The sequence below is a fragment of the Felis catus genome, chromosome D1 (genome assembly GCF_018350175.1).
Source record: "Felis catus isolate Fca126 chromosome D1, F.catus_Fca126_mat1.0, whole genome shotgun sequence".
Taxonomy (NCBI): domain Eukaryota; kingdom Metazoa; phylum Chordata; class Mammalia; order Carnivora; family Felidae; genus Felis; species Felis catus.
In genome coordinates this window covers 21439418-21511506 of record NC_058377.1, presented here as the reverse complement: position 1 = coordinate 21511506, position 72089 = coordinate 21439418, and the positions used below count along the sequence as shown (strand labels likewise).

Here is a 72089-nt window from a genome sequence, read left to right as displayed (position 1 = left end):
TCCTTTACTAAATATGAGATTTTTAAATAGTCCATGGCTTATGTTTTCATTCTATTAACAGATCTTAATGTTCATGAAGTCCACCTCATCATTTTTTTCTTTTGTGAACTGTAGCTTTGTTGTCATATTCAAGAACTTGTTGCTTAAAAAAAGATCATAAGGAACCACCTCCCCCTCCCCCCGCCCCCCGCCAAATCATAAGGATTTTCTCCCGTATTTTATTCTGGAAGTTTTATGGGTTTTCACATTTGGGTCTATAGTCCGTGGAGTTATTTTTTATATACAGTTGAGTTGTGGATCAAAGTGGTTTTTTGGTGTGTGTGTGTTTTTGCACATCTGTGTCCAGCGACTGTTCTTTTACTTTTGTTAAAAATCAATTGTTTCTGTTTTTTACATTCTGTTCCCTTTGTCTGCTTGTCTATCTTGATGTCAATACCACACAGTTTTGATTACTGTAACTTTATAATAATTCTTAAAATGAGTCAGTATAAGTCTTCTAACTTCATTCACCTTTTTTCAAAGTTATTTTGGTTTTTTAGGTCCTTTGAGTTCATATGAATGTTAGGATCAGTTTGTAAATTCCCACAAAATAACCTTCTGAGATTTTGATTGGGATTTTATTGAATCTGTGAATCTTTTTGGGAGAATTAACATTTGTTTTCCCTTTAGCAATAAATGGGAATGCCTGCTTTCTTTTGTCTCTCCAACATAGTACATTCTCAAAAATTTCAATTTTTCCAACCTAAAAGATTAGAAACCATTTTCAAGTATAGTTAGAATGAGCATTTCTCTACTAATGAGAAACATTAGAGGTATTTTCATATATTTAATGGCTGTTGGTATTACATCACACCTTCCTCACTTTTCTGCTGGATTTTGGTCTCAATTTTTAGAAGGACTACATATTATGCATATTAGCTTTTTGTTTGGGGTATAAGGTGCATACATTTTCCTCTCATTTTGTGATTTGGCTTTTCCTTATGATATAAAATTTAAAAATTCATGTTCTTAATCTTTTGTTTCATATATTTTAGTCATATTTAGAAATGCTTTCTTTCCTCTAGGGTTATAAAGAAATTCACTCTTTTTTTGTTTTTCAAAATGTTTGTATGATTTCATTTTTTTACATTTGGATGTCTGATCTTTTTACAAATTGTACCAGTATATGGTGTGAGGAATGGATCCAAATTTATCTTTTTCCATATGGCTATCCAGTTGTTCTATCGCCATTTATAAAAAAAAAAAGTCCATCTTTTCCCTGCTGAGCTGAGCTGCTGCCTTAATTGCATACTAAGTTTCATAGACACTTGAGTTATTTCTGTGTTTTCTACTCTGTTCTATTTGTCTGCTAGTCTAGTCATGAGCCAATACCACACTGCTTTAATTATAGGAGCTTCATAATGTTTTCATATCTTGAATGTAATTTCCCACATATTGTTATTCTTTTTTAGGGTTTTCCTGGTTATTCATTTTTTAACCATAATGTTTATAATCTATGAAGGTCCAAAAAGAAAACAAAACAAACAACAGAACACAACACAAAACAAAACAAGCCTCAGGGCATGTTTAGTGATTGCATCTTAAACTTCTTATAAGTAAACTTAGGGAGAATTGACATCTTTGAATCTTGAGACTTCCAACATGAAGTATAGTATGTCTTCCTATTTTCTTTTAGGTCTACTTTAGTATCTTTTAGGAGTGTTTCATAATTTTCCTCATCTTTGTTTTTCACCTTTCTTATTAGATTTATGGTTGGGAATTTTATTGTATTTTATTTTTGCTGTATTTTTGCTGCTATCTTTCATTATATCTTCTGATTATTATTTGCACATATGAATTCTATTGAATTCTATGCTAATTTTATACTTTGCAATATAACTTATTTTTGTATAAGTTTTCCCATGGATTCTTTCAGGTTTTGCAAAATGTAATAAAATCTTCTATAAATAGAGATACTTTTACCTGTTTTCTTCTGGTTATTATGCCTCCTATCCCTTTCCCATTTATAATTGCATTTTCTAATACCGTTAATACAGTGTTAAGTAACAGTTGAGACTGTAGGCATCTCAGATTAACTTCTGCTTCTAATTAGGAAAGCCTCTAGAGTTTTCAAATTAAATTGTTGGCATTTCATATATTTATTTTACACATTTTATCATCTTAAAGAAGCATCTGTCAGGGGGCACCTGCTTGCCTTGGTAAACCATGTGACTCTTGATTTCAAAGTCCTGAGTTGAAGCCCCACATTGAGTGTAAAGCTTATTTAAAAAAAAAAAGACAGTATCCATCATTCCCTGATTCAAATAAGTATTTTAAAAGTATGAACAGATATTGAACTTTGTCAACTTTTTTTCATTTTTTGGGATTTTATTTCCTCAAAATTTCATCTTACATATTTAATCTCTCCACCTCTACAGACTCTTCTATTTCTAAGCATATCCAAACCTGCTTAAAATTTTTTATTTAAAAATTTCCTTTGATCCTCTTTTTCTCTCCCCCCTTTTCTGTCCACAATTAGAAACAGTAACAAGTGCTTCTTCTCCATAGTCACAATCTCAATGCTAATTTTTGGTTATGTTATATATGCAATTTCTTGCCCATGTTCTCTCTGTACTCCAGTGTCAGAGTGTAACACCCTGTTCAGAGGCATTTGTATTGCAAAACCTGACTTTTCCATGTCAATGAGGACTTCATGTATGATTTTCAGAGCATCCTTGAACCCTGGGTTCAGTTCCTGTTTATGTGTCTTGATTACTGTCCTGAAATTTAGGTATGAGATCACCAGGAGGAAGGAGTCACTGTGTCTGACATGAACTTGAAGGTGTTATGTCTACTCCAATTTTTCAGTGGGTGAGAAGTTTCAGGTATGCAAGATGCATAGCTTAGATATCTGTTGTAAAACACAGCACTTCTAGTTAACTATACTGTATTGTACACTTACAAACTTGTAACAAGAGTAGATCTTGTGTTAAGTGACCTTACCACTGCCGCTCCCCCACCCCCCCCAACAAAAACAACAACTAAGAGACAGAAACAAGGAACATAATAAACTTCACTATATTCCATGTCATTTTGATGAGAAAGTATATAGCATTTTTAAAGAAAATAAATTTTAGAAAAAAATTGCACCATCATTTAATTAACACCATGTTTTAGAGGAAACTTTTTACAGCAACTGAGTATAACTGAGTTTCTATATTCTTTTTCAAATGCAGAAATTATGGAATTATGGAATAATTATTGAATAAAAGTATGAATCATTCATATAGTGAACTTATGCCTTAGCCAAAATAATAGAGAACAGTACTCTGATTCTTGGCCTTCAAAAGTGAGGTATCTTTAGAAAAATATCACGATGGTTATTTGTCATTCTTCCCTGCTGTGTCTTCATGGCATATTACGGTTTCCGCAGAACCAATGGTAACACAGCATTTCCTTCTTTCTCTCCATGCACAGGCTTAAAGCCCTTTTGGGGAAGCTTCCATTTTTATTTGATAGCTTTGAAGATTTTTAGATAATTTTACTGAAAAAGGCACTGTGATGAGTGCTTTGCCATGTTGAGCGAGTTAGGACCCTAACCAATTGCCAGGTCCACAGATTGTGTTACTGAAACCTGCCATCATTACAGAGGGATTCCCAGCTAGAGTCAACCCTTTACATGTCTCTGGAAAGAGGGGTTCCTGCTTCACATTCTTGGGGGTGTATGTGTGAAATTCTGTGCAGAAGTAAAAAATGTGCTCTATTTGTGAAAACTACAGTTTCTTGTTTATTACAGAAACTGCTCCTAGGAGAATACCCGAGGAAACTTCTTTGGGTTTCCAGTCAGATCTCGATACAGATACATGCAAAAGAAATCCCCTTTTAAATATCATGTAAATGGCACTGTGGCCATGGACAGATGATGTTTCCTTTCTTTGACTGGAGAGGAGAATCTGAGCCTGGCCTTGATCTGAAATCACGATCTTTGGTTCAGAATTGATTTCAGGATAATGCAACCTTTTATTTCCTCACCATTACAGGAAAAGTATGTATGCTTAGGGCACCCTTCTTCTTATGCCACCCAAGCCATTTTCCCTCTATGAAGTGGGAGAGCAGAGACTGTAAAACTCTGTACTGCTGACACTATGCTGGACAAGGGAGGGTGGCTGTGTTGCAGCCTCCAAGTCTCTTTTTGTCCTTCTCTCTAACATGGGGATATGAAAACTAATTTGGTTCTGGGGTAGGGATGACTGAAGCAATGGAGGCAGAGATGATGTCTCTAGGTCTCTTTACAGTTCTCAGTCCTTATTCAAGATAGGGTTCCTGAACCTGGGAAACTGTGGAACCTCTCTGAGATGCTGCTTCCCTGTCTTTGCTGTGAGGACTGGGTTCCCAGTGCATACCTTAGTCCAGCTTGGATTACTAGCCTCCTTGAGCTGCTGACTATGTTGGGGTCTTTTTCAAACATGGGAGTATTTTTGTAAGCGTAGAAAGAGACAAGAGATAGGCATTCCTACTGTGCTCACCTTTCCTGTGTTAAAACTAGTCCTTCTGCCATTAGAGCAAAGAGAATTCTCATGTCTGAGCCATGGAATCTGTGTGGCTTAGAAAGAGGTTCTTCCCTCCTACCTTCAGAGATGACTTCTCCAAAGAGCATGGCTATGGGAAATGTCTCAACAGTGACTACTTTTTTTTTCCTGTTTGTTTCACAAATGGACAAGAGATCCATCCTATGCTCTTCTCCTTATTGTTACAGCATGGTCATTGTAACAGGGCTGAATTCTTTCCTTAACATCCTCATGAGCTTACCTTCTTAAACCTCTCCTACTCCTTTGTCATTTCACTTAAAATGATAATGCAATTTATATCAGAGACCATCATCATTAACTTGAAATGCAACATTCCACTCTTCCCTTTTGATTTTCTGTTGTTTAGTGACTACTACTTGGTTGTTAGCTACTATTTTATTACTTGTGGCCTGGGGTCACTATGGGATGTGTCCCTCTGGTCTGTTCTCTGCTGCAGCACGGTTTGCATTAGGAGAGATATTGGTGGTGTCATGGCCCAGTTAGTGGTAATGGTCAGTCTGTTTTTCTGCAACCACAACACCATCAAATTGCATGTGCTTCTCACCTCTTCTCACTAAACTCCTCTTTATCAGCACCTGTTTTTATTAATGGTTATTTATTCATTTACTTTGATAGAGATAGATGGGGAGAGAGAGAGAGAGAGAGAGAGAGAGAGAGAGAGAGAGAGCGCACGAACAAGCAGGGGAGGGGCAGAGAGAGAGGGAGAGAGAAAAATCCCAAGCAGGCTCTGTGCTGTCCAGTGGCAGAGCCTGATGTGGGGCTTGATATCACAAACTGTGAAATCATGACCTGAGCCAAAATCAAGAGCCAGATGATTAACAGACTGAGCCACGCAGGTGCCCCAGCACCTGTTTTATAAGCCGGTAGATTTTGTAGTCATAAGCATTATGACTGATAATCTTAATCTGTTATATACTCATCTTAATCTGTTATATACTCATCAACTTCCATTTCCTCTCTTCTGACGCAGATATAAAAGCTGATTCTTTTTCCTTGGATCAGGGAAATGCTTGTACCTCAGTCTATCTCCTGGGACCAGAAGCTACAGGAGTGATTCTCAAATTTAAACATGTATCTGAATTACTTGGAGGGGTTGTTGAAATGCAGATTCCAGGACCTACCCACGGAACTTCTGATTCAGTAGGTCTGGGATAGGACTCTAGAATTTTCATTCCTAAGGAGTTCTAAGGCGATGCTGCTACTGCTGCTCTGAGAACCAACCACTGAGAACCACTGGGCTACACTATTATCTTTTACAGCAAAGTAGCCATGCTGAACTATCTACTCAGTTCCTAGTTTTCTGACATGAAAACTCTGATATATTTCCATTGAGTTGGAGACATACTGATACATGACATACTGATATATCAAGGTGCATTTTTTTCAATTTTTTTTTCAGAATACATTCTGAATTCCAAACATTGCCCTTCTAACAAGTGATGGTTTTTAATTTTCCCTCAAATGTTTTTCTCTCCCCGTTTCCTTTGTTTGCATACTTCTCCCATAATCTTCATTTGGTTTCCTTCCCCTCCATCTTGGAGTGGGTTTCCCACAAGACCCTGAGATGAATATTCATGTGGAAGAGATTTGTTAGCAAGCATTCCCATGTAAATCCAGCTGAGAATGCAGAAATGAGACAGAAGAAGACTGAGAAAATGTGTGATATCAAGCAAACTCTGATGATGGGCAACCTTGGTCAAGGCTGTATGGAGTCCTTGAAGACATTGTGGGTCATGACTCAGAATCATCCTGAGCAGGGTCAGGCATCTGGAGTATTTATATCCTGACACATATCAGTCTTGGGTTCAGGGGTACTCCAAGGATTTAACTTTCCTGGCACTCCGGGCTCTCCTGTGCAAGGGAAGCTCTGTCATCCTGAGTGTAGTTCTCTGGCAAATAAAAGCAGGTGCTAGCTGTTGGGAGTTAGTGAAGGCATACTTGAAGCTGGCACGCATCACAATGAGAACAGGATCCGAGAGGATGTGGGTGAAGCACTAACAAGTATTCAAGTATTTAGTATACCTCCCAACTGGCAGAGGTATTTCTATGTTATTGATGTGACATTAAGGAGGGAAACGTTGCATCTGAATTGGCCATTTGTCATTTCTCTCCTTTGGGAAATATTTTCTGCCTTTCTTCCTTTGGGAAATATTTTCTGCTCTTGATAGATAATCATGAACAGAATCCATAACACAGCATCTTTGTCTTTATCCTTAAACTTGATGTGAGTGAAATTTTGGTTTTGCTCATTGTGAATAAATGATTCCCTCTTATAATGGAAGGGAAGAAGTATTTTTGCTGTTAGTGGCATCCTCACTTCTTCTGTCCATATTCTTCCCAGGTACTTAAAGCTGGAGCCACTGATTCCTTCTCACTTACCCTGGTATTCCTGTTCTGACAAAAACTGGCAGTTCTCCAATAGCCCTCAACCTCCTGGAAGATATTGGCAACTTCTTGCTCTCCTGGCTAGCGTCCCTGAACATGCTTTGGAAACAGAAGCATATTCCAACATTCCATTATTTCTGACCATTTAGGCCTCATTTTTAGGGCTTCATATCTGCCTATGCTGGATATTTTCGTTTTGCTCCTGTATGTCTATTCTCTATGCTTATCCAGCCTGCTGTCTTCCTAGGTGTCTAACTGATATGGATCACATTAGCAGACTTTCTTGCTCTCTCTCATTAGCAAGCAGTGTGGGAAAGAAGAGTGAGGACAAAGTACGTATTCCTCTGGCCTCCTTTCTGTGGGAGCGCTATGGGTTGCATCCATCTACCAAGAGTCACACTGAGGTCAAGTGGCTCTTCTTACACAGCTCACTCTCCTTGTCGCTAATTCAGACCTGGAAATGGTAATAATGCCCAACTTATAGTCCTGGGTGCTGCACAGTCTCTTCTGGTTTTCCTATATTCCATGCGTACTTTGGAAATAGTTCCTGTTGTCTCTACCTAACCAAATTGCATGGGCTTGCTCTTCCCTTCACATCTTGTGGGCTCAGAGGGTCTAGCTGATGGGCTATAGAATTAGTTTTTTAAAACCTCATCTGGTCATCCCTAATCCACTCCACCAGCCCACAGGACAGAGTCACAAAGGAAAGCCAAAGCAGTAACACATCTTTCTGTCCCTCTTTCTTCACACAAATAATGGCAGAGTCGCGTGCCCTGTCCCTTCTCTGAATTCAGGAATATTACTGCATACAGGAAGTGCTGAGGAATTGTTCCAAAGCAGTGTCCACACTCTCTTTTCTTGAAGTTACATATGGTTTGTAAAAGCAGCCTCCTCAAATAGCTCCCATTTTGCTTATTTACCTAAAGTTTGCATAGAATAACCTGGGTCCAGGGAAACGGCTGGGCTGAAGGGGAAATAATCTTTGAGAAGTTGTAGTCCTCACAGTTTCTAGTTACTTTTTCAAGATGATTTGAAAAATAAATATTTCAACAGTGAGACAGTTCTGAGCTATATTTATGGAACTTGGGAAGAGAGAATTTAACATATAACTATGCGCATATGTGAGATATGTAATTATATGTTTATTCACAAGAGAAAACCTGGTTTGAGTAGTTGATTCCTCCTCTCTGTAAATGCCCAGTTCTCTCTGGTCCAAAGCAGATGATTCCTCTAAAATGGGTATCTATCTTTCCATGGCCTAGGAGAGTAAAGAATGGGAAGAATCCTTTTCCTTTTTCCATATTCCTGCTCTTCTCTTCCATAAGGAAGTGGAGTGGATCGTTACAGTTGAAATGGGGAGACAGAACTGGGAATGACTGGCTAGTTCCTTTAGGTCTCCCTGTTTTGGACTGCACTGTCCTCTGGACCAATGCTTGTCTCCTCTTCCCTAGTAGGGAAAGGCTGATGTATGTTTCCTCTGTGCCTGGATTCATCAAACCTTTTTGGGGAATGCAGTGAGGGAAGGAGAGAATCCCATTGTGACTATGGAGCTAAGCTATATCCTTCAGCTATATCCTTGATCTTTTTTTGAGAGGTTCCTACATCTCATGTCTCAATCAGTTCTCTACTGAAAGAGCATGGAGTAGAATAAGGGATTATCAACCTTAACAATGCAACAATCTCCTTTCTATACACTCAGTGATTCAGCCCATACCATCACTTGCCTTTGCCCAAATGTACAGGGCTTCCAGGTTTTTGTTTTTCTGAGTTGGTCTGCCTGCACTGCTCTCCTCTACCCTCTGCTGTTAACCTATGTATTATTCATGACTCATTGCAATGCATTTCTAATATGTCATAAACCTAATAACACATTTTCTTAGTAACAGTATGATAGTAACATATAATGGGGCATGATTTTTGAATGAAAATTTAAAGTAAAATAAATTAAAGATATGGCTATTAATCTGTTATAAAAGCAAAAACATCATGTATACTAAAACATATAATTACTTTTGCATCAAAAACCAACTCTCTAATTTTAAAAAATGGGCAATGAACTACTTCCTGAACTGATTACCTAAAGAAACTGAATAAAGAGGGCCCATGAAAAATAGAGATCTATGAATATATATCTGTGAATAATACAAAATGAACCTTATGATATTAACCACTTAAAATATAAATGTATGTTATATGTAAAATATTCATTTAACTAACAATAGTGTCATTAGCTTTGGTAACCATAAAGAAGAATTTGGAGATGCACTGATGGCCTTTATTATTTTATAAATTTGACTAGAAAATCTGGAAGTAATACACACACTCAATAGACACCTCTGTAGTATGTGAGCCATGTTTGTATTTCTTCCATATTCATTACAACAGCATAACCTAGCATATTCTTTTATGAAATACCTATTGTCATAAGACGAAATGGGGAAATAGTTGTATGTTGACACAATGGAATAATACACAGAAACAAATCTCAAAGTATTACCCTACAACAACATATGTGAACCCATTCACTGACATAATGATGAGCAAAATAAACCAAACAACAAACCACATTAAGTTCAAGAAAAAGCAAATGCAACTTAGAAAGACAGAAATCAGAATATGGTAACATCTTGGGCTGTGGGGGGTCGGGGGTGCTCTTGACTGCGGGGGGTCGAGGGCAGCATGAGGGAACTTTCTGGGATGCCAAACATGATCTATATCTTTACCTGAGTAGTGATTACAAATTGTGTTGAACTTAAGGTCTCTGCACTTTATGTATGATATACATAATATAAGGTGAAGAAAAGCATATGTGTTAGGAACAGACTCTTAAGTATGGAGAACAAACTGAGGGCGGCCAGAGGGGAGGGGGTGGGTGGATGGGTGAAATGGGTGATCACTTGTGGTGATGAGCCCTCCTTGTGTTGTATGAAAATGTTGAACCACTATATTGTACACCTGAAACTAATATTACACTGTATATTAACTAACTGGAATTTAAGTAAAAACTTTAAAAAAAACCCTGGATTTTTAATAGAGTAACTCTGGGTGTAATGGCCTATGACTCTATTAGATGACACTCCTGAATTAAAAAAAAAAAAAAAACAACTAAATCTAGACACAGTTAAAGAAAAGCAAAACAACTACCTGAAGATGCTGGAAATGAACAGAAGCAGACCTGGTAGGGGGATGAGCATTCGCTTGGAGGAGGGAAGAAGGGAGCAATACCAAGTAAGTTCCCGTCTTCCTAGCTTTTTTTCCAGCACTAAGTGCAGTCTATATTGTACCCATGTGGAAAAATTCCATCTCTCTGGTGCAAAGAGCCAGATAAGTGAGGCCCAAAAATCTGAAATACTGGGGGGAAATTATGGAAACAAGCGAACCAGATAACTGAGGCCCAAAAATCTGAAATACTGAATAAAAATCTGAAATACTGGGGGAAATTATGGAAACAAGTGAACCAGAGAAGGTATCCCCAAACTAGATTCACCTGACCCTAAAACATGCATGTGCAGAACAGACTCAAATCAGATCAGATAAAGGCAAACTATGTGAACTGGTATCAGAGATACTGCCCATGAAACAGTGTGCAGCTCAAGTCCAGACAAAAAACATTACCCAATAAAAGAAGGGAAATGAAATGCATTGGGGAAAAATAACAGAATCCAGAATCTCCACTTAATATTCATAATGTCCAGGATACAAACCAAGATTACTTGATATGGAACTAAGAAAACCTAAAACTTTCTCAAGAAAAAATCAATTATGTCAGACCGTAAGATAAACTAGATATTAGAACTAACAGATAAGAATTTTAAAGCAGTTATGCCTATTGTCAATAAGGCAAAACAAAATATGTTTCCAATGAATGAAAATCTTAGACGAGGAGCGATAAATCTCAGCATAAAAATAGAAACACTAAAAAAGGAAGTTTTATAACAGAAAAATACAATTTCTGAAATAACAAAATGGATGTACTTAACAAGTAAATGGACATGACAGAAGAAAGAGGAAGTAAACTTGAAGACTGACCAACAGAAATTATCTAAGGTGAAATACAGAAAAAAAGGTTGAGTATTATGGACAGAGTCTCAGAGGCCTGTTAGAATATACCAAATGGTCAAACATGTATTTAATCGTAATATTGAAAGGAGAAAAAAGACTAATGGGACACAAAAAATATCTGAAGAAATAACCCTCTAAATGTCCCCAATCTGATGAAAGGCAGATATATTTAGATATAAGATGCTAAGTGAACACCAAACAGAACTAATATAAAGAAGCTCATATAAAGGCAAACCATAGTAAAACTGTTTAAGTCAAAGATGAAAAAACATAAAAATCAGCAAGAGAAAAACAAAATATTGCACATAAAGTACATTGGCTAATTTCTCATCAGAAACCACGGAAGCCCAAAAAGAGTATAGCAACAACTTTAAAGTGCTAAGAAAAACAACAACAAACACACTGTCAACCCAGAATTCTATATTTAGCAAAAACATTCAAGAATGAAAGCAAAATAAGGACATTTTTAGATAAGAGAAAAATAGAAGAGCTGTAATGTAAGAAATGCTTCAGGCTGAGGGAAAATGATGTCGGATGAAAACGTGGACCCTTAAACTAAAAGAAAAAAAGAATAAAAATAAGAACACCAAAAATGGAAAATATCTGAATAATATCTGGGTATATATCCCAAAGAATAAAAATGGGATCTCAAAGAAATAGTCACACACCTGTGTTCACTGCAGTGCTATTCACAATAACCAAGATGTAGAAGCATGGAAATGTCCATCAGCAGTTGAATTGGATAAAGAAAATGTGCTATATCCATACAGTGGAATATTACTCAGCCTTAAACAGAAGGAAATCCTGTCACATGCGATTACATGGATGAACCTTGAGGAAATTATGCAAAGTGAAAGAAGCCCTTCACAAAAAGACAAATGTTGCAGGATTCTACTTACATGAAATATCTGAAGTTGTCAAACTCTCAGAAATACAAAGTAGAATGCTGGGTGCCAGAGGGCTTGGGAAAATGAAAAGGAGATTTGTTTTTCATTGAATACAGAATTTCAGTTTTACAAGATGAAAAAGTTCTAGAGATTATTGCACAAAAATGTGCACACAGTTAACACTATTGTACTGTACACTTAATGGTTAAGATAGTAAATTTTATGTTATATGTTTTTGGACAAGAAAAAAATTATCCTTATTTATGTGATTTTCTCGCAACTTGAGAAACCACATTACTCTTTAAACAAAACTATAACATTTTATTGTGTGATTTATAACATATGTAGATGCATTTTATATGTTTATAAAATTGTAAAAATATTATACACTTGTCTATAAATATGTGGCTATATAGTACATATTTATAATATTATATAATTATATGACATAATTAATATTATACAATATACATATCTTATATAAAATAAAATATTTTATATAAAACCAAGTATTTTATATGAAACCAAGTTACAAATATATTCAAGTGAAATTCAGGAAAAGAGAAAGGGAGGTGCAAAAAACAGGAACAAGTAGAAAACAAACTAAGATGGGAGAGCCAAACTCAGACATCTCAATAACTACATTAAATCTTAGTTAAGAAAGAAGAAATTGTTATGTGGATTATAAACACATAAACAAAATAACAAGACCTCGCTATGTGCCATCTACACGGGAAACACTTTATTGTTTTTTTTAATTAAAAAAATTGTTTTAATGTTTATTTATTTTTGAGAGAGAGACAGAGTGTGAGTGGGGGAGGGGCAGAGAGAGAGACACACAGAATCCAAAGCAGGCTCCAGGCTCTGAGCTGTCAGCACAGAGCCTGACCTGGGGCTCGACCTCATGAACCATTAGATCACGACCTGAGCCAAAGTTGGACTCTCAATCGACAGAGCCACGCAGGGGCCCCTACCTGGGACACACTTTAAAATACAGAGACACAGAAGGGCAAAAGTAAATGAATGAAAACAACATATGCCGTATAAAAAGGAAGCACAAGAAGGCTGGATTGGTTATATTAATGCTAGATGAAATAGATGTTTAAAAGGTATGTTACTGGAGAGAAGGAGGATGCTTCATAATGACAAAAGGAACAATGCGTCAGGGATCATAGTAGATATATACCCCAAAACAGAGTTTCAAAATATACAAAGCAAAACTTGACAGAATTAAAGGGAGAAATACATGTAATTTTATGGTCACAGTTAGCACCTCTCTCAGAAATTTATAGAAAAACTAAACATAAACAATTTTATCCATAGTCTGAAGAGTTCTATCTATCACCTTGACATAATCGATAGTTTGTACACCCAACAATGGCAGAATACACACATTTTTTCAAATGCATATATTATGTTTGCAATAATAGTCTATATTCCACAGCACTGAACGGATTTCAATAGATTTTTAAAAGTTGGAGTCATACTGCTGGGAGTTTACTCCATGGTATTGCTGTCTTCACATCCATTTTGTTTGACTAAGCAGCCTGTAAGCACCTTAAACTGACCCCAGCCCCCCATGCAAGCATATGCCCTAAATACAGGCCTGCAGAATCACTGGTAAATGTTAAGTTCTGATATGACTTCTTCAACAGCCTTTATGACGAACCATCTGCCCAGCCTCCTAAGGCCTTCCCCTTGTGTACCCTTGGAATAAGACCCCTGTGGAGCTTTCCAAAACCCCATTCTTTTGGTTTGAACTGAGGAATCTGGCCTTAGCCTGGGAACCCCAAAACACTCCACCATGGATCCTAACTAAGGTGTGTCCAGGTCCTAACACTCTATCTATACTCTGCCTTGACCTTCTTGTGTGGCCCCTCAAGGTATGTCATGTACTTCCTCTAGGATCTGTAATAAACTTCTTTATTTCAATTTCCCTTGTGGTCTGCTATTGAACCTTATCATCTGGCATCCTGTACTCCACTTAACAAATGTTAATTTAAAAAGATCAACAAGGTTGGAAATTAGAAGCATAAAACAATAAGGAGAACCCTCAAATTTTAGAAATTAAATCATGTATTTCTACATAATAATTGGATTAAAAAGGATATATGACAAGAGAAGTTGGAAAATTTTTAGAGCTGACTGATTCTAAAAATATACATATCAAAACTTGAGAGTAGTTAAGTAGTACATAGAGGGAAATTTATAGCTTAATACCAACATTAGAAAAGAAGATATTAATTAAATCTAAGTTTCTGCTACCTTGAAAAATTAAACCCAAAATTAAACCCAAAGTGTCCAAATTAAACCCAAAAGTGAGAACAAGGAAATAAAAAGAACAGAAATCAATGAAACAGAAACCAGAAAACCAGTGAAGAAAAATAAATATAACCAAAAGCTGTCCTTTGAAGAGATGAGTAAAACTGGTAAGCATCTAGCCATACTAATCAAGAAAAATAATAGAGAAGACACAAATTACTGATATAAGAGATGAAAGTGGAGACATCAGTGAAGATTCTACCCACATTAAAGAATCATAAACATAAATCACAATCATAACATTGTGCCATTGAATTAGACAATGTAGAGGAAGGGGACACATCTCTTGAAAGACACAATTACAAAAAGACTGACTAAATGAAGAAAGAAAATATTAGTAGCTCAGCGACTATTAAAGAAAGTGAATTTTACTTTTATTTATTTTGTTAAACTTTATTTTGAGAGAAAGTGTGAGTGGGGCGGTGGCAGAGGGAGAGGGAGAGAGAGAATCCCAAGCAGTCTCCAAGCTCAGCTCATGCTCAGCAAAGAGCCCAATGCAGGGCTCAATCCCACCAACCATGAGATCGTGACATGAGTCAAAGTCAAGAGTCAAACACTTAACCGACTGAGTCACCCAGCTGCCCCAAAGAAATTGAATTTTATGTTTATTTATTTTTGAGAGGGAGACAGAGAGAGAGAAAGAGGGGCAGAGCCCCAATGTGGGATCTGCACTGACAGCAGAGAGTCTGATGTGGAGCTCAAACTCACAAACCGTAAGATCATGACCTGAGCCAAAGTCTGACGCTCAACCAACTGAGCACCCAGGGGCCCCAGAAAATGAATTTTAGTAGAAAATCTTCCCACAAAGAAACTTGAAGCCAACCTGATAGATTGATAATTGACAGAATTAACTTATGAAAAATAACAATAAGTTAATTCTATCAAACACTTAGGGTAAAAATAATTCCAACTGTACATATGGTCTTTCAGAAATAAAAAAAGAAGGGACTATTTCCCAAATCTCCAGGAGGCCTTTGTTATTTTGAGTCCCAAATCTGGCAAAGACATCACAAGAAAACACAGATCAATATTCCTTGTAAACAAAGATTTATAAATCCTTAATAAAATAAAACATTAGCAATTTGAATCTAACAATGTGTAAAAGCATAATATATCATGATAAAATTTCTTCTGGGAATGCATTTTTTTAAAAGATTTTTTAAACATTTATTTATTTATTTATTTATTTATGTATTTATTTATTTATTTATGTATTTTATTTATGTATTTATTTTTTAATTTTTTTTTAATATATGAAATTTATTGTCAAATTGGTTTCCATACAATACCCAGTGCTCATCCCAAAAGATGCCCTCTTCAATGCCCATCACCTACCCTCCCTTCCCTCCCACCCCCCATCAACCCTCAGTTTGTTCTCCGTTTTTAAGAGTCTCTTATGCTCTGGGTCTCTCCCACTCTAACCTCTTTTTTTTTTTTCCTTCTCTCCCCCCCCCCCCCGAACCCCCCCACCCCCTGCCATGGGTTTCTGTTGTTTCTCAGGATCCACATAAGAGTGAAAACATGTTATCTGTCTTTCTCTGTATGGCTTATTTCACTTAGCATCACACTCTCCACTTCCATCCACGTTGCTACAAAGGGCCATATTTCATTCTTTCTCATTGCCACGTAGTACTCCATTGTGTATATAAACCACAATTTCTTTATCCATTCATCAGTTGATGGACATTTTGGCTCTTTCCATAATTTGGCTATTGTTGAGAGTGCTGCTATAAACATTGGGGTACAAGTGCCCCTATGCATCATCACTCCTGTATCCCTTGGGTAAATTCCTAGCAGTGCTACTGCTGGGTCATAGGGTAGGTCTATTTTTAATTTTTTGAAGAACCTCCACACTGTTTTCCAGAGTGGCTGCACCAGTTTGTGGGAATGCATATTTGATTTAACATCTGGACAGCAAAAGTGTAATTCACCATATTAATAGAAAAAAGGAGAAAAACCATGTAACATTATTAAAAGAGAGAGAAGAAGCCTTTAAAAAAATTTCATACCCTTTCATGAAACAAATTCTCAGCAAAGGACCATCTTCATTGGATTCAGGGCATCTCTGAAAAATGTATGGCTGACATCATATTCAGTATGAAAGACTCAATATCTTTTAACTAAGATTAGGAATAAGGCAAGTATATTTGTACTCCTCATTTCTATTTAGCACTGTATTAAGTTCTAACTTGTATAATAAGGCAAGAAACAAATAATTAAGAAACATATCAGAAATGAGGAAGCAAATCTTTTCTTATTTGTGGATGACATAATCATGTATGTAGAAACATTAAAGAATCTACAAAAACATAATAGAACTAATGAGTGAATTTCACAGTCTCAGGATTCAAGGTCAATATACAAAAATCAATTGCATTTCTATCAGTTGTATTTCTATAAATAATTAATAATAAATAATTAGAAAATAAAAATTTAAAAATTCCAATTATAATAGTATTAAAATACTAAGGAATATATTTTCTTCTTACTAAGGAATAAATTTAACAAAAGATGTTCAAGACTTCCACAAATAAAACATTGCAAAGGATAACTAAAAAAGAATGAATAGATACTTATATGATATACGTGGACTAGAAAATTCAAATTATGATTATGATGGCAATCCTCCCCAAATTAATCTATAGATTCAATGCAATCTCAATTAAAATTCGAACAGACTTTTTTTTAAAGAAAGAAATTCAGAAGTTTCTTTTAAAATTTATATGAAAAGTCCTAGTAAAGTGAAAATGAATTTGAAGAGGAAGAACAAAGTTGGATTGATACTACTTGATTTTGAGGACTTAGTATATAGTTATAATAATCATAATCATGTAGTAGACATATGAATCAATGGAAAAGGACAGGGTCTAAAATAAACTCAAGTTTACACAGTTATTTTATTTTTACAAAGGTTCAAAGGTAATTCAGCGAAGAAGAGATACTGCTTCCAACACATGGCACTGGCATAACTGGACATTTTTACGGAAAAAAATGAACTTCAGCACTTATATCACCATTTGCCAAGATGAACTTAAAAAGGGTCATTGTCTTGAATGTAAGAGCTAAAGCTTTTTGTGTTTAGAAGAAAATATAGGCAAAATTCTTTCTCATAGCAGGTTAGGCAAAAATTTCTTGCATGTAAGCTACAAAGAAAAACATTATAAAATGGAGTTCATTACGATTATTATGGCCACCCTTATTTGACCTTTTAAGAGGTTGGAGGAGTCGAGTCCCTTCTCGTGAAACTGATCATTTCAAGAGGAAAGAACAAGACCTGAAGGGTAGGAGTTGCTTAACAATACCGCCCACATGGACCACTGAAGAGTGAAGTCCTATTGTGGACCAGTCTGGCTGAAACATGCTTGGTATCCTATCAGCTTAGGACACTTCTAGTTTAAGAAAAGAGAGAAGGATCACTGGGGAGTAAACAAACAAACAAACAAACAAAAATCAACACTGCAACATGAAAAAGGATTTATATGAGACAGAGAATGTCATGATGTAGTTGCTGTACCACATGGCTCTCTTTTTGTCGTGGGTCCCTCTAATTAACATATATGTTGGGGAAAAAAAGCTTGTTTCTAGATTTTGGACTGAAAAATTATGGAAACGAAAATAGTTTAAGCTGATATTTTTCACATTTTTGGGTCCCTTCCTGTTTGGTTTCCAAGGTACAGTTTCAGACAAGTGCTTTTTAAACAGTGGGCTACAATTCAAAAGTGGATCATGGCAGCAACTCACTGGCTTGGAACTCTGGGGAAAATGTCAGGGACATCAGCAACAGCAGGAAGCACACACTTATGAACTTGGCCATCAGATCCCAGGGATGCCCTGGACACAATCCCTTGAGGTAGGGCCCCTCTGGAGGCAGTGGGGGACGTGTGAGCATGTGCTCTGCAGTTGTGTGTGCAAGTGATATGATAATGCGGAGTGCACAGCTGTCAGGATGGAATCCCAGGATAAGCAGAGTGAGGACACAATGGATTCAGGCAGCTGGCCCTGAGCAGAGTGTTTGCAGTTCCACGCTTGTGAGTATCTGTGTTAGCAGCATGAGATGATTCAGTGAACAACCTGGCAGGACATTGGTAATTACAGGGAGGCTTGACCTTGATTGTAGATAGGACTCAAATGGTGATCATGCCAGGCTGCTTTCTCTAAGTAGGTGGAACCTTGTGGCTTTATACTGTCCTTTCATTAATGAGGGATATATTTGTGTATGTGTAGGGAAGGGGTTAGGGTGGGGGAGAGGGAGTGCTGTGAGGCTTCCCATTTAATTGGTGTTGAATTTAGTTTCAGTTTACTTAAATGGATTGAATACTTCATTTTGTTATTTGGGTGGGATTGGAGATCCAAGACTTGACTAGGATTGTTACCCCAGCATAGTCTTTATCTCCATGACACATTCAATTCTCATCCCTGATTTACTTCTTTGAAATTCTCTGCATTTGGTGTTAAATTTTGCTCCCAGCTACATGTTTTTTTCTAAAATGCTTTAATCACATTACAGTTTCTTTTGACCCCCCCCCAAATCCTCTAGAAAAGTTGAAAAATGCATGAAATGGTAAAGTGGTAGAAAGACCATAAACTTTGAAATCTGGAGGTAAAAGACTTCCACAGGATGCACTGATATGCTAATTTCTTACTATGTGACTTTGGGTAGGTCCCACCATGATTTTGCAGAAATTGACAGATTGATTCTATACTTTATATAGAAATGGAAAGGACCTAAGTTTAAACAAAACAACATTAAGAAATAAGAAAAGTTTGGAAGATTTACACTGGTTTTAAGATTTACTTTAAAGATTCTGTAATTGGAACAACTGGGTGGCTCATTCAGTTGAGTGTCCAGCCTCAGCCCAAATCATGATATCACAGTTTGTGAGTTTGAGTCCCACATGGGGCTTGTTGCTGACAGCGCAGAGCCTGCTTTGGATCTTCTGTCCCCCTCTCTCTTTGCCCCTTCCCCGCATGCGCTCTCTCTCTCTCTCTCAAAAATAAATAAATCTTAAAAAAAAATTCTGTAATTAAGGCAATGTAATATTGACATAAACACAGACTATAAATTGATGGAATAGATAGCAGCTCTAGAAATAGACTTATATATGTATAGTTTATTTATTTTCAATGAAATTACCAAAGCAATGCAATTGAGAAAGTATTTTCAATATGATATTGGAAAATTGGAAATCCATATGATAACAAATGAATTCAAAAAGGGCACTGAGGAAGGCACTTGGTGGGATGAGCACTGGGTGTTGTATGTAAGTGATGAATCGCAGGAATCTACCCCCAAAACTAAGAGCACACTGTACATTGTATGCTAGCCAACTTGACAATAAATTATATTAAAAAAGAAAGAAAAATAAATTTAACCAGCTAATAATATGCAACGGAAGAAAAAAAGGATAATACACCAAAATGTAAAATTTAAAATTATAAAACATTTGGAAGAAAATATAAAAATATTTCACTTTGTGTTAGGTAAACAGCACAAATAAAGCATAAGCCCTACAAGAAAAAAGCTCATAAACTGGAATTTATCAATATTTAAAACTTTTCCTCTTCAAAAGACTGTTAAAAATAAAAAATGCAAACCACAAACTAGAAGAAAATATTTATTTATTTATTTAATTTTTTAGAAGAAAATATTTATAAAATGGGTATCTGATAAAGGACTTATAAGTATGTAGACTATATAATACATGAATAATAATATAAATAAATTATATATTTTTTGCTTACAACTCAAATGAGACAACATACTTAACTAGAAAATGGAAAAATAAGTGAACAAGCATTTCATTAAGGAAACGCAAATTGAAATCAAATCAGACATAATCACACACCTATTAGAATTTTGAAATTACAAAAATTGACAGTACTAAGTAGCAGCAAGGTTTTGGACAAAGTGGACCTCCCATGATGATAGGAATGTTCTGAAAGCAATTTTTCAGCTTCTTACAACCCATACAACCCAGTAATCTTACTCCCACTCCTATATATTACTCAAGAGAAATGAAAGTATATGTCCATACTAGAAATTGAATGTTAATGTTCACAGTAGCTTTATTTATCATAGCCAAAAACTGGAATTAGTTCAGGTATCCATTAAGAAATGAATGGATCACAAACGTATGGCCAGCTAATCTTTGACAAAGCAGGAAAGAATATCCAATGGAATAAAGACAGTCTCTTCAGCAAGTGGTGTTGGGAAAACTGGAAAGCAACATGCAGAAGAATGAACCTGGATCACTTTCTTACACCATACACAAAAAGAAACTCAAAATGAATGAAAGACCTCAATGTAAGACAGGAAGCCATCAAAATCCTGGAGGAAAAAGCAGGCAAAAACCTCTTTGATCTTGCCTGCAGCAACTTCTTACTCAACACGTCTCTGGAGGCAAGGGAAACAAAAGCAAGAATAAACCACTGGGACCTCATCAAAATAAAAAGCTTCTGCACAGCGAAGGAAACAATCAGCAAAACTATAAGGTAACCGACAGAATGGGAGAAGATATCTGCAAACGACATATCAGATAAAGGGTTAGTATCCAAAATCTATAAAAAACTTATCAAACTGAACACCCAAAAAACAAATAATCCAGTGAAGAAATGGGCAAAAGACATGAATAGACACTTCTCCAAAGAACACATCCAGATGGCCAACCGACACATGAAAAAATGTTCAACAACACTCATCATCAGGGAAATACAAATCAAAACCACAATGAGATACCATCTTACACCTGTCAGAATGGCTAACATTGACAACTCAGGCAACAACAGATGTTGGCGAGGATGCAGAAAAAGAGGATCTCTTTTGCATTGTTGGTGGGAATGCAAGCTGGTGCACCCACTCTGGAAAACAGTATGGAGGTTCCTCAAAAAACTAAAAATAGAACTACCCTACGACCCAGTAACTGCACTACTAAGTATATACATATACATGTATATACATATACATACATACAATGGAGTATTACTTGGCAATGAAAAAGAATGAAATCTTGCCATTTGCAACTACGTGGATGGAACTGGAGGGTATTATGCTAAGTGAAATTAGTCAGAGAAAGACAAATATCATATGACTTCATTCATATGAGGACTTTAAGAGACAAAACAGATGAACACAAGGGAAGGGAAACAAAAATAATATAAAAACAGGGAGGGGGACAAAACATAAGAGACTCATAAAAATGGAGAACAAACAGAGGGTTACTGGAGGGGTTGTGGGGGGGGATGGGCTAAATGGGTAAGAGGCACTAAGGAATCTACTCCTGAAATCATCGTTGCACTATATGCTAACTAATTGGGATGTAAATTAAAAAGAAAAAAAGAAATGAATGGATAAACAAGTTGTGTTATCTATCCAATAGAATAAAGCTTGTGAATAAAAAGGGATGGACTACTCATACAGGAACACCATGGATGGTTCTCAAACTTATTCTTCTAAGTTAAAGGAGTAGATATAAAAGACATCATAGTTGATGATTACATTTACATGGAATTAGTGATAGCAGATTCATGTTTGTCTGGGCCCAGGAATGGGGTGAGGAATTTGACTTCAAAGAAGTGGGAGAGAACTTTTTGGAGTGATAGAAACATTCTATATCTTTATTGTGCTGGTTATGCAACTGTATATATTTATTAAAATTCATTGAACTGTACACTTAAAGTGGGTGAATTTTATTATGTAGACCAATAAGAAAACGTTAAAATAGATATGGCACAACTTAAAGGTGATGAATTCTCTCAAAAGTATGAAAAACGCTCAAAGAGATAGAAAAGAGGAGGGTAACTCCAACATCTGAATAATAATAATCCTAGAAAGAAAGAACAAAAAAATTTGGTGGGAAGAAAATTATCAATAAAGAGTATGAGAAAAATTTCCCAGAACTAGATGATTTGTATTGCTAGATCAAAGGAATACTTTGAAAGAAAACAGACTTACTAAGCCATAGTATTGTGAAATTTAAGAACACTGTGGGTGAAGATCCTAGGAGCTATCAGAGAGAGGGGGTGTGGGGGGTAGAGAGAGAGAGAGAGAGAGAGAGAGAGAGAGAGAGAGAGGCAGGGTGGGGAGGTGGGTGAGAGAGAGAGGCGGGGGGAAAGACAATCACATAATATATAAAGGGACAGAAATGAGAATGCGACTGGACTTCTCACTGACAATACTGGTTTTTAGGAAAGAGGGGATCCAACACAGGAAAGCAGCAAAGGGAATTTGAGGCTGATGGCCATGCATTGAGTCTAAAAAGCAATCACTCCAGATACATACAGAGGGTGGAAGTTTCCAAGAGAAAGAAGAAATTGACAGACTGTCACATATGTTTGAATATCTGGAAATTAATACTGATGGGCATTTGATAGATACTATGCAGCATATGAAAATATGAAGGAGAGATACAGGACATAGAGAAATCATTCCAGGAAAAATTTCAGATAGCACAAGTAGGGAACATAATTAGAATATAGTATTTGGCTGGTTATTTGTATAGTGATAGTTATTTGTGCAGTTCTATAGTTCTCAATACATTAAGTATTGAGAATTAAAAGGCATAATATAACTATTTGAAAGGATAGGACAAAAAATTGGAGTGGGAGGGTGTTAGAGAACTAAACCCACATATATTTTAAGTGGAAATAATGAATTCAACAAATATTTATTAATAACTATTATGAGTTAGGCCTCCTTATATACTGATCCATGAATAAACATCTAAAAAAGAGGAATCCCTTCATTATGAAAGGGTTTGAATCTTTGGCAACCATACCCTTCCTATCTGAGATTTGCTGCCTATATCCATTCACAGCTACAATGGGGCAAGGAAGTATCAGGAAGCATCCAAATGGAATATCTCTGTTCCACACATGGTCCTTTCTGCCCCTATGAGTAAAAGCAATACCCGCCCCACCCCCCTTGCTGATTAGGATCAATTATTTTTGCCAGGATGGTGAATCCAGGTCTTGTCTGTTAGTCGCAGGCATGGGGAGTCCTAATTGCCCTGGTGGCTGCCATAACTTAGAGTTTAGTGGGACCCTTGTTGTGTCCGCTGGCATTTCATCATCTAGACTAAAATCTAGCTCCTTATGGTCCCTACTCTTTATTTATTTCTTCCATCTTACTTGTGGTCATATGAACTCAAAACTTTAATCATATTTGATATGTACTTCTTTCTTTTCTTTCCTTCTCTCCCAAACCACAGAGATACTAAATCCTGTTCTTCCATGATCTTATCTCTTGACACCATTTTTACTTTACTATCTCCATTGCTTGTGAAATCTTAACTGATCTTCCTATTTTTAGTCTCTCCCAGTTTTAGCTAATCCTGTAGCTACTCCTGTAGCAGTCCAAAATATCTTTATCATGCCAGGGTATAGATTTGGATGATTGATGATGACGATGACGATAGCAACAACAACATTTTTCATGTCTTCTACATCCTAAGTAATGCAAATGGCAGCATTTAGGATTATTAACCCCGTTTTAAGATAAGTAATTTGAAGCTCAGGAGAGGTCAAACCAAGTTTAATCAAGAGGTTTCCAAGGCTACACAGCTAGTAAGGGGCAGAGCTAGGAATCGTAGAGGTTGATTTGATTCCACATACAATTCCTCATTTAACTGGAATAGATTTCTTGGTGAAAGAAGCTGCTTCTAATAATTTTTCTGGGGCAACGGATATAAACTAGGACCAACCCAAATGAACCAGGACTTAGGATACCCTCTAGTTTGTCTCCAATAAAGGAGTGGGAAGGTTGGGCAGATGTCTGTTTGGGGGACAAAAAAGATGTGTTAATTTTTGTACTTGTTGAGTTCAGGGTGGCATACTGGAACATTTGGATAGAGAGGTTGTATACACAGGACAGGGAATTAACAGAAAAGTGTGAATTTAGGAGTTAACCATACAGATGATGTTGTGGAAATTGTGGGTGAGCTCACAAACATTTAAGGAAGAAGAGGCTCAGAGAATTGGTAGGCACTGAAAAATTTGAAACATGAGGAGAATAACATGATAGAGAGACAGAATAGGAGATGCCTCGACTAGATTATAAATCCCTCCTTACAGCACAAACCATTTCTTTTGAATCCTTTTACCTGGCATTTTAATATGCTAAATGCACATATCAAAAACTAATTCAACATTAAGTATAATATAGATCGTATGACTTCTGACAGATGAATTTAATTTTATGCCCATCCTGAGAGTTTAACTAAAGTCACATCAAATGAAGATATTTCAGCTGCCATCTTTTCTCTCTGGACAGGCTCTCTGACTTTTTTGGTTGGAATTGTGGTTTATTCTTGTAGGTCTCTTATGTGGGGTGAAGGTTACTGACCCCATACCACTCTGGTGCTGCCTGAAGGACTACCAGACATATGAGGATTAATGCATGTGCATGAGGTGTATATGCAAAGATGCTGCATTATACATATTTTCCACATTGGTATGTTATAATCCATGTCTCACATATATTTTAGCGTTAGCAATAAATAGAACAAGAAATCCATTATACAGAGATTCAAATTTTGGGAAAGATAGTTCTGCAACAAAAGTAATTTAATCAAGAATATTTATTTCTGTGTTTCTTTCTGCTTGTATTGGAGCAAGTCAATAGTGAAAATGACTTTATAGAAGCCCTGGTTCACTTGAAATAAAATCTCGATGCATTTGAAATGAAATTCCCATGGAAACCACCTCTGAAGTGACAAAAGTCTCAGAATTTTCCCCGGTGTTGCATCATGCATACAAGAACCCTCTAAGGTTTCTAGAGGAGAGTGAACATTTAATGAACCCCTAACGTCTTCTTTGCCCTTGGGCCTTAAGAAAAGTTTGCTTGTAGCCCTTATTTTAATTTTTTGATAATGAGTTGCTTTTTCTATTTCTTAAATATGTGTAGTGGGATTGAGAACAGGGATTGGGATTCATTAGAGTTGTTCCGGGCCATGGAAAATTCTCAGTGTAAACAGACAGATGAGGCACTGTCCCTGCTGAGTCATAGCTGAGGGTGAGCAAATTCTCACTCAGGTGTGTGCACACACTCAGAAACACACAAACATACTCAGGCATGTGTGCAGAGGTTTTAGTTGGACTTGCCTGAGGAAAATGGACTTCTGCCTTTGTGTTTTCATTTTGTAACTTCTCCAAGAGGACGTTGGCCCTTAACTCTGAGCAAGAATATAACTCATCTGCTGACACTTGAATTTATACAAATAGAGATTTATTCTTGGGATAGAGTTTGCCATACACCCTAGAAAAGGGTGTAGAGTGCAAGTTGTCAAACAAAATTTTATTAGTCTTGATATCAGTCTCAGTTAATAAACTACACTGTGTGACTTGTGATTATCTAAACCCTCAGCAAGGACTCTTGCCCCCCTATCCTGTTACCACCCTCACAATTCTCTCCATCGGATCCAGTAATCGGGGTTAACATATTGTGTTTGAAGCTCAGGACAAAAATGTGATGCCTTGGAAAGGTGCTGCATTAAGTTGTGAATGTCCATTGTTTTATTAGAGTAACTGACCTTACCAAGCAAATGCTTTTCAGGTCTCCTTCAAAGTTGCTCGAATGTCAGGTCATTCTATTTAAAACTGAAATCGGCAACGCCTGCCTTTTCTAGCCCTGCCTCTTGCATTCCTTTTGCTCATATAACTTTTCATTTCACAGGTTTTACCTCTCTCTTTCATGTATTTTCTATCTTTTCCCACTTGAATAAAAGATCCATGAGGGCAGAAAGCTTTTTTTTTTTTTTCCACTGAAGAAATCACCAGGACTTATAAAATTTCAGGGACAGGGTCAGTGTTCAATTGGTATGTGCTAAAGCAATGCCATCCTTGTTCAAAGTCTTTCACCAATTCCCCGTTATCTGACATATTGGCTGTAGACTCTGTTCTCTGCATTTAAGTCTTGATAGAAGTTGTTACTAGTTATCTGACCAGTATTTGTTTTTAATAATGAAGCTTAAGATGGATGATCAAGTACTGGAGAAAATTCAGTGAAAGTTTCTTTATTTTTAAGCTTGGAGAAGATGCAAATAATTCTTGGTATATATTGGATGTGAAGGAAATAATGATCCTTCTCTAAAGTATGATTCCCCTAATTTTACCTCTCTTGGTTTTAACACTTTCTACATTCCTTTCAAGTTATCTAAGTGCTTGTTTTTATCAATAAAGCTTCTCATGAGATCCTTCGAAGTAAAAATGCTGCTTCAGAGATTTCATGGTCACTTAGAGGGAGGCTGCGTGTTTAGTGATGAAGACTAAGAAGCTTAGAATTGGACAGACTAGGGTTTGAGTCAAGATTCTGGAACCTCGTAGTGTGTGTGCCTCTCACTTTAGAGAAGGGATTAATTAATAGTTCTAATTTATAAGGTTGTGGTGAGGAATAAAAAGGTAATATTATTTGTACATTGCTTTTGACACTTGGTTTTAGTATAAGGGTGCTGGATCTACACAATGCTAGGTACACAGTAAGTCCTCAATACAAGGAGGCAAGCCCATAAGGCTTTGCTCTTAATCTTAAAAAGATTTAACCAGAATGAAAGGATCATTGGAAGCCACATCAAGCATTACCAAGGGGGTAAACAAACATTTCTTCTTCCTTTGGGAAGGGGTCTCTGGAGCAGTGATCCTGAGGGAGTCTCTGTAACTACGTCACTGAGATTAGTCTCTTGTTATCCATGGGCATTTGGAAAGGATGCTGTCTCATCCCCGGAATTTGGACAAGAGACTTGCAGCAAAGCCACAATCAAAGATCAAGTTCTTCAGCGCAGCAAGATAAATTAGAGGTGTCGCTCCTCAAAGTAGAGAAGCAGAAGCAGAGGGTCTGAGCTCTGGGTTGTCACTTGCTTTTCATCGGGACCAGTTGAGTCTCCATGAAAAAGATGGATGAGAGCCAGTGGAGAACAGCACTGTGACTCCAAGCAGAGGAGGGTGAGTGCCTGCCTGCCCTGGTCTGTCCTCTAGCAGAGTGGGTAAAAGCTCAAAGCCCAGGAGCCAGACCACCTGAGTTCACCTCCTGCTGTAACTTAGTAGCATCAGGACTTGTGCAAGTCACTTAGGTCCAGTGTCCTCATCTGTGAAATGGGGATACTCATAATGCCACACAACATTTAGAACAGTGCCAGTAAATGTTCCCATTCTTGTCTTCTCCATGTCAGCCCCTTAAATTCCATGGTGTGTGGCTTCTCTCTCTTTGTCTCAGTGACTCTTCTTTTTCCCTTACAGACTCTCCTAGAGGAGAATGGCTACAGATAATGCCTCCTCTGTGACAGAGTTTATCCTCGCAGGCTTAACAGATGAGCCAGAACTCCAGATGCCCCTCTTCTTCCTGTTTCTAGGTTTCTACATGGTCACTGTGGTGGGGAACCTGGGCCTGATAACCCTGATTGGGCTGAATTCTCACCTTCATATTCCCATGTACTTTTTCCTCTTCAACTTGTCCTTCATAGATGTTAGTTACTCCACGACTCTGACCCCTAAAATGCTAATGGGTTTTGTCGCAAAGAGAAACATCATTTCCTATGCAGGGTGTATGACTCAGTTTTTTTTCTTCTGTTTCTTTGTGTTTTCTGAATCCTACATCTTGTCAGCGATGGCATATGACCGCTATGTCGCCATCTGTAAACCACTGCTATACACAGTTACCATGTCTCCTCAGGTGTGTTCACTCCTTTTGTTAGGTGTTTATGGGATGGGAGTGTTTGGAGCTGTTGCCCATATGGGAAACATAATGTTTATAACCTTTTGTGCTGACAACTTCGTCAACCACTATATGTGCGATATCATTCCCCTCCTTGAGCTCTCCTGCAACAGCTCTTACATAAATTTGCTGGTGGTCTTCATTGTTGTGACCATTGGCATTGGGGTACCCATTGTGACCATTTTTATCTCCTATGGTTTCATTCTTTCTAGTATTCTCCATATTAGTTCTACTGAGGGCAGATCCAAAGCCTTCAGTACCTGCAGTTCCCATATAATTGTGGTATCTCTTTTCTTTGGATCAGGAGCTTTTATGTACCTCAAACCACCTTCTATTTTACCCCTTGACCAGGGGAAAGTGTCCTCCATATTCTATACTGCTGTGGTGCCCATGTTCAACCCATTAATCTATAGTCTGAGGAACAAGGATGTCAAAGTTGCCCTGAAGAAGACCTTAGGCAGAAAATTCTTCGTGTGAAAATGATTGAGAAAGGAGATCCAAAGCTTTGTTTGCCAGTGTGTTTCTTTTTCTTTTCAATGAGGGAAACAAATGCCAGTGCTTGTTCTCCTTTACTTAGAGGGAAAAATTTAACTTGTTCTGAAGTATAATTATTCCCTCTACTCCTTACTCTACCCTAACTATTCTAATCATTATTTGTTTTATGAAAATAGTTTCCACAGTCATAGATGGCTACTCTTGAATAAGCCTAAGAAATAATTTAATCTAGCCCTTCATGTGTTGCGTTACACACTGGGGACTCATAAATATTTGTAGGTTGCTCATGGCCACACACGTACCTCTTGCCAGACTCGGACCTAGGCCCTTGAATTCTAATCTACTTTGCTCTTCGGTCCTTTAGCCATGCTATCTTGATTCACCTTTTCCCTGGTGGATTTCATTTCAAAGGTTTTTCTTTTTCTTTTTGCATTTAAAAACGCACTTTGCATTTGACCTACTTACAGCAATGTCATGCAACTTTTCAAGAGATAACCTTTGGAACGTTATTTTTACAACAATGTTGAAAGTTAAAAATGTGGTAATTTGATCTTGCAAAATGCTAAGTTTTAAGGTGTTTTGGTGGGAGCTAAATTTCCATATAGAATCAAGGATGGTATCCATTGAGGCAGTGTGCAGAGCTGTAAGGGTATAGGCTAAGTTATTAGACCTTCTAATGGAGAGTTATATAGATTTAAGGGAGTTAAAAATGTTGGATACAAGCTTCGCTCATTATTTACAGATTAAAAGGTAGAATTTGGAGACTTACTTTGTGTCTGAACGAAGTAACGGAGTAATAGGTAGTTTTGGGCAGATGTGAGTCATTAGAGTAGTACCAACCAACTAGTCACCAGGAAGGCAGTTGCTATTGTATTTTAAGACACTGCAAATAGCTGTGATTTTTTAATGGTAAAGGCAAAGAGATGGTGGTGTCAGGACAGGTCATACACTCACAGTATTAGGTAAATGGAGGCACAGCTTATATAAAGAATCAGACACAGCTTATATAAAGAACAATGAATTCATTATTAGTGGTAACAGCTCCTTCAGAAGGAATAGTATGTGCACTGTTTCCAAGATACATTAAAAAAAATTTTTTTTAACGTTTATTTATTTTTGAGACCGAGAGAGACAGCATGAACGGGGGAGGGTCAGAGAAAGAGGGAGAAACAGAATTGGAAACAGGCTCCAGGCTCTGAGCTGTCAGCACAGAGCCCAACGCGGGGCTCGAACTCACAGACCGCAAGATCATGACCTGAGCCGAAGTTGGACGCTTAACCGACTGAGCCACCCAGGCGCCCCCAAGATACTTTAACTTATTAACTTTTCTTAGGAAGTTCTCTTCTATTAGAAAAAAGGAAAGTTAGGATAAATGTTTAGTTTTGTTCTTTGGAATGGTTCCGTTCAATGAGGATGTAAGAAAAGAAATGAAAGTGAAGGGAAGGGCTGTGCTTTAGATAATATTATGGAGGGAAAGATCACTGAATTGAGTACACTTCTAAGTTGAGGGTTTCGTAAGGTTGATGGAAAATCAGCACAATCTTGGTAAATAAAAAAAAAATAATCCCACCCCTTTTAAGTTGAAGTATGTTATGTGCAGAAAAGTGCATAAGTCTTAAGTGTCAATGATTTTTCACATATATAAGGCTATGTAACCATCATCTAGGCCAAGAGATAGATTTGCATCATTTCAGAATATTGCTCCCTGCCCCTTCCCAGTAAATATTACTCCCAATTCTTTTTCTGGAAATAGCTACTATTCTTACTTTTATCATTACAGATTCATTTTGCTCATTCTTGAGCTTCATATAAATATTCAATATTGTATTTACTTGTTTTATGTCTGCATTCTTTCTCTCAATATAAAGTGTAGTGTGAGTTTCACCCATAACATTATATGTGTATATATTCTGTTCTTGGTTATTGCTGTTTAGCATTCCATTATATGAATACAGAACAATTTATTTATCAACAACCCCCATAATGGACATTTGGCTTGTTTTCAGTTTCTGCATATTATCATTAATAAAGACACTGTAAAACTTCTTGAGCATACAGTTTCTTTGAAATATACTCATTTCTCTTGGGTCTATACCTAGATGTGGATTTACTGGGTCACAGAATAGATAAATATCTAAACTTCTTAAATACTACCAAGATGTCTTCCGAAGGGTGTAAACTGATTTGCACTCCCAACAGTTTCCAGGTAAGGATGCTCTTCATCCTTCTGAACATTCATTATTTTCTAATCCTTTTAATTTTAACTATTCTTTTAGATGTGTAGTGTGATAGCACTTAAGTCTTTTTCTTATATTTCCCTAATAAGTAATAATGTTGATTTGCAGGCTATCTATTTATTCATAATCTATTCATAATATCTTCACTAGCTATTTGGATATCAATCACCCTTTGCAAAGTGCCTGTTGAAATGAACTGCCATTTCAAGTCTTTTGTCCACTCAAAAATAGTGTCTTAAGTCTTTTTCTTCTTAATTTGAGTTTTAAGAAAGCATATTCTGGATACGAGTCCTTTTTCAGCTACATACACTGCAGTTATTTTTGCTCAGTATATGGTTTGCCCATTCAGATGGTCATTCCTAATGATGTCTTTTTGGTAATAGATGTTTCAATTTTAATGAAGCTCAATCTCTCAACTTTCTCCTTTAGTATTAGTGCTGTATCCTATTTAATATTTACCTATTATGAAGTTATAAATGTATTCTCATGTTTTCTTTTGAAAGCTTGTTTTTCCTTTAATGTTTAGATTTTTGATAAAGTTTAGATTGCTTATCATGTATGGTGGGAAGTAGAAATTTTATTTTATTTTTTCATGAAGATATCCAATTGTTTTAGAATAACTTAAAGAAAAGGCCATATCTTTAATTTGTACCGGCTGTATTTATATGGCTCTATTTGAAGACCATGTGATAATATTATGTGACTAGTTGGACAGGAGTTGGTTTGGAGCCTGTCAGCACAATGTTGAATAGAAATGGTAAGAACAAACATTCTTGACTTGCTTTGAGTGGATGTTATGGTTATTCTAGGAATTTGGTACCTTTTGTGCTGTTTTATTTTTTAAAATGTTTATTTATTTTTGACAGAGAGAGAGAGAGAGAGAGAGAGAGAGAGACAGAGCATGAGCGGGGGAGGGGCAGAGAGCGAGGGAGACACTGAATCCCAAGCAGGCTCCAGGCTCTGAGCTGTCAGCACAGAGGCCGACGCGGGGCTCGAACTCATAAACTGCAAGATAATGACATGAGCCAAAGTCAGACCCTTAACCAACTGAGCCACCCAGGCGCCCCTCTGTTTTAAATGGGTTTTTAAATTTTATTTTGTTGTGTTAATTTTATTTGTTTGTTTGTTTATGTATTTATTTATTTATTTATAGCACACATGAGCAGGGGAGGGGCAGAGAGAGAGAGAGGGAGAGAGAGAATCCCAAGCAGGCTTGGTGCTGTCAGTGTAGAGCCCAACTCATGAAACGTGAGATCATGATCTGAGCCAAAATCAAGAGTCGGATGCTTAACCAACTGAGCCACCCAGGCACCCCTAAAATTTAATTTTCAATGTTTATTACTAGTATATAGGAATGCATTTTATCTTTATATGAAGTTGGCCCTTGGACTACATGGGTTTGAACTGCACGGGTCCATTATACGTGGAGCTTTTACAGTACAGTACTATAAATGTATTTTCTCTTCCTTATGATTTTCTTAATAATATTTTCTTTTCTCTAGCTTACTTTATGGTAAGAATACAGTATATAAGACATATAACATACAAAATATGACTTAATTGATTGTTTATGCTATCAGTAAGGCTTCTAGTAGTAGGCTTAAGTGGTTAAGTTTTTGGGAAGTCAAAAGTTATACACGGGTTTTATTTTATTTATTATTTAAAAAATGTTTATTTATTATTTTTGTGAGAGAGTGCAAGTGGGGTAGGGGCAGAGAGAGAGGGGAACAGAGAATCCAAAGCAGGCTCCACACTGACAGCAGCCAGCCCAATGTGGGGCTCGAATTCACGAACCGCAACATCATGTCCCAAGCTAAAGTCAGAGGCTCAACCGACTGTGGCACCCAGGGGCCCCATACATGGATTTTAAACCATGTGGGGAGTTGATGACCCAATACCTGTTTTGTTCAAGGGTCAAATGCACTGATTTTGTATCCAGCCACCTTCCTAATCTTTTTTATTAAATATTTTAATGACTAACAGAGGAAATGGGAAACTTTGTTTTTTTTTTTTTGCATTTCTCTCTATATAATCATGCCACCTACAAATAAAGACAGGTTTGATTCTTCCTTAAGGATCTTTCGTTTTCCTCATTACACTAAGACCTCCAATACAATGATGAGTAGAAATGAGAATAACAGACATCTCTGCCTTGTTTCTGATCTTTGGGTAAAAGCATTCAGGCTTTTGGTACTGAATATGGTGTTTGCTGCAGTTTTATTTTGTTGTTGTTTTTTTTTATAGAAAACAATATCAGATTAAGGGTGGGTGATTAATATCAGTTAGAGATTATTGTGTCTTTTTCTAGAAAATACATAAATGATAAAAAATTTAAATAGCACAAAAAGTATATAGTAAAAATAAGCCTTTCTTGTACTTCAATTGCCCCATGCCTGTGTTCATTCCCTAGATGTAACTATTCCCAGAAATAGAAAAAGGCATGTAAAAGCATACCTCTGTATCCATTTCTATGTATTTACTTATCTATTTATAGATCTAGGGTCTCCCTTTTTTGTTTTAAGATTCGGTAAAAGAGCATCTAAAGATGTATCTTCTAGTTGAGATGGAAGATAAAGAGGAATGAGTAGAGGACATGGGCAAGAAGAGAAATCAAGACGTGAAAAGGTGTGAGTAGGAAAGAAGAATGAGAAGGAAATACAGAAAATCCAGGGTAGCTTCAGCTCTGGTAACAGTTCAGTTTCTCCCAATTTTCTGTCCCCATGATGGGGATTATTTAATAAAAGACCCAAGTCTTTGTTTCTTATTGCTGTGTTGGGGCAGCAGCACCTAATGCTTACGGTGCTTGAATGGCAAGCATTATCAATTCAACAAACATTCATATATTTGCTTATTTATTTCTTTTTAAGAAGTTTGATTAAATCAAAACCACACTGAGATACCACCTCATGCCAGTCAGAGTGGCTAAAAGGAACAAATCAGGAGACTATAGATGCTGGCGAGTATGTGGAGAAACGGGAACCCTCTTGCACTGTTGGTGGGAATGCAAACTGTTGCAGCCACTCTGGAAAACAGTGTGGAGGTTCCTCAAAAAATTAAAACTAGATCTACCCTGTGACCCAGCAATAGCACTGCTAGGAATTTGCCCAAGGGATACAGGAGTGCTGATGCATAGGGGCACTTGTATCTCAATGTTTATAGCAGCACTCTCAACAATAGCCAAATTATGGAAAAAGCCTAAATGTCCATCAACTGATGAATGGATAAAGAAGTTGTGGTTTATATACACAATGGAATACTACATGGCAATGAGAAAGAATGAAATATGGCCCTTTGTAGCAACGTGGATGGAACTGGAGAGTGTTATGCTAAGTGAAATAAGTCATACAGAGAAAGAGAGATACCATATGTTTTCACTCCTATGTGGATCCTGAGAAACTTAACAGAAAACCATGGGGGAGGGGAAGGAAAAAAACAGAGAGGGAGGGAGGCAAACCATAAGAGACTCTTAAAAACAGAATAAACTGAAGGTTGATGGGGGTGGGAGGGTGGAGTGGGTGGGTGATGGGCATTGAGGAGGGCACCTGTTGGGATGAGCACTGGGTGTTGTATGGAAACCAATTTGACAATAAGTTTCATATTAAAAAATAATAAAAAAATTAAAAGTTTGATTAAAAAAATTATCTGGAGTTAGTTTCAGCTTTAAGAGGTAAAGAGCCTGGGGCGCCTGGGTGGCGCAGTCGGTTAAGCGTCCGACTTCAGCCAGGTCACGATCTCGCGGTCCGGGAGTTCGAGCCCCGCGTCGGGCTCTGGGTTGATGGCTCAGAGCCTGGAGCCTGTTTCCGATTCTGTCTCCCTCTCTCTCTGCCCCTCCCCCGTTCATGCTCTGTCTCTCTCTGTCCCAAAAATAAATAAATGTTGAAAAAAAAAATTAAAAAAAAAAACTTAAAAAAAAAAAACTAAGAAAACTGAAAACAAACAGCTCTTCTTAGATCCAACAGAGAACTGAGGTCACAGAGCAAACTCTCTCCCTGAAAACTGGAGACAGAGGTGAGAATACACAATCACAGCTTACTTGGAGTGGAAGCTGCTGGAGATTATACACATATATTGATAGTAACACCTAACCAGTAATTGATGGATACCTGGAGGCTGAGTATGGACTGGCTTGAAATGTTAAAAACTCTTAAAGACTCAGTCTTAGGGGGACCTTTACACTTTTGTGACCTTTACCTCAGGGAGCACCATTAGGTTCTCATGGTGAAGGTTGGAGAAAGGAAGGGAAATACCCAACTCCCAGTCCTCCCATCCCAACAAATCTTTATAATAACAGGCACCGAGGGGCAACCGGGTGGCTCAGTCGGTTGAGCGTCCAACTTCGGCTCAGGCCATGATCTCGCGGTTCCTGAGTTCGAGCCCCGCGTTGGGCTCTGTGCTGACAGCTCAGAGCCTGGAGCCGGCTTCAGATTCTGTGTCTCCCTCTCTCTCTGTCCCTCTCCCATTTGCACTGTCTTTGTCTCTCAAAAATAAATGAACATTAAAAAAATTATAATAACAGCCACTGAGTTGAAAGAAGAGCAAGGTTCAAACTCTTAATTAAGAGTTTCTAGGGGAATCTAAAGACAAAAGAGGAAACAAAAATGACACTAGAGGAAATCGAAGACTCAGACACCTACAGCTAAACAAACAGTTAACACAGCATAACTCCTAGCCAGATAAACATAAAACCTCACACTAAAGCCCAAGTACCTCAGTTCTTATTACCCAAAACATCCTGCCTAGTTTTCACCAAAAAATAACAAAACACCCTGAAAGCCAATGTAAAAAAAAGTCTGCAGAGACAATGGAAGCAACAGAACCAGACCCAGATATAGCAGAGATGTTGGAGTTCTCAGGTCAGGAACTTAACACCTTTATGGTCAATGTGCTAAGAGTTCTAATGGAGATGGTGAACAGTAAGCACGAACAGTGGGTAATGTAAGCAGAGAGAGGGAAACTGTAAGAAAAAATCAAAAGGAAATGCAGGAAACCAAACACTGTGACAGAAATGAAAACTGCCTTTGATGGGCTCACCAGTGGACAAGGCATGGCAGAGGAAAGAAATCAGTGATCTTGACGATATATCCCAACGGAATTTTCCTAAACTGAAATGTAAAGAGAAAAAAGAGAACAAAAAATATGGAGTGGAGTGCCAAGAATCATAGGACAATTAAAAAAGGTGTAGCATACACATAATGAGAATACCAAAAAAATAAAAATATAAAAAAAAGAAAGAGAAAGAAACAGAAGAAAAAAATTGAAATAATAGTAGATGAAACTTTTCTAAATTTAATGATGGACACAGAACTTTAGTGAAACCTAGCAGGATAAATACCCCAAAACTGACACCTAGCCATATCTTATTCAAACAGCAGAAAACTAGACAAGAAGAAAATCTTGAAAGAAGCCAGAGGAAAAAAATACCTACATTACAACATAAAACCATCGACAAGAATTGCAACACACTTCAGAAACCAGTCAAGCAAGAAGAGAGTGGAGTGACAAACTTACAAAGTATTGAAAGAAAAAACTCTATAACCTAGAATTTTGTATCTAATGAAATTATCCTTCAAAAATAAGGGAGAGTTAGAGACTTTCTCAGACAAACAAAAAAGAAATGTGTTACCACTCAACCTGCCTTGCAAGAATGTTAAAGGAATTCTTCAGAGAGGGAACTTTGTCAGGAACTGACGTCTACATAAAAAAGGCACAGCGGGGCACTTGGCTGGCTCAGTTGGTTAAGCATCAGACTTTGGCTCAGGTCATGATTCATGGTTCATGACTTTGAGCCTAGAAAGGGGCTCTGTGCTGCACAGAGCCCTCTTCAGATCTTCTGTCCCTTTCTCTTTTCCCCTCCCCAGCTCATTCTTTCTCCTTCTCTCTCTCTCTCTCTCTTTCCCTCTTTCTCAAAAATAAACATTAAAAAAAAAAAGAAACAGCATAGAGGAGGAACAAATAAATGTAAAATAAAACCATTAGTTTTTTAAATGTTTTATTTATTTTTGAGAGAGAGAGAGACAGAGAGAGACAGAGTACGAGCAGGGGAGGGGCAGAGAGAGGGAGACAAAGAATCTGAAATAGACTCCAGGCTCTGAACTGTCAGCACAGAGCCCAATGCGAGGCTTGAATTCCTGAATGGTGAGATCATGACCTGAGCCTAAGTTGGACATTTAACCGACTGAGCCACCCAGGTGCCTCAAAACCATTAATTTTTTAAATTCTTAATTGATCTAATAGATAAACATTTGCTCAAATGATAGTAGCACCAATATATTGGGTAACCTGGGTAATTATAGCTTATGGATAGGTGAAGTGAATGATAGCAATGTTAGAAGGGATGGAAAGGACCAATTCGGAGACTCTGTGATAAGGCATCTCAGTACCCATCAAGTACTATAGTGTTACTTGAAAGTAAACTTAGGGGCTCCTGGGTGGGCTCAGGTCATGATCTCACAGTTTGTGAGATTGAGCCCCATGTCGGGCTCTGCAATGATAGCACAGAGCCTGCTTGGGATTCTCTCTCTCCCTCTCTCTCTGAAAAAAAAAAAAAAAGAAAGTAAACTTAGATCAGTTATAAATGTGTATTTCAAACTCTAGGACAATCACTAAAAAATTTTAAAAAAGCATATTTGATATTAAGAGAGGAGAAACAAATGGAATCATATAAATGGTCAATTAAAACTGGAGCACACTGGGCTGATGGCTCAGAGACTGGAGCCTGTTTCCGATTCTGTGTCTCCCTCTCTCTCTGCCCCTCCCCCGTTCATGCTCTGTCTCTCTCTGTCCCAAAAATAAATAAACGTTGAAAAAAAATTAAAAAAAAAACTGGAGCACATAAACTTTAGGGGAAAAAAGGGGTGCCTGGGTGGCTCAGTTGGTTAGCGTCTGACTCTTGACTTCAGTTCAGGTCGTGATCTCACCATCATGGGATTAAGCCCTGTGTGGGACTCTGCACTGACAGTGCAGAGGCTGTTTGGGATTCTCTCTCCCTCTCTCTCTGCCCCTCTCCTGCTTGTTTGTTCTCTCTCTCCTTCAAAATAAATAATAAGTAAACTTAAAAAAAACTGGAGAAGGTAGAGTGGAAGATTAAAAAAGAAACAAAGAACAAGTGTAACAAGTTGAAAACGATTCAAATATAGATATTAATTCAACTGTATAGTCACTACAAATATAAATAGTCTAAATATGCCAATTAAAAGACAGACTGATAGAGTGGATAAAATGTAAAACTCAGTGATGTGTGACCTACAAAGCAACCCGTATAAAATATAAAGATATAATGTAAATAATATAATTATTATAAATAATATAAAATATAAATAATATATTGTATATAAACATATATATGTAATATAAATTAAAAGGATTGAGAAAGATGTACCATGCTAACACTAATTAATAGATACTAGAGTATCTATATTAATTTCAGACAAATCAGAGTTTAGAACAAAGAAACTTATCAGGGATAAAGAAGGAATTACATAATGATAAAGGGATCAAACCTCCAGAAGACATGCTAATTCTTAAGTTCACATGCCAGAAAACAGAGCACCGGAATACATGAAGCAAAAAACTGATAGAACTGAAGGGAGAAATGGATGAATCCACTCTTATAGCTGAAGATTTTAACACCCCTATGTCAGTAACTGACAGATCCAGCGGCCTGAAAATCAGTAAGGACATAGTGAAACTGAACAACATCATCAATCAAATTGATACAATTGGTATCAAGGCATGAAAAGACATGGGAGAATCTTTAACGCGTATTGCTTAGTGAAAGGAGCCATTCTGAACAGACTATATACAGAATGATTCCAACTGGAAATCCTTTTGGAAGAGAAGCTATACAAACAATAAAAAGATCAATGGTTGCCATGGGGGAGGGGGAGATGGATGAATAAGTGGAGGACAGAGTATTTTTAGGGCAGTGAAACTATTCTGATGATACTGTGATCTTGGGTACACAACATTACGTATTTATCAAAGCACGTAGAACTGTACAACACAAAGAGTGAAAACTAATGCAACTACAGATTTTAGTTGATAATAGTGTTATCAGTATTGCTCATATATTGTAATGAACGTACCTCACTAATGCAAGACATTAATAACAGAGGAAACTGTGAGTGAGGAAGAAGGGGCACATGGGATTTCTCTGTATTATCTGCTCAATTTTCTGTAAACCTAAAACTGTTCTAAGAAAATAAAGCCTATCACGGGGCACCTGGGTGGCTCAGCTGGTTTAGTGTCCATCTCTTGATTACAGCTCAGGTCATGATCTCTCTGTTAGTGAGTTTGAACTCTGCTTTGGCTCTGCATTAACAGCATGGAGCCTGCTTGGGGTTCTTTGTCTCCCTCTCTCGCTGCCCCTCTCCCGCTCATGCACGCACACTCTCTCTCAAAATAAATGAATAAACTTGAATCATTTTCTTTTAGTAGGATTATATTCTATAATCCATGTTACAAAATGTCACAAAATGTTTTCTTGTTTAATGTGCTATGAGTTTTCCCTGTTTCTCCCTATTCTGTAAATTATAGTTTTGCTGCATATTATTTCATCATAATGGCTGTATCACACTTTGTAAAGCTTTTGTCTTCTTGTTTCAGATCATCTAGTGTTTTATCAGAATAAATAATACTGCGACTATCACCTCAGTGTAAAAATCTTTGGCTGAATTTATGACAATTTCCTCAGAATAGATTCTCCACAGGGATGGTACCAAATGGCATGATGTGAATTTATTCCAATTTATACTCCTAACAGCAGATAAATATCTTGATGGAATGTCTACACTTTGTCAGACACACTGTACTACAAAGGGTTTAGCTCCTGAGAAGCAATCATCTCGATTATTTAAAGGCAATTCACCTTATTCATTTCTATTTGCATGTCTTACTCCAATGACAGGGAAGAGCCATTGCACATCTTTTTCCTCTGCTTTTGCCTCTGGATACATAAATTGTGTGCACTAAGCTCGGTCTCATTAATTTTACCACAATTTGGGCATCCTTGAAATTGGAGGAAGAGAGAAATATGGGTCTTTGTGAAACAGGTAAGACATTCTGTTGTTTAAGATAAATTCTTTAGAGATGCGTGACTTAAATCCCCATATCTTCCTGTTCCCATTAAGATTAGGTGCCTCCATTATGTTCCTCCACAGAACCCTTCACTTAACCTGCTAGAATATTTACCCCACCATAGAGCAATTGCCTATTTCTGTGGGGCTCATCCTGACACAAGAATATGAATTCATTGAGGGCAGTGTCTATGGTGCCCAGTTATCTCAAAACTGCTTAGGAGAGTAACTGGCGTACCCTTGATGCTTAATAACTACTTAGTAGAGGAAAGAATGAAGACTCCGGAAGTTTGAGAAGATGATTTTTTAAAAGGCTGTGTCTGATTTCCAGGCCCATGATTTTATTTTTTTTTTAAGTTTTTTTTTTTTTTTTTAACGTTTATTTATTTTTGAGACAGAGAGACAGAGCATGAACGGGGGAGGGTCAGAGAGAGAGGGAGACACAGAATCTGAAACAGGCTCCAGGCTCTGAGCCATCAGCGCAGAGCCTGATGCGGGGCTTGAACTCACAAACCGCGAGATCATGACCTGAGCCGAAGTCGGTCGTTGAACCGACTGAGCCACCCCGGCGCCCCTCCAGGCCCGTGATTTTAGACACATTTGAAGAGAACATACAGAGCTTCAAAACAGAAGTGAATGGTGAATTTTCCCCGCAGGAGTTATGCTCTGTTCTGGCTGCTTCATCTCGGGCACATGCTGGAGGGCTTAGCCTCTCCGTCTCTGGATGAGAAGTGTCCCTTCCCTACTGTGACTCGGGCCCCAGTGGCGTGTACAGAGCACACCGTCCACAATGAGCCTTGTTAGGGCGGCATTTTGGGAAAGGTGGAGATTCTACTTCAATGTTTCCGTCCACTCTCCCCATGCAATCTTTCAGTTTATCTCACGTGCCTCGGAGTTTGTCTTCGTTAATGCTAAGGGAGCTGGAGTATTTGTGCCTTCACACTAACTGGTCATTCACTCCGGGCTGCCTTCAAAGGAATGCACATTCCCAGGTACTTCTGTACTTCCGTGCGGACAAACCAGTCTCCAGCATCCTGAGGCAAGCTCGCTGGGAAACTGAAGCAGGGACAGGCGTTGGGATGTTACGACAGGCTTACTTGAAGCTGGTGTGCGTAAACATTTGACAAAGGGATCCAAGGGGGATGCATGAAGCACTCTGCCAGTGTGTGGTACCCTTCCCAACTGACAGCCATGTTTTTATGTCACTGCTGTGACATTAGTGAAAAACAACAACAGAACATAGTACATCTGAATTGTCCTTTTCTCGGGAGCATTTCCTCTGTCTGCTCTACTTCTCTAGGTCTCTAGGTTCTGCATGTTGGGGAGGTTTTGTTTTGTCCATTGGAATCAATTACTCCCCTTGCAATGGAAGGCAATGGGCCTGTTTTCTGTTAATGGTAGGTATCGTGGTTTCTGCTAACTTTGCTTTTCCCAGACAGAGCTGGAAACACTTGATTCCTTCTCATTTATCCTGGCCCCATTCCAATTCTGACAAAAACTGGCAGTTTTCAATGGACCTCACTCTCCTGGAGCACTTAGATGTCTTCTTGCTGCTCTCAGCTTTCCTGACACTCATGCCTGGATATTGGGAAGCTTACATTTTATCCTTTTATTCTCTCTATTCTTTTGGGCCTCATTTGTAGGTTGCGTTCATCACTAGGCTGATTACCCTGGAAGGGAACAAATGAATCTAAACAGAGTGCAATTCTTTGTGGGAAGCAAGAGGAGGGTCTGTTATCCCATTACCAAGATGGTGGCGGAAGGGGTTTATGAGCAGAAACAGAGGTTTAAGAAAGGGCGCCACAGCCTGCCTGCTCTCTTTCTCCCCACCCCCTTCCTCAGATTTCCCATCTGGCTAACTTCCAGTATAGCCAGCAGGGTTCTTAGGTGCAAAGAACTGTATCTGACTGTGGCTAACTTCAGGGAGTTTATTGGAAAGAACCAGGTTTGGGAACCCAGTGGGGTTAGGAGAAGGCAGCCAGCTGGAAACTCGGCCACATCACCCTACTGTCTGGTTGGAACCATGGTGGGAGCTACTGATATCTCTTCCACGGACAACTGAGCACTGCTGGTGGCACCCCTTAATATTGCCACCTTCCAGAGCAGAGAGCTGGCAGGTTATCATCTCTGACTTTAGCATTATGAACTCTAAATCGCTTCAGGAGCATAGACCTGAGCAGGAGCATCTGAATGCCTGAGGTTGGGCTGACAGCACTATTGGGAAGTGTTAACGGTAGGTATCCTGGTTTCTCTCAAAGTGTGGAGATTCCGCTAAGACTCACATAAGAGAAGACCCCACCAAATAGGACAGCTAGTTACACACCTTGCTCAAGTTTCTGCCCAAATTTCACTTCCTTATTGAAGAGATTCGGTCTGATTTATCCTGTTATCACAAGCTTTCATTTCTTTGAAACTTTTTGGCTTGGGATTTTCAGGCGTCACATGCAATGTGGATTCCAGCCCCAAATACATCCAAGTGTGGGCTTGCAGTTAGGATTTCCCAGAGGAGTGTTACTGCTTCATCCACAGCCAATGCTAAGAAGAGCCTGGGACACTTTTTTTCTACTTCACTCACTGGGAAGGAAGGCTGCCTGGGCCCAGGCTTCGTCTCCAGTCCCTCGCATACGAACTCTTGGTCTCGAAGATTCCCCAGGATACGTATAGGCTCCACCCTTCCCCTGCTTTGTATGGTTCTTGCTTTCCTGTCTCTTCTGTCCACCCAGGAACCTCTTTACTTTCCTGGCAGCTCAGTCATGCACCAAAATTATGCATTTTTCTTTAACCCAGCATGCTCAACTGGGTTATAGCATGCTCCAACTGCTGTATGGCCCCAAATGGCTGCCCCATACATAATTTTAGATTTTATAAATGAATGAATAAATGAGTGATAAGACAGTAAATGAATGAATGAAAGTTGTATTTTATGCTGTAGTGACTTGGCCATTGCTTTACATTTGCTGAATCTCAGAAGGGAGTGAAGAAAGCAGTGGGTAAGAGTCTTCCTGCTGAAAGGGGAGAGAATTTTCCTAAAAGTCAGCCGTAGAACATTCAATATTGAAACTGGAAGGAGATTCTCTGGGTAGAGAGTAGTTATCGGACCACATGCCATAGGTTCTTCACTGGGGACTCCTCCTTCTCTTGCCCTTGTGTCTTCTGCCTGATGCTGACATCACACAGGTGCTGCCCAATGGGATGCAGGCCTCATAGGGTTGCTACTCCCTATGCTCCTGTGCTCAACACGGGAAAAATGACTGCATGTGGCGAGGCCACAGACTTTCAAATAATACTTCCAAAATGACTTCCCTGCTATTTTCTTTTTTAAAGGCTGGGAAGCACCTGGGCTATATGTATATAGATGTACATATATGTAAACATTCATTGACACTTAAGATTTGTGCCCTTTCTTGTTTCTACATTAAATCTCAATAAAAAAGACACACACATGCACACACATGCACACACACACACACACACACAGTTTCATGGGGCCAGAAAATAAAAGCTAGATAAAACAAAACACAGAACACTTGTGGAGAATGTGTCTTATGGGTGCCATTACTCATCTTTAGTACATGCCCCACAGGGGTTACTCTCCTCCCTGTACCTGGGGAAGAGGCCCTCTCTCATCCTCAGCATTGAGGGTCTCACTTGGACATGTGTATGTCTCAAAGTCCAGATAAAGCGGGAGACTGACTTCTCCCTCCTCAGTCTATGTAGGGTCTCAGTGTCAACTTTTGTTTGTGGTTCTACCTCTCCCTTGGGAGACTGACACTGCCAATGCCTTTAACTTGCAGAAGAAATCCTATTACCTAGCAGAGTTCATGTTGTTCTCACAGCAAATGAAGGAGTTTGAGTTTGAACCAGCTCTGACTGGCCATAAATCCCATATACTTTGTACGGAATGACATTGCTGTACAGTTTTAATTTCTCTGAGAATAAGAGAACTAATTCCTGCCTGGAGCCCACCCAGGCACCACAATGTTGTAATCAGAGTTTCCAGTATAAAGTTCTGGATATATGGCAGCACAGCGCATTAGTATTTTTGAGAGAAGGTAGACATGAGTTTGTACCTCTTCTCTGTCTTTTACTAACCATGTGAATTTGAGCTAATTATTTCACTTTGTTAAACCAGCTTAGTTACCTGTAAAAAGAAATAAACATCATTTGGCTGCCATTAAGAATAATGGGCACAATTTCTGGAAAGCACTTTGCATAATGCCAGAAACTTCCTCTTTTCCCCTAGCTTTCTTCCTTTCTGAAGGAAATATGAAGTTTCACGTTCTACTTACAATTTATTGAAATTTCCTTTTGAAAATCGGTATGATGGGTAAGGACCAAAAAAGGAATCTGTTTTCTGACTTAACAGTGAGAGGTGGGTTCTGCTACCCCATTTAACAGATGAAGTAAATGAGGCTTAGAGACTTTAACTTGCTACTTACAGCTAATATGCCAGAAAAATTGTTGAGACATTATTGTATGTCATTTTCCTTATCTTCTCTCTCCCCTAACAGGTACAATTTCACAATTTTCCTGCCCTTCTCCAGCCTGGCTGAAATCTTAAGGCTTACTATTTGAAGAGTTTGAACCACAGGACCCTGGACTCTAGACACTAGGCAAGGGGACCAACCAAACTGAAAAGACAGGGATTAGGTGAAATTCTTGGAGTTAGTCACCAAACTCTCTGAATGTTGGCAGCATCATTATTAAGGCATTTTCCTTCCACCTCTTAAATTAGAAGACCAGGGTCTCCTTTCTGGTGAAACTGCCCAGCCTATGAGGAAAGACCTGTAGATACTGAAGTTGGGGTTCTTACATGAATCACCAAAGAGTGAAGTCTTCCAATTTCCAAGTGTGGCCCAAGCCTGTTGAGTGTCCTATCAACTCAGTTTCAAGAGAATAGTCAAGGATCACTGAGCACTTGAAGAAAGATTATGACATGAATAAAAGGAATTCAGATGAAACAGAGAATGTTTTGCCACAGATGCCTTCCACGGCAGAAGATATGTAGAGGCAGATAGATAGACAGGCAGGGATCTAATGCAGGCAAACACAACTTGTATTGGCCAGTCTCATCATGCTTGTGGTGAGCTGGGGGATTCCTAAATGGGTTGACCACAAAGGCACTCTGCCGGCTACTGAAGTTAATGTTAAAAAACTGATAGGAAGCCCTGGAACAGGAATGCATTCTCAAGGCAGCCCTCTGCTGGAATGGAAAACGAGAGCTGGAACACAATCTATCAGTAATTCTTCGGGTTGCTACTTTGCCTCCTTCCAAATTTTTGATTTTACAGGCACTGTGCCCAAGGGTTTTTTTTTGTTTGTTTGTTTGTTTTCTGGCGGGGAGGGGAGGCCCTTGCTGTGTCATAATAGGAAAAGGAACTGCATTCATTCCAGCTAAATGCACTGATTCAGGCTTCCAGTCTGGGAGTTCTCTTTCCCAACAGTTATTGGACCCAGACAGGCCAGCAGTGGCCCACGTCTGGTGACTAACATGCATGTCGGCACCAGCACTCATACAGTTTGATGTTGATATCTACTTCCTGGGGCAGGTGGTATGTTTTAGAGGATTTATTGTTTCAAGCTGAGTTTAGATGCAGGGGAGTGGTACGGGTTGGAAGTGGTGTTGGAGGAAAGAAGTGAATGCAGTGGGAAAGCATTTGGCATTGGTTTTCCCATTGTCATTTCCTAGAAAAAGACATTAGACAAACTGATGCTTTTTCCCACTTAATGGAGAAGAAACAGGCAAGATGAGGTTGAGGCTCTCTCAATGGAAAATTTAAATGATCAAACAGCATCACAAAAAATAGGGGGTCAGGTCTGCCACATCCTAGGGGTTCCACATTCTCTTTTTTTTTAGAGAGAGAGAGAGTGTGTAAGTGGGGAAAGAGGCAGAGGGAAAGAGAGAATCTCAAGCAGCTCCATGCTCAGCACGGAGCCTGACACAGGGCTTGATCTCATGACCATGGGATCATGACCTGAGCCGAACACAAGAGTCAGATGCTTAACCTACTGAGCCACCCAGGCGTCCCTCCACATTCTTGTTAATAGGGATTGTGAAGTGGGTGAATAAATCGAGAGCCCAAAACAACACATGGTTTGGATGGAAAAAAAAGTAGAGAAGAAACAGAAGCAACATTTATCCCACACATATTAGGTACCAGGCAACATTAGGCACTAACAATATGTAATCAATAGCTTTGGAGGTGGGGAGTGAAATATTTCAAAACCAATGATTCTCTTGCCTCAGAACTTTAGAGGTTCTAGTCTCTGAAGAAATTACTGTGCCTCAATAATGAGATCTACATGATTGGAAACTTAATTTTTCAAAGTAATAAAAATTAACCTGTAGATAAAATAGCTTGTTTCTAGATTTTGACTGAAAAATCATGGAAGTGGTAATAGTTTAAGCTGAAGTGTCTCTCTCTCTCTCTTTTTTTTCCCCATGCTTTTTTGGTCTCAAAACGTATTCTTCAGACAAGTGCTTTTCAAACTGTGGGCAATTCAAAAGTGGCTCATGACAACAAAGCACTGGTGCAGAACTCTTGGGAAAATGTCAGGGACATCAGCAACAGCAGAAAGCCCACAGCTATGAACTTGATCATCAGATCCCAGGAGTTCACTGGGCAGGGAACAATCTCTTGAGGGAGGGCCTCTGTGGAGGCAGTGGAGGACCTGTGAGCATGTGCTCTGCAGTCGTGTGTGCAAGTGATATGATATTGCCGAGTGTGGGCTTACACAGCTGTCAGGATGGAATCCCAAGATAAGTAGGGTGAGGACACAATGGATTCACGCAGCTGGCTCCAAGCAGAGAGTGTTTGCAGTTCCAGTTTTGGGAGTATCTGTGCTAGCGGCAAGAGATGATTCTCTGAATAACATGGCAGGCTAGGGGCCAGGACACTGGTAATTATAGGGAGACTTGACCTTGAATATGTCCTTGTTGGTAGAGAATGCAGAGACTGGGACTTTACCTGGAATGGTGCCAGTCAGCTGTCTCTCAGTAGGAGGCGGAGCCCTGTGGTTTTATGCTGCCCTCTCATGAATGAGGTGTGTGGGGAGAGGGAGTACTGTGGGACCAGGCCACCCATTTAATTGGTGTGGAATTTGGTTTGATTTTTTAAAAAATGCATCGAAGGCCTGCATTTTGTTGTTTGGGGTAGGAATAGGGATCCAAAACTCAGCTAGGACTGCTTCCACTTATAGTATGCTTTGTCCCAGGGATGTTTGGCTCTGAGCCCTGATTTATTTCCCAAAACTGCTCTGCCTTTGGTACATGTTTTACCTCCCTGACTCTGGTCTTTTTCCATAACGTTTTAATCTCATTGTTAGAGTTTCCTTTTAGACCCAAAGTTCTGGAAAAGCTAGGGGATGCTTGGCAGAAAAGAATATATTAGAAAGATCATCAACTTTGAAATTTGGAGGCAAAAGATCCCCACTGGGGTTTTAAAGGTATTTGTACCCCAGTTGTCTTTTCTGTAAAATTAGGAAAATAGTACATTCTTTCAGAATTGCAAGAATTTATTAAGATAGGGTATAAAGTGGGTTTCAAACTATACACTGAGGTACAAGTGTCAGCTCTTGCTTTAAATGTGGGTTTCGAACTTACTGAGGCTGGATGATGAGGAGCCAGGATATTGAGAATACATCCTCAGAGATAGGAAGACTCTGATTATTTGCTCAGGACTGTATCCCTTCCTTAGTCATATGGCAGAAGCTCTCTCCAAAGGGAGGGAGTGGGGGCAGGTAGTGCAAGGAGGGGGGCCTGAGAAAGTTATTTTTTAGGAGGTATTAAAATTGAAGTGTTCGTTTATGGCAAAACCATTAGGCCAATGTACAGAGATACCACAAACTCAAAGAAAATGGATTATCAATGGCTAAGAATTTGGCTACTAGAGTAATACAATTTGGAATTGCTTGTTGGGTTCTAACTTCTATGAATTCTTAAAAAAATTTTTTTTAACCTTTATTAATTTTTGAGAGACAGAGACCAAGCATGCGAGGGGGAGGGGCACAGAGAGGGAGACACAGAATCCAAAGCAGTCTCCAGGCTCTGAGCTGTCAGCACCGAGCCCAACACGGGGCTGGAACCCATGAACTATGAGATCATGACCTGAGCTGAAGTCAGACACTTAACTGATGGAGCCACTCAGGCGCGCTAGCTACTTCTGTGAATTCTAAAAAGTTAGCAACTTCTGTAAAATTCAGTTCCTTCATTTGTAAAATTAGTATAATTTTATACTAAAGTTAGTATAATAACAAATAACAAGTAACAGGATAAGAATCAATTTCATTAAGAATTAAATGAGATAAAGTATATAAACAGTACAATGTCCGGTTTAAATTAAGCATCTAAGACATGTTAATCATTCAGGGGCACCTGGTGGCTCAGTTGGTTGGGCGTCCAGCTTTGGCATAGGTCATGATCTCGCTGGTCCCAAGTTCTAGCCCCATGTCGGACTCTGTGCTGACAGCTCGGAACCTGGAGCCTGTTTCAGATTCTGTATCTCCCTCTCTCTCTCTCTGCTCCTCCCCTACTCACACTCTGCCTCTCTCTCTCTCAAAAATAAAACGTTAAAAAAATGAAAAAAAAGAAGTGTTGATCATTCATATTATTGCTATAATTTGAAAAAGCTGCTTAAATATTAATGTGTTTCTAGCACATGTCAAAATTATATTCACTTATTAATGAGAAAACCAGTAGGAAGACAAAGAAGCTGATTCTAAGAGCATGTGAAGTATAGGTGAAGCACACACACACACAAACACACACATATACAATTTTATACAGGTGCATATAAAATCACATACATGTAGGAAAAGGATGCTAAAATAAGATTGCTGTGTTAGACGTATGGCTAATTAATGTTTTACAGGGCAATAAAACCATATTATCTTTAGGGTTAACTCTTTTATTGAACTATACAAATTGAAATGACATCAATATATGCAAAACTTGCATGTTATAAGGCTAAAGTTATAAGGCTCTGAAAGGCCTGCCCCTTCATCAGTTGTGAATTGTTAGTCAAATACACTGAGATACTCTCTTAGACTGTCAGTTTAGGGTTAAGCAGGTATTCTGGAAAATGCTTAAGCTCAATAACAAAGATCTAAGCAATCATCTGTTTATATTCCTCCATGTTTGGGATATACTTTTCTTTAACGTTATTAAAATAATTTTTGTTAGGAACAACCTAGATAGAACATATTGAGCAGAAACGAGACAACTTATTATGGTAACTCCTCCTCTCCATCAAACCAACCAAGGTCTTCTTGATTTCAGAAAGCAGGAAGGTAGGGGCGCCTGGGTGGCGCAGTCGGTTAAGCGTCCGACTTCAGCCAGGTCACAATCTCGCAGTCTGTGAGTTCGAGCCCCGCGTCAGGCTCTGGGCTGATGGCTCAGAGCCTGGAGCCTGTTTCCGATTCTGTGTCCCCCTCTCTCTCTGCCCCTCCCCCGTTCATGCTCTGTCTCTCTCTGTCCCAAAAATAAATAAAAAACGTTGAAAAAAAAATTAAAAAAAAAAAAAAAGAAATCAGGAAGGTAGGAGGAAAAGGGGCCCAACATCTGGAGCTTTTACTGCCTACAACAGTGATCTCAACCTTGGCTGCATTTTGAAATCGTCCGAGAAACTTTGGAAAATACCGCTGCTGGGGCCCCATTTCAAAACTTCTGACTTAGTTGGTTTGCACTCTGGCCTGAGAATCAGAATTTATACGAAGCTTCAGGTGATTCTACTATGCAGCCACAGTTGAGAACTTTGGAGCTACAACTTACAACTTTTTCAAATATTCTGAGAGGTGAAACCAGCCTATTTCATTAGTTGACCTTGTGAATTTAATTCACTTCAGAAATAAAATATCCCTTTTCATCTGGGCAATTCCGAAATGTATGCCAGGGTATGAAAGAATAAGGCTGCCTGGTCCCAAATCTAGGTAATTTGTGATGCAGTTGATAGAGCCTGGCATTTGGATCAAGGTGACTAGCCGCTGAATCTGTTTTAACTTTTACCAAGTGAGAAGTCAATTTTTTTATCTGTAAAATGAAGAATCAAACAAATTCAGGGGTGGTTTAAAGAGGATATAGGATAATATATATGAAAATAATTTTCAAATGTTAATATGCCATCGAAGTGTGAGTTGTCATCCAGGCATTTGGATTTACCTTTTATTTTCCCCTGAGCTTAAGCTTTTTGGTCCAATATGGCAGGGGCCTCTGTCAATTTAGGGAGAAAGTTATTAATAACTGAAGCAGGGAGCATAAATCGGGGTGAAAGCATTTTTTTTTTCACACCTGTGCCACATTTTAGTTAGAATCTGAAGTTATCAGCTTTAATGGAGTAAGGGGATAATAGAAAACTTTTCTTGTTTTATATGACACATCTATAATATCTGCACCGTGGCCAGGCTGTCCTCAGAAAGGTTTCAAAAAGGCTGCTCTAGTTTAATCATATCTTATTCACTTTGTTGAGGGAGGCATCCCCACCCTATGATTATGGGGATGGCTGAGCACACAACACTCAGCGATGGACAGACAGGGTAACAGAAGGTTAATAGTCACATATACTTACAACCCAGGAGTGCAGGGCACAGCACCTGATGCAGGTCTACAAGGGGTTGCATTCAGGAACAGGGTGAACAACCAAGGGCTGGGGGAGGCAGGCTTTCTAGCATTGAGAGGACTAAGTACCCACTACTTCCAACACAAGAAGGTAACTGGCTTATTTGAATAGTCTCTCAAACTGACAGGGCACTGAAACTCTGGGATACTCAGGGGTGAGCAGGGACTGTGCTTGGTCCCTCTGATAGGAAGGGTTGTTTGGGTAGGAGACCTCATCAGTGGGACCGGAGTGGAGAGAAGAATGCATAGTTAGGCTATTTGAGGCTCTTCTGGTTTCCCCCAGATGTTGAGATAACACATAATGTTGGGCCTTAACTTTAGGTCTTAGATCACACGCACACATTCACAAAAATCACACGTTTGCATTTATGCTCTAAAGCAAAGCTATGCATATGTATGCGGGTATATATTATGTATGAAATTAAATGATCAAAAAGAAAGCTACAGCTCTTTGATCATCCATGCTGAATAGCTAGTTTTGTTTTGCATATGGTAACTAACTAATGAGTGACAGGATTTTTTAATCTGACAGAGTTTAGGGCAGGCTGCCCCCAAATATGCCACTTTGGCAAACTGCTTATTTTAAATTCAAGTTATTTAAGAATCAGCCAGTGCAAAATGAACAACCTGACCCTTTTTGTCCCCCTGAAAACAAGAAATAAATCTCCCATGTGAATGGTACCTTCCCTGTACCAAGAGGTAGAGGGATCCGTACCATCAGAGACGGAATTTAGGGCCAAAGAAGTCTATATAAACAAATCTTGTTGCTTTTACTAACTTACTACCCCCACATAAATTCTGTTTAGAATTTTTTACTAAGTGAAGCCTCAAAACATGAAATTTTCTTTGTCCTCTGAATTTCTCACAGATTTATGTGTTTGTGTGTTTTATTTGTTTTTGTTTTTGTTTTTTTTTGGGGGGGGCCTAAATTGTATAAAACCTGCATGTCTTGGTTATTTCTTTGAGTCTCAACTTTATTATTGGGCTCCGTGCATACAAAATTAATTGTTTTCCTGTTAACCTGTCTCATGTCAATTTAATTCTTTGACCAGCCAGAAGACCTTGAGGGGTGGAGGATAATTTTTCCTTCCCCACAAATCACCACTGAGAAGTTGAGTTTCAGTTTAAATAATCAATTTAGCTATGATGTGAGGCTGGATGGAGAGGTCATACAAGAATAAGAAGATTGTGTTAATTTTGGTTGTTAATTTTTTATTTTGCCTCCATTAAAGAACATAGGAGAAGAACATTTTAGGGAGAAGAGAATTTCACACGGCTGAGTTTTTGATGTGTATTCAAGACATTCAGGTGGGGATGTTTGATAATCTGTTGACAGTGCAGGACATAAGTATAAACTAGACAAATACACTTGGCAGCTATCAATTGTATAGAACGTATGTATGGAGTGACTGCATGTTTATCTCCAGAGCTGCCTAGGGCAAGGTACTGACCATTAGCCGATCTGATGGAATGCGTTTACTAAAGATAAACGGTATTTTATAACCACGTCTCTGAACTGCTTTGGGGCAGGATGCAACAACTTGGAAACATTATCTAGTAATAATAATTGGATTATAATAGTTCAAGAATAATAATAATTGCATCAGGTTTCAGCAGAGCCTGGGGGTTTCAACAGGTCAGGCTGGTCACATAGGTCTACTATGTCTACAAGACCAGCTCATTTTAAGAGTAGCAGACTTTGGACTTCTTGGTATCAAGAAGTTTCTCATATATGTTGGTGGTGGTTCGAGACCTGAAGACAAAGTGCCTGTTGTGCAACCCAGTGGTGGGAGGGCAAAGAGGCCTGTGCCAGACAGAAATATTTGGACACCTTTCATTGTATACCCTTCTGATATTGCTGTACGTTACTTGAGATAAAGCTGTTATTAGTATATAAAAGGTTTGAAGCTTGTGAGCCCTTTTAGCAGTTGAATACTTAAGGCAATTAACAGATAATTAACCATCAATAGATGTTATTTAAATTGTAGGATAAGAGAGAGGACGTTGGAAATTTCAAGTACTTCAACATTTAATGACAGGCAGGGTATACTGTATATAACATCACGAGGTAAATAAGGCAGGGTTTTTTTGGTTTTGTTTTGTTTTTGTTTTTGCTGTTGTTGTTGTTAATAAGGCAGATTTTGATATTCATGTGTACAGAAGAAGAAATCTCAGAATGAGAGACATTTTCAGGTTTCCAAGGCCACACAACAGATCTTTAGACTCCTAAATCTGGCCCCTTCAACTACATCACATTGCTTCTTGATTAAAACTAGTCTTTAGAAACATTCTCTAGAGAAACCTTTGAAAAGTGCAAAAAAAAAAAAAAATCCTTACAGAGGTTTTGTGGCTTTCCCTGACCAGAAGAGATGTTAAAAAATAGAATCTTCACCATGTTACAATTAGGATTTCTGAGACATCTCTGTCCAACAAGGAAAGAAGTCTGTTGCTTCCTATATTGGTGAATCTTCATTTATAGGATTTTTTTTTAAAATCAATTGAGACATTCCCATTAATGGCTAGAATAATCTCCCCTCCCTCAAACTGCCTTTAAATAAGGCCATATTATCTCCTTGTATTTGCCCCCTCTCTAGCACAATATTGGAACATGGTGTGTCCATAACATACCTTGGAATCATATATTTTACACTGCTAGTGTTAGTGTAATTTGCTTATTATAGCACATATATTGCTGAGTTAAATGTCACTTAAAAATGGATTCCTATTTTAAGAGCCACAAACTGTGGGCTATGATGAAACTGAGCTCTGGGCAGCTCCTAATTTGGGAAGGCTTTGTAGCTCTTTCTGTCACTGGGTAACTTTCCTTTGCCAGTCCTCAAAATGCTGGTAGCCTTCTTCTATTCTGTAAATATCTTAATCCTGGAGGTCACACCCAATAAGCACACATCACCAGGCATGACTGTCAATTCAGTGTCAACATTAGTATATTTAAAATGTCAAACATATTTACAGTGAAACCAGTTACATATAATCTACATTATTTATTTACCATTTAGAAAAAGGTTTACAAAACTATTTATATAGGAAACTTCTAGCAAATTCCTTCAGTATTTGAAAAATAAATATATCCCTGAATTTATCAGTTTGCACATCTGGGCTTTTATGGAACCATATGTATATTTCCTTCTACTGAACTTAGTAAATATTAATGAACAATATGTGTGTTCATCATTGTGTTCCATACTGGGTGTGTAAATTAAATACTATTTCAACATATGATTGTGTTTTGCAGTAGCTTATGATACAATTGGGGCGGGGCTGGGGAAATTGACTCCTGAAGCAGTGGATGAAAAGCAGAATTTGATCAAGTAGGTAAGAAGAGAAATAGAAGAATAAGGGCCCTGTGATACTTCATTAATTCAAAATTTATACTGACCGCTGACCAACGCAGGAGTTAGGCACCAACTCCTGGGAAGTCAAAAATTTGTGTATAACTTTTGAGTCTCCCAAACTTAACTACTCATAGCCTACTGTGACCAGAAGCCTTTACGGATAACATAAGCAGTTGATTAACACATATTTTGTATGTTCTATGTACTACATACTGTATTCTTATAATAAAGTAGGCTAGAGAAAAGAAAATGTTATTAAGAAAATCATAAGGAAAAGAAAGTACATTTATAGTCCTGTGGTGTATTTATTGAAAAAAAATCTGCATAAAAGTGGACCCATGCAGTTCAAACCCGTGTTGTTCACAGGTGAACTGTACTTATTAAACATATGATAGTTAATCCTCAGAACAGTCCTCTATGTTAGGTGTTAATATCTCTGTTTATACATGGGGTCACTGAGATATAAACATTATAAAGCTTACTTGGCCAGTGAGTGAGGTGATCAGAACCCAGGTCATTTGACTACAAAGCCTGCTTGGGGCCACCGCATTTGTCTTCACCGACACATTTACTAATGACTTCTTCCTCACTTGTGTTGAAAGGTTCTGTCCTTTACCCTTGACTTGTGGTTTCTGTGATCCTCTATTTCCATGATTTCCCAATACAAGTCTTGATTTTCTATCAAGCTCTGATCTCACAGTGACAGCTGTTTACTGACCATCTCTCTTAGATGTACGTCCAGCAGTTGACATTCAGGTCTAAATTCTAGCTCTTTATTTTCCCTCTTTACTTCCCTTTTCTGTGTCCTGGAATTGAAATCTTAGTCACATTCGATACTTGAACTTTCATCTATTCTCACCATCGTGATCATTAATCTAGCAAATCCTGCTAATTCCTCCATCACTACAAATGCCTGGAGGCTCAAAGAGACGGGGCTGTCCTAACTACAAGATAAGTTTGATTCCTTTGATTCAAGGAAATGTTCTTGTGCAAACTAGGATAATAACACCTATTCACAGAATTTTTGTAAAAACTAACTGTGTAAAGCACTTAGCATAGTTCCTGGCACATAGTGAGCATTTTAAAAATGTAAAATATTAATACTCGCATTAATGTTCTTGAATCCATTGAATGATTATTTTAAGCATGACAATCTGTACTTTGGGAGGATTATTCATTTACCTATAAGTGACATAGTGTATGTAAAACTACTAGCTTGGTACATAGCATTCATTCTGTGTTAATTACCCCCCCTTCTCCCATATAGACCTCCAAGGTCTAGGATTCTAGGTGAAATATGTGTATTATTTATGTAGAGATTTGTATGTTAAGTAGGTGAAAATGCTTGCTGAAAGTAAATTGAGATTAAATACGTACAGAACCATGTAACTCTTGATATTTGCTTAGAAGTTAACTGTGGCTATTTCAAACCAAGATCTTTGTTTGAGCCGCCATCTTTTCTTTTCTGTGAGGTTCTGTATCTCTTCTTATGAAAGTGTTACTTGTGCTTGGCCTCCTCTGGTGTGTGGTGATGGTCAATGCACTTGGGACCAGCTTTGTGCCACCAGAAGTCTGTGGGTTAATGCATGTGCGTGAGAGACATTGTATTGCATTTACAGGTACCACGCATAGAATGATACAAATAGACTATAATGGGGAAAAAAAGACGGAAAAAATAGAAATAAATAAAGAAAGAAGCACTATATAGAGATTCAAGTTTTGGAAAGAGGGCAACTTCGCAACAAAAGAATACAGTTAAGAATAGTTCTTCCTACACTGCTTCCTGCTTGGGCTTCATCTGCTCTTCAAGGAACATGACTTTAGTGAAGCCCCAGTTGAGAAGATTTTGAGATGTAGTTCCCATGGCAACAAGCTCCGAGGTGACATAAATCCAAAGGAACTTTTCTTGGTTGTTCTATCATCCAAACAAGAATCTTCTCAGGCTTCTAGAGAAAAGTCAGTTTTTAATGAAGCTTGGGTCTTCTTTGCTGTCTGTGCCCCATGGAGCCCTTTTCCTGTGGGTCTTATTTCATGTTTGTGATGATGATTTATTTTCTTTAATTGTGAGTTGACTAGAGAAGGAATGAGAGCAGGGACTGGGATTTATTGTAATCACCACAGCAGTGGCAAATTTCTAAGTATAAGATTTGTGCTTAAGGTCTTAAGTGATTTAAACATATATCCCTCGTGTGAAGGATAGGCAAGCACTGGGAATGCACGAAAGTCACCCAACATTCACACACAAAAGACATACACACATACACAGGACTGATACAGGGGTTGTAATTAGCTTGCCAAGTGGAGGACAGACAGGTGCCAAAGCAATTCTTCTTTTTTTAAAATTTTTTTAAATGTTTATTTTTGAGAGAGAGAGAGAGAGAGAGACAGAGAGACAGAGAGACAGAGTGTGAGAGGGGAGGGGCAGAGAGAGAGGGAGACACAGAATCTGAATCAGGCTCCAGGCTCTGAGCTGTCAGCACAGAGCCCGACGTGGGGCTTGAACTCACGAACCATGAGATCGTGACCTGAGCTGAAGACAGATGACCAATCGACTGAGCCACCCAGGCACCCCAGCAATTCTGATTATAAACCCAGTACAAGGTGACTCCCCACCAAAATGCACCTCTCATCAATTGAGCGCTGTTTCAAAATTCATAAGTAGAGATCTCTCTCTCTCTCTCTCTCTTTTTTTGGTTATAGATTTTGTCTTTGTAAAAAAAAATATGCCTGGAGAGGGTGTGGAATGTGGATGATCCCCAACAAGTCCTTAGCGGACTGTGTTGATGAATTTGTGAGCTCTTTCCTGAGAACTGCTTTTGACAATTGAAGGTAGAGCATGCATTAGGACTGTGAGTTGTTTGGGGAAGGGGAATTTTTACCGAGACTAGAAATGGGCACAAAAAGGAAAGATCAGAGGCTGTGAATGAAACCTCACCTGACCTCATAATTTGGCCTCTGTGGTGTGGTAGAGTGTGGTTCTAAGAAAAATAGGGCATCCATGGTGGGACAGGAAGCAGGGACAGGTGGAATACTCAAGGATCCTGATCCTGTCTGTGATTAAGTTACATTGGAGAGTTGGGACTTAGATAAACTTCTGAAGAAAAAAAAACACTGCTTCAGCTTTCTCTTATTTCTGTCAATCAGCTCTCCTCACTTCCTCCCTATATTAGCCTCTCTTTTGCCCCTTACAGGCTCATCTAGCTCTTAGCAGGCTTTTTCTCTCTCTCATTCCCTCCCTAAATTATATATATTTTATGTAGGTTTTCTTTTCTTTTTTTGCCTTTATTATTATTTTTTAATATGAAATTTATTGTCAAATTGGTTTCCATACAACACCCAGTGCTCTTTCCAATGAGGTGCCTTCCTCAATGCCCATCACCCATCCTCCCCCCCCTTACCCCCCATCAACCCTCAGTTTGTTCTCAGTTTTTAAGAGTCTCTTATGTTTTGGCTCCCTCCCTCTCTAACCTTTTTTTTTTCCCTTCCCCTCCCCCCATGGTCTTCTGTTAAGTTTCTCAGGATCCACATAAGAGTGAAAACATATGGTATCTCTCTTTCTCTGTATGACTTACTTTACTTAGCATAACACTCTCCAATTCCATCCACGTTGCTACAAAAGGCCATATTTCATTCTTTCTCATTGCCACGTAGTATTCCATTGTGTATATCAACCACAATTTCTTTATCCATTCATCAGTTGATGGACATGTAGGCTCTTTCCATAATTTGGCTATTGTTGAGAGTGCTGCTGTAAACATTGGGGTACAAGTGCCCCTATGCATCAGTACTCCTGTATCCCTTGGGTAAATTCCTAGCAGTGCTATTGCTGGGTCATAGGGTAGGTCTATTTTTAATTTTTTTCAACGTTTTTTATTTATTATTTTGGGACAGAGAGAGACAGAGCATGAACGGGGGAGGGGCAGAGAGAGAGGGAGACACAGAATCGGAAACAGGCTCCAGGCTCCGAGCCATCAGCCCAGAGCCTGACGCGGGGCTCGAACTCACGGACCGCGAGATCGTGACCTGGCTGAAGTCGGACGCTTAACCGACTGCGCCACCCAGGCGCCCCGGTCTATTTTTAATTTTTTGAGGAACCTCCACACTGTTTTCCAGAGTGGCTGCACCAGTTTGCATTTCCAACAGTTTAAGAGCGTTCCCGTTTCTCCACATACTCGCCAGCATCTATAGTCTCCTGATTTGTTCCTTTTAGCCACTCTGACTGGCATGAGGTGGTATCTGAGGGTTGTTTTGATTTGTATTTCCCTGATGAGGAGCAACGTTGAGCAACTCTTCATGTGCCTGTTGGCCATCTGGATGTCTTCTTTAGAGAAGTGTCTATTCATGTTTTCTGCCCATTTCTTAACTGGATTACTCATTTTTTGGGTGTGGAGTTTGGTGACTTCTTTATAGATTTTGGATACTAGCCCTTTGTTCGATATGCCAAATATCTTTTCCCGTTCCATTGGTTGCCTTTTAGTTTTGTTGATTGTTGCAGTGCAGAAGCTTTTTATCTTCATGAGGTCCAATAGTTCATTTTTGCTTTTAATTCCCTTGCTTTTGGAGATGTGTCAAGTAAGAAATTGCTGTGGCTGAGGTCAGAGAGGTTTTTCCTGCTTTCTCCTCTAGGGTTTCGATGGTTTCCTGTCTCACATTCAGGTCCTTTATCCATTTTGAGTTTATTTTTGTGAATGGTGTAAGAAAGTGGTCTAGTTTCATTCTTCTGCATGTTGCTGTCCAGTTCTCCCAGCACCATTTGTTAAAGAGACTGTCTTTTTTCCATTGGATATTCTTTCCTGCTTTATCAAAGATTAGTTGGCCATACTTTTGTGGGTCTAATTCTTGGGTTTCTAGTAGGTTTTCTATAAACATTTATCAAGGTTTTTCCATGCGTCAGCCTCTTTGCTAGGCTCTTATGATTTAATTTATTCCTCACAACAGTCTTATGGATTATTATCATTATTCCCATTTCACAGATGAGGAAGTGTGAAAATCTGAGATGAAAAAATGTTTTCTGAGCTGCTGCAAGCCAGGTCTGACATTTGGTTCTAAAGATACAAACATGAATAAACTTAGTTCTTACCTGTCCCGGCTCAGGGAGGTATATGGATGGTCACAAAGACAGCAAGATGTCAGGAGGAGCTTCAGTGGGTCTAAGTCAAGATACTAGGACTTTCTGGCTAATGTCCATTAGGGTATGAGCTGGTAATGATTTGAGATCCTGTTCCTTCTAGTGTTTTGGCATTTTGTTAGGGCATACTCAAGAAATAAAAATTCTCTGATATGTGGATTTTTTGGTACTTGATAAATTTAGTGATTCATATTTATTTCCCTGACCTGGAATCAAACAGGTTTGGGTGAGGCTGCTTCCTCCCAGGTGGAGTAAGGAACATTTTGGTCAAACTTGCTCCAAATGCTGTTTTGGGAGCACTTCAGCTGAGAAAAGCCGTGCTGGGGACAAGGACTTATATGGAGGTAGCTTATTTCTGGAAGTGATCTAAGGGAAGAGGAAGAGTGAAGCAGGGAAGGATGGAAAGCCAATCCAAGGCAGGCCATTACGGTGTTTGCCTCAATGGGAAATTCACAACCCATCTCTCTGAGGCCCCGTTGAGAATCCATGAGGAATGGAGCACTAGAGACACAGAAGAGCAGAGCATTTATCCACTGACTCCCAGGGGTGTTAACTCCTTCACACCTGCAGGTTTGCACATGCACCAGAGTGGCTGGGGGGATTCCAGCAGACAGTCTGTGTGGTGGCAGAGATATCTGCCAAAGCAGTCCAAAGTGGTACAGCTGGTGAACTGTGCTTCTTGACTACAACTGCGTGCAGCCAGCTGCCACAGCAACAGCAGAAGCCAAAAACATGGGCTGAAACGAGGCAGAAACAATGTCCAACACAGACAGCCTGGTGATGGGACAGGGCCTTGCAAAACTGTTCAGAGCAGAGGGTAGATGATACCACAGCTATAAGGCAGGGGCCACATTATGTGATTTTTACTGTGCCAAAAAGTTTAGAAAGGCCTTTTGCTCCATTTAACTCTTTTTCGAAAGTCCATACTTTGTCCTTTGTCTTACTGTTGTCCTTGGAGTTAAAGCATCCTGTCTGAATTACAAGATAGAACATTGCCTGGAGGGACTGCTGTATTAAGCCACTGATGCCTGATAGTAGCCTGTTAGACTAATTGGTCTTCCTCAGCACATCTGATCATGTCATTCCCCTGATCATGCCATTCTTCTGTTCAAAATGTTCCATGGATTCACACTGCATACACATTTCTTGACATGGCATTTAAGTCTCTCCCTACTATAACCCTGGGGTGCTGTTCTAAGTTTGATGTCCAATTATGCCCTTTCCTTGTGCTCTGCATTGTACTCAGCCAAGTCAAAGAGCAGGTGGGCTTCTTTTAGAAAGGCTGGAAAACCCCTCCAACTGGAGAAGTTAGAGATTCACGTTTGATTCCAGACTCCACCACCAACCAGCTGTGTGACTAGCTGGACCTCAGTTTTCCTGTCTGGGTGATGTAGGGTTGGAGGGCTAGATCAGTGAATCCCAAACCTGGCTAAACACCCCAATCACCAGGGACAGATTTAGAGGTAAAAACAGATCATAAAGTTCTACTTCTGGGATTTGAATTTATTATGTTTGCATTGGAGCAGCAGTAAATGCACTTTTAATATGCGTAGGCTCATCTAACTCAACTGTTAGGACTAGATGGTTTTTAATATTGCTTCAAATCTGAGACCCCAAAAGTGTGAATTAGCTGTCACTGGGCTCAAGCAAGACACTGAGATACTGAGGCACAGTGGGATAACTTCTGTCATGAGGGAGAGTTAGAAAAAGAGCAAAGTAAGCAAAATAGGGACATAAACGTTGGTGGTTTGGTAGGAAGAAGGGAGTTCAAGCTACGAGGTCATCAGAGTCAGTATGAGCTCACTGGGAGCCTCCTGAAAGAGAGCTGACAGGGTAGAGGGCAGGGGCCATCAAAAATTCCAACAATTTAGCAATTTTGGAAAAAATAGTTCTTAACGGATGGGGATTTTTTTTTACTGCTAAACTCCAATTCCAAGGGATTACAAGGAAAGTCTGTTTCTCCCTGAACTAGATATTATGGGATTTCTGTGATAAACTGAAATTTAAGTGGTGTATGGAATACCCTTCTCTGAACTTGAATAGCATTTTACTTTTACCTTTTCTGTATTTTATCATATCTTTTTCAGCATACTAAGTTCAGTGTATTCTGTCTTATCTTTTCCAAGAGATTGTCAGACCCTTGAAGGCAAGAACCCTGCTTACATATTTTATTATCTCCCATAGGCAGATGTTAAACACAATTACTAAGAACACCAGATTTGGAGTAAGATGGACCTAGATTTAATACGGCCTTTTTAATTTAACATCTGGTGAATTACTGCACCTCTAAAACAGGAGTGATTAAAACCAGTTCATAGGATTTGGGGGAGAATTAAAAGGAAGTATTGTTTGTGAAATGATTTTGGATCCTGGACTGCTGGGGTCGGTACAGAAGTGCTAGGAATGTTTGGTATATATAATAAGTTCTCAATAAATGGTAAGTGATTATTTTTGCACAACGCTTTGCATTTTACTGAGTAGATGTTAATTGGATAAATGAATAATTTTTCTAAAAGCCCATTCAAATATTATCAAGGGTACAAGCAAATATTCATTTTTTTAAAAAGTCAGTTTCTAGGGCTGTGATCCCGGGGGATCCTCTGACTTTCTACTTCTAATCAGGTCCCCAGATCTCTAAACCTAGAAAAACACTGCTCAGTCTCCTGTCACCAGCTGGCCCTGATTATAGGTAAGAATCCTGTCTCCCTTCTACAAACTGGAAAATAGCCTTGGGGCAAAGCCTCCATGAAATATCACCTTCTTTAGCTCAGAACAAATTCTAAGGCCATCCAAATTCTGATCCTTCAAACAGGACAGGAGCTAAAATGGTCTGTGCTTTGTTCCTTTATCTGTGTTAGCATTATAGCCATTTATCTGTCTGAACGACTGAGGATAAGAACGGGACTGAAAGGCACAATTGAGGCTCTGGGCTGAAGAAGGGTGAGTGACTGAATCTGGGCTGAACTTTTCCTAAGTCCCCAACCTCAGGTAGTAAAGGCTTTGGGGAAGACCCTCTCCCATGGGTGACCATGGAGTGGAAACTCCAGGCACAGTGGGCTGGCTCCCACCTCTTAAGCGGACTCTCCTCAGGTATTGGCCCGAGGTTTTATAATCCTGAGCATAAGCTGGAGTTGGAAGGACACAATAAATAGACCAAAGACCCAGAAGACTCCTGAGCTCATCCTTGAGACCCTTCTTCGCAGCAGCATCTGCCCTCACCATGGAGAAAGGTCCATCCTCCAGAGGGTACTCTAGTGGCAGACTCCTTAGGGGGCTGTGAGAACAGACACACAGGCATCCTGAAAGGCCTTTCTGCAAGTCCAAAATCTCTTTGTGTGGATCAGGTTTTCAAGAATGGGAGGAAGAAGGGGCCTCTGTCTCTGTCTCCCTTTCTAAGTGACTTTTTCCTCTTGTTTCCACAGAATGCCTTTAATGAGAATGGCAGCTGAGAACTCCTCTGTGACAGAATTTATCCTTGCAGGCTTAACCAACCAGCCCGGACTTCGGATGCCCCTCTTCTTCCTGTTTCTAGGTTTCTATGTGGTCACTGTGATGGGGAACCTGGGTCTGATAACCCTGATTGGGCTGAATTCTCACCTGCACACCCCCATGTACTTCTTCCTCTTCAACTTGTCCTTCATAGATTTTTGCTATTCCACTGTTATCACTCCCAAGATGCTGATGAGTTTTGTCTCAAAGAACACCATCGCCTACGCAGGGTGTATGACTCAGCTCTTCTTTTTTCTTTTCTTTGTTGTCTCTGAGTCCTTCATCCTGTCAGCAATGGCATATGACCGCTACACCGCCATCTGTAACCCACTGGTGTACACAGCCACCATGTCTCCTCAGGTCTGCTCGCTTCTTCTGTTGGGTGTCTATGTGATGGGGTTTGCTGGGGCCATGGCCCACACGACATGCATGGTGAGGCTGACCTTCTGTGCCAACAATCTGGTTGACCACTACATGTGTGACATCCTTCCCCTTCTTGAGCGCTCTTGCACCAGCACCTATGTAAATGAGCTGGTAGTTTTCGTTGTCGTGGGCATTGATATTGGCGTGCCCACAGTTACCATCTTCATTTCTTATGCCCTCATCCTCACCAGCATTCTCCATATTCGTTCCACTGAGGGCAGGTCCAAAGCCTTCAGCACATGCAGCTCTCACATAATTGCTGTTTCTCTTTTCTTTGGGTCAGGGGCATTTATGTACCTCAAACCATCCTCTCTTTTACCTATGAATCAGGGGAAAGTGTCCTCCTTGTTCTATACCACCGTTGTGCCCATGCTCAACCCGCTAATCTATAGCTTAAGAAATAAAGATGTCAAAGTTGCTCTGAAGAAATCATTGAGCAAAAAGACATTCTCTTGAGAAAGGGACAATACTTAGGAAAGCGTTTTTTTTTTTCTTTCCTTATATAATTCAGGTTCCATTGGTTACATAGAGGAAACTTTAAATCTTTCTCGAAGTTTATCCTCCCCATTTTATTTATCCTTAAAGCTATAAGGTACTCAATATTTAGAGGATCTTAAGAATCACTTAATTCAGTTCGCTTATATTTCTGAGGATAGGTCCAGGTTTATGTACCTTCTCCAAGGTCATTCAGTTACTCAGCAGCAGAACTGTGACTAGGATGTAGGCTCTTGATTTCTAATTCTAGTGGCCTTCGACTATGGCTCATTTTCTTCCTCCATTAGCCCTGGAAGATTTCATTTCAAATGTGAACTGATCTAGGATGTTAAGATCCAGTTCTATCTACAGAAATTTCATGCAACTTTTCAAGGGCTAATTTTAAATACCACATTTTTGCAGAGAAGGTAGGAGGTACAAAACTTTGTTGAGATGGTCTTGGCTAAATGACCAAATTCTTCAAGAATTTTGCAGAGTACGTGGTGGGGAGTATGCTAGGGCCCAGAGAGCAGCAAGCATGGTAACTCCTCAGACAGTAGTGTGGAGCTTCAGGGACTTGGACTTGAAAGGATTTGGTCATGCTGGTTGGAAGACCTTATAGAAAGTATCAAAGTTATGAAGTACAGATTTGAGGAATTTTTTCCACACAACCATTTCCTTGTTTTCAAATTGTGCTTTTAACACTTGGGTGGAGAAGTCTGAAGCTCAGGGTGGTCAGCTAAAAATCTGGAGAATATTTCAGAACCATAGAGAAGACTTTGTGTTACAAGCCAGTAATTAGGTTAGCACCACACAGCTGCCAGTCAGCAGAAGAAATGATGACTGACTGTTATGGTAATGTATATGACAGAGACTACGTGAGGTATTCTCTCTGTGTCTCTCTAGATCAACTTTCTGCCTCTGTGTACCTTGCTCCAAGTCCTGGGAGGCATTCCCTAATGGATCTTGTCAATGGGCTCCATGGCCATCTGGTTTCTGGTTGGGTTAAGCCAATGGCGGCATCAGCAGAGAAAACCAGAGAAAAAGAGGAGCATGATACTATGATATTTATTTCCCTGACTTTCTTCCAGGGGGCTATAGTCACTGAATGCCTATTTCCTCTTTTGTCTCTTCATTCAAAGGGGTGGTAGTGTTGCTTCTACTAGCCTCTACCATCCTTTTGGGGTTTGTCTCAACCACTCTTTTGCCTGTACCCATGCAAATAGTGCCCTTGTTATGCTTTTCAATTACTTTGTTTCAGGGGATCATCTGTTTTCTCTGGGACTCTGATTGACACACCTTCCAGCAAAGGGTGAAAGGATTATACAGTTTAGGTTTGCAAATCCACAGCCTAATGGTACTGTGTAAAGGGAGGTAGAGTTGCTTTTTGGTTTAAAAGGAAAATGTAAGTAGTAAATATCTCTTTGAGAAGCAACAATACGTGAAATGCTCTGAAAATACTTTTGATTTATGAGATTCTTTTTAGGAAAATTCTCTTCTATTTGTAAAAATGAAGTCTGGATGGATATAGAATTGTATCATTAGGGAAGGTACAGATCGCTAAGAGTGAGTTCAAAAGAATTACTGTGGTGGAATCAGGGAACTGTGTTTAGATGGCATGGAACAGAGAACCATCACAGAATTGGAATGACTGGGACAGGGGAGATGAGAAGAACAGCATAAAGTCTCCGAAAAAGCAGACTAAGGAGTTGGGGGGTAGAATAAAATCTGAACCCTCGCTTTTACTCAGCAGTTCTGTGACCTCACACGAGTTAATTGATGTCTCTTTCTTTAAAAAAAATTTTTTTTAACGTTTATTCATTTTTGAGAGACAGAGGCAGAGCATGAGCAGGGAAGGGGCAGAAGAGGGAGACACAGAATCCGAGGCAGGCTCCAGGCTCCGAGCTGTCAGCACAGAGCCCGACACGGGGCTCGAACTCACAAACTGCAAAATCATGACCTGAGCCAAAGTCAGTCGCTCAACGGAGTGAGCCACCCAGGCGCCCCTGATGTCTCTTCCTTTTTAAAACAGTTTCCACAGGATTGTTAAGAGAATTAATTATTTCTTTCTCCATTTCTCTATTCTTTCCACATCCCATTTACAATATGTATTTATTTGTATGTTGACTGGGCAGTACATATTCATGGTATTTATAATTATTACCAAAAAATGATCAGTGAAAGGAAGTCTCCCTTTACTCTACTTTTCTTGTCCTTCTGTATCCTCCCCAGGGTCTGTCACTGTTGCTTGTTGGTTGTATGTTTTAAGAGAGTCTTTCTATGCACAGTGCCTGTGTTAGCCAAGATGCAACAGGGAGTTACTCAGATCAGAGGGCTGAAAGCTATCAGCAGAAGGGAGGAGGGGGAAGGGACAAAAGCAGGGAAGGAATATGCTTTGTTTTGCAGAACTAGCAGTTCCTGACAAAGAAAGGCCAGGCTAGGTGTTTCCCCTGGTAGCCCCTTGCCTGGGCCACTCTGAGCTGGTCTGGAGCTGAGGACCTGTGCAGGAGCCCCCAAGTTGTCCTGAAGTTACCTTTAACTCATTATAATACTAAGATCTCCTCTTATGGGCAGTTTTCCACCCTATTTTAAACATACAATGTATTCATTAGCATGTTGACACGCCAGACATGTGCAGTTGAACCAAAGAGCCCAAGTAATAGAGATTATATTAAGTTCCTTATTGTATATGCAAGCTACCTGCCCCTAATATACTGAATAAAAGCTTCCTGTACTAGCCCCACAGGGAGACAGTGCTTTGAGACCTATCTTCCTCTCTCCTTACTTGTGACAAGTAGTACAAAGTTCTTTGCTTTCAGCCCTTTCTTGAGTTTTGTTCAATTCAGTGCACACCAAGTGGCAAGCCTCTTGAGTTCAGTTACACCTGCACATACATACACACAATCTTTTCCTTGTTTTCAAAGTCTATGAGCAGTTCCTTTAAAATGTAACTACCAATGAAAAGGGGGAGAAGGGGCTGTTATTAGATAAATAAATGAATAAAAAAGCAGAAAAGGAATATATGAAGGGTTGTGGGTACCCAAAAAGAGGCAGAGAGAAAAGCATAATGTGAAAGCAAGGGAATGTCAGCTCTGGTTATGTAAGTATGTGCCCCAAGACACAGCTCACAGAATTTGGTTTTTCTGTTCTCTTTCTTCCAACTTGATTTTTATGATTGCAAAATTCTAATATATGGGGGTATATCTCATTAACAGCTTTCTACTACTGTATATTATTTTGTTTTTCCAAATTACCAATAATGCTTAGCATACTTATTCAATGACTCTTTGAGTTTTCCCTAATGAGGATACATATTTTAGATTGGGAATTACTGAATGACATGAGATTTTGAATATTATTTCAAAACTCCTTCTTGAAAGTTTATCTCAATTCACACTCTTACTAGCAGTATAAACAAACTCAGACTGTCTACTCTTGGCCAGATTCTGTACTAGTAAGGGTGCCACTCATAAAAACTGATTACCTTTAATTTTTTTTTCAACGTTTATTTATTTTTGGGACAGAGAGAGACAGAGCATGAACGGGGGAGGGGCAGAGAGAGAGAGGGAGACACAGAATCGGAAACAGGCTCCAGGCTCTGAGCCATCAGCCCAGAGCCTGACGCGGGGCTCGAACTCACGGACCGTGAGATCGTGACCTGGCTGAAGTCGGACGCTTAACCGACTGCGCCACCCAGGCGCCCCTAATTACCTTTAATTTTGATAGTGCTGGGGTTGTGTTACTGTCTTCTCCTTTTATTCCTGTCTACTTCATAAACTACTTGTGGTGTCTGAATGGCTAAGGAAAAGAAAAGAAAAAAAGAAAAGAAAAGAAAAGAAAAGAAAAGAAAAGAAAAGAAAAGAAAAGAAAGAAAAGAAGGAGCAGAATTGAGACTGCTTTCTTCTGCCTTTTTTTTTTCCTTATATACTCCCTATAGGGGAGGGAAATAATTTTCCCTCTACCCTTCTAGATTCTTGGCTGACTCCCCTGTGATAAAAGACTGATTAACAGGAGAAAAACAAACAGAACTTTAATAACATGTATACCTCCTGTATACATGGGAGATACTCAGGAAGAATGTCCCAAGCCACGACCTTAAATACCATTTCCAGCTAAAGACAAAAGAGGATGCTGTTGGGGAGGGTCGTCAGTTATGAAAGGTTATCAGATAAAGCACAATAAATGAAGGCATGGTTGTTATGCAGATTTAAGTTGCTGCTAGATAATAGTTTCTAGAGATTTAGTCATCCCCCTCTTCTTGGTACAGAGGGAGAGACACTGTTACACATAGAGATTTCCCTTATAAATATTAATTTCCCTCACAAAAGGGCTACTTCTGCTTGGTTTTCAGAGCTTCTTCTATGCCTTTGTTTTCTTAAAATTAATCAGATCAAGATAACCCTTATGCCAAAGATAAATATTTTGGGGTAGCAAATTCTACTCTACTTCATCCCTTTATTTTTTAAATGGCTTTTCCTTGGCTTCATCATAACTCAGTAATCTTTTTGTGAGCCAAGGAAGGGAAGATACTCTGGAGTTTTACTTTTGTGATGATCTATTGTGAGATGACTTTCTGGAATAGCTTTCTGTCACCTCTCTGCTGGTTTCAATGTCTCTTCTCTGTGTTCTCAGAGCATACTGTACTTAACCTATTAAGTGTTGGTCAAAGTGTAGGGCCACTGATTGACTTTTCTGTATACATATCCACTACAAATTAGACTGCAAGTTTTGTGTGAGGGGAGTTCCTGGTGTCCGTTTTGATTAATAACCCACACCTAGTGGCTATAGCAGAACCAGGCTCTATTTTAGATTTGTAAGCCCCAACTTTCCACTCCTTTTTATGGTCAAGTATAGTGTTGTCAATATAAAATGATTACCTTAAGCAAACTCTAAATCACTATCAATTGAACACTGGCTCTGAAAGAAATTTTATAAAATACCAACAATTATGTATTCATTCTGTACTCTCCATTTTCACTCATATCCCACAGACAACACACTGAAGAAAAACTTATACAATGAAAAAAAATTATTCATGTAAGAAGCTCCCATTTTCCCCAGAATATCAGATTAAGCCAGCAAGATTGTGTTCAAAAGAAAAATTAGTATATTGCTATTTTCCTTTTTAATGTTTATTTTTGAGGGGGGGGAGGGGCAGAGAGAGGGAGACACAGAATCCAACACAGGCTCCAGGCTCTGAGCTGTCAGCACAGCTGACATGAGATCATGTCCTGAGCCTAGGTCCATGCTTAACTGACTGAACCACCCAGGCGCCCCCCAAAGATAAACTAGAAAAAGGTCACCAAGACCATAGACTGATTCTTCCTTGTTGACCTTGCAGGGCACAATACTGTTTTCTCAGAGCAAATCTTCCTTTCTTTACTGTCACAAATGAATATATTCTATAACCTGTCAGATTGTTTCTGGGAACATTTGATGATATAGTTTTTGGAACTTTGCAATTTCCTAGTAGTTTTATTGAGGAAAATTACTACTTTTCCCTTTATAATGAAAACAAAGTTGTGGGAAGATATTTTGAGACTATGAAATGTCTTGTTCCTTTTCAATTTTTCACACTCTAGTTTTAGCATCCATTGATAATTCTTGCCTGAATCAATACTACTCTGATGGTTGAAAAATAGAGATTTTTTTAACTCCATCAGTCCTTCATTTGCTAGTTGGTACTTTGTCAGGAAGAACGTTTCCTTCTGTATTTATTTATCTATTCACTCATTCATCTAGTTATTCATTCATATTATTGTGGACTCATGCTTTCTAATTTTATGTAATGGATTATGATTCATTATTGTCATTGCTTACTTTGATGCTCAATTTGTCCCTGATTTGTCCAGTGGGAGCCTCTTCATGCAAGTTCCTATGTTCTTTTAATATCTCTCTATTAGATTTTGAGCACTTTGTTGCTTTACAGAAAAACAATATGTTTCAGGCTTATTTTGTAACTTCCCTGCCCCAGCACTGGTTCTATTTAGAGACAAATGGTGTTTAAAACCAAAATATGAATGGTAGGTGGAATGAGCTGTATTTAATGTAATTCTGCAAGTAGGTATTTAATGGGAGAATATTCGTGTTTATAAAATATTCATTTATATGTTTTTTTCCTTGAGGATACCTGTCTGTGTACAAGTGATAGACCTGCTTCTCTGTGAATAAGCCATTGCTCCATGTCCCAAAGTCAGTGATTCCTGAGTGTCATCTGTGGTCCCCTTCTCACCATTTTTTACTAACTCACATGACAATCTCTTTAGGTTCCCATCAGTGATTGGTGAGACCACATGAAAGGAAGAAATAGGCCTGGAGTGGGAGGGAAAAAAGTCCTAAGACTCTTGTCCACACAATTTGGTTTTGATACCATTCAGTCTAGCTTCCTTAAAGCTAGGACTCCTAGTCCCATTTGCTTCCTTCCTTCATATTGTATCTTGCTTGCAGTGACTACGCACCCCCTACTTTTATCCTAACTTTCCAGACTTCCATGACTTGAGAATGAAGGTGGACAAGAGTTCCACATTCAAGGGACTCATGTTTTTCAAACCCCAATATGACATTTTGGAAACTTTATGCCCTTTGGACTGTACATACAAGTTCTCGCGTAATCTTCTCTACAAGTTAAGGAGCTTAAGATTGTACAGATAGTAGGTGGTGGAGTAAAGAATTGAATTTAGACTGTCTCATTCTAGAGCCTATACTCTTACACTTGCTGCCTTCCAGAGGCTCAATCTGTGTGCCTAAGAAATAGCACATGTGATGCACATATATTCATTTTGTGCAATGTCCAAGTTCCTGCTGCCTTTGAGCTGAGAAAGTTTATATATTCACTCTCATTTGGAAACAATGTGCCTAAAAGGTATGTCAAGAGGAAGACCGTAAAGATTTTTCTCTTCATTTAATGCACTAAACTAGTAGGGTCAGTAATATAAACTTATGTGGGACCTGCTGAACTACTGTAATAGGGACTGGGCAGTAATACATGTAGAAAATGTTTATTTGAGGTTGTATTTCAAACCTCAACCCGGTGATCTAACACATGCAGAGAATGTAATGCCTGGCAGATATAGAAAGTGCTAAATAAATGTTGAACGAATCCTTAGTGAGACCTTAAAATACTAAATTAGTGTTTTGTTTTTAATATAATTTTTAAAAATATTTTTTCTTATATTTTCAAAAGTAATGCTCAAGTATTATGGGAATATATAAAAGTAGAGATAAGCAAAAGATAAAAAAAAATCCATGATCCTACTACCTAGAGATAACTACTCTTAGGATTTTGGTGTATATTTTTTCAGAATATTTTTCTGTGTGGGTAGTTATGGTGACTTAGACCATTTTGCAAAAACTATACACACACACACACACACACACACACACACACACTATACTATAGTATAGCTTTTTTTGCAAAAACTATGTGTGTGTATATATATATATATATATATATATATAGACACAAATGTGATCATATTAAGTACAATTTTGTAACTTTACTTTTCATTCTGTAACACACTGTAAACAGCTTTCCATGTGATTAAATATTTTTCAAAATCATGATTTTCAATGACTATATTCATTGCATTTAAAGCTAAAAGATCAGTGGAATGATGCAAAATGTTGCTATTTTCTGCACAGAAAGACATTGTTTTCTTTTTTCCAAAGAGTTTTTTTTTTTTAACTGTGATATGTTCATCTGATGATCTCAAATTCCTTCTCTAAATTCTAAGAGTAGCTTTGTCTTTGATTTATTCTTAGTGTCAATTCTGCATATTCCTCCCACTACATTAGTTCAGTTTTCCTGGTCTCCATCCTTCCTATCTTTTACCAAAAGTCAAAGGCAAGTCTAGAGATTCTAGCCTTATTTATGCTTCACATTTCTCTTTCCCTGGTAAAGAAGACTCTACATCCCAGGCAGGTAGTTAAAGAAGCAACCCTTTCTCTTCCCCCTTATCCTACCCACTCTAATCCAAAGGAAAGGAACAATTTATAGGACTCATGAGAAATTGGGAGAATGAACTTATGTGGCTCAGTATGGCCTAGCCACCTTCTTATGGCCCCTTGCCCCATTTCTGATTAGGACAGGCACATTCTCAAGATCCCCAATCATCTCTTTCATTTGTAACCCTTCTTCTTTATTGGAGAATACCAACTGTTGACCAGCTTGGTTTAGACCTATATTCATTAATTTAGTCTGTGATGGGCCATGAAGGAATTATAAAGTCCTACTGTACATCCAGGGGTCTTTCAATCAACTTTACCAGCAATAAAACTGGAAATTGTTTTTTGGTCTGACATCTGTGTCTAATTTCAGAAATGGAAGAGAGATATGATTTATTATTATTACCCCTAACCCTTCTCAACTATTTCCTACCCCTCCCTGCCATGTATACAATAATTCAAGTCTCACTATCATTTGCCATTCCCCAAATTTACACTGCTTTTTCCCCTCTAATGGCCTTTTAATTTCCTTTTGTGACTCCCTTTGCTCAGAATGTCCTCCTGATTTTCTCTGCTGGTAACCTTCTACTTATATTCAAGCCTAATAGCAATGCATTTCTAAAACCATATCACAAAATAGATTGCATATTTCCATAGTAACAATGTAATAATTGGAGACTATTTCTGAATAAAGATCTAGCACAAAATAACCTGTTGGGGAGTTCTATTTTTTTTCAAAATTTTTTGAGGACCCTCAATACTGTTTTCCAGAGTGGCTATACCAGTTTGCATTTCCATCAGCAGTGCAAAAGTGTTCCCCTTTCTCCACATCCTTGCCAACATCTGTTGTTGCCTGAGTTGGTAATTTTAGCCATTCTGACTGGTGCCAGGTTGTATCTCATTGTGGTTTTGATTTGTACAAAATAACCTGTTA

General features: G+C 38.8%; 2 protein-coding genes and 1 long non-coding RNA gene across 3 annotated transcripts; all 3 read left to right on the top strand.

Annotated features, from left to right (window-relative positions):
- The first annotated feature begins 26887 nt into the window (after positions 1 to 26887).
- LOC101091306 (olfactory receptor 8B12-like) lies at positions 26888 to 28436 on the top strand. Its single transcript, XM_003992490.2, has one exon. It carries the CDS (start codon positions 27468 to 27470, stop codon positions 28401 to 28403), a length of 936 nt encoding a protein of 311 aa, XP_003992539.1. The 5' UTR covers positions 26888 to 27467; the 3' UTR covers positions 28404 to 28436.
- An 11131-nt stretch (positions 28437 to 39567) lies between these two features.
- LOC123380261 lies at positions 39568 to 44697 on the top strand. The gene is made up of 2 exons (XR_006585791.1): positions 39568 to 39708; positions 44244 to 44697. It is a non-coding gene; the product is annotated as an uncharacterized LOC123380261 (long non-coding RNA).
- A 10943-nt stretch (positions 44698 to 55640) lies between these two features.
- Positions 55641 to 65107, top strand: LOC101091045 (olfactory receptor 145). Its single transcript, XM_019811473.3, has 3 exons — positions 55641 to 55730; positions 61448 to 61514; positions 62248 to 65107. Exon 3 carries the CDS (start codon positions 62249 to 62251, stop codon positions 63191 to 63193), a length of 945 nt encoding a protein of 314 aa, XP_019667032.1. The 5' UTR covers positions 55641 to 55730; positions 61448 to 61514; position 62248; the 3' UTR covers positions 63194 to 65107.
- Positions 65108 to 72089: the final 6982 nt, after the last annotated feature.

Excerpts from the sequence above, each read along its gene's own strand:
- LOC101091306 (XM_003992490.2), top strand. The coding sequence starts at position 27,468 with ATGGCTACAGATAATGCCTCCTCTGTGACAGAGTTTATCCTCGCAGGC.
- LOC101091045 (XM_019811473.3), top strand. The coding sequence starts at position 62,249 with ATGCCTTTAATGAGAATGGCAGCTGAGAACTCCTCTGTGACAGAATTT.